Source organism: Plecotus auritus (genome assembly GCF_963455305.1).
Source record: "Plecotus auritus genome assembly, chromosome: 4".
Classification (NCBI taxonomy): domain Eukaryota; kingdom Metazoa; phylum Chordata; class Mammalia; order Chiroptera; family Vespertilionidae; genus Plecotus; species Plecotus auritus.
The window spans coordinates 7813646-7885734 of record NC_137775.1 but is presented as its reverse complement, the minus strand read 5'-3'; the positions used below and the strand labels follow the sequence as shown (position 1 = coordinate 7885734).

The 72089-nt window shown below is 39.6% G+C and overlaps 1 protein-coding gene across 2 annotated transcripts; it reads left to right on the top strand.

Moving 5' to 3' along the window:
* Positions 1 to 35564: 35564 nt before the first annotated feature.
* Positions 35565 to 68816, top strand: OPRM1 (opioid receptor mu 1; the record flags this gene model as incomplete). Of its 2 annotated transcripts, none has more annotated exons than XM_080664563.1 (4): positions 35565 to 36042; positions 54435 to 54787; positions 55604 to 56124; positions 68435 to 68816. In XM_080664563.1, exons 1-4 carry the CDS (start codon positions 35744 to 35746, stop codon positions 68471 to 68473), a joined length of 1212 nt encoding a protein of 403 aa, XP_080520689.1. In that variant the 5' UTR covers positions 35565 to 35743. The 2 variants fall into 2 exon arrangements, with proteins under 2 accessions (XP_080520689.1, XP_080520690.1); XM_080664564.1 differs by lacking the exon at positions 68435 to 68816 and adding an exon at positions 58667 to 58711.
* Positions 68817 to 72089: the final 3273 nt, after the last annotated feature.

Sequence of the window (72089 nt, the reverse complement as noted above, 5' to 3'; positions counted from 1 at the left end):
CAGTGTATGCTTAATTTCTAATTGGTCCTTTTTCATATCCTCGAGGGTCTCACTAAGTTTCTCGGAGGTTTCTAGAAGATTCTTGAGTAACCTTATAACTGTGGTTTTGAACTCTATATCCAGTCGTTTGCTTTCCTCCATTTCTTTTATTTGTGACCTGTTCCTTTGTCTGCGCATTTTGACTGCTTCCCTGTGTTGATAGAGTGGCTTTGTGTGCTAGGTGTCCTATAGGGCCCAGTGGCTCAGCCTCCCCAATTACCTGAGGTGGACACTCTTGGTGCACCCCTTTGTAGGCTGTGTGCACAGTCTTGTTGTAGTTAAGCCTTGATTTTGTTGGTATCACTGGGAGGAATTGACCTCCAGGCCAATTGGCTGTGAGGACCAGTTGTGTCTAGAATGGTAGAACTTCTGTGCTGGAGACACCCTTATGGGGCAGGACTTGCTTCAGTGGGGCTTTGGCGCTCACTGAGTCTGCCCCCTGAGTGTGTCTCTTATGGATGTGAAGAGTTGTAATCTGGATGGTTTCACTCTGACCACTGGGTACCCTGGCTCTTGGATCTCCAAAAGGTACAAAGTCAGCCACTGCCTGAAGCCACCCAGCAGGAGCTACAGAGAGATCTGCAGATTCCTCTTCTTTGTTTGGGGTTTGGAGGTGCCCAGATGAGGCCCAGCTGTGAAGCAATGCAAGCTGGTGTAGAGCTTTGTCCTTCTTTTGGAAGCTCAGGGGCTCTCTGTCCCAGTTGCAGTTTGTTAGGTTTTAGATTGCAAAGGGCCAGTTCATTTATATGCAAAAGCCTCTGCGCATAGCTTGGGTGGGGTTGTAAATTGGGTGGGGCGGGGTCTCAGGGAATCACCAGGGCGGAGCAAACAGCAATAGCTGCCAGTCAGCCCTGCCCCAAAGCGGCCCCCAGGTCTCTGTGTCCTGCGGCACTGTGCAGGAACAATGATTGCTGCAAGAAAGCTGCCCTCACATTCCCGCGCGATGCCAGACAGTCCAGTTTCTCTCCTTATGAGTCTGGGTCCCCAGAGTCTCTCCCGGAATTGGAGTTCAGAGCAGTCGGGAGCTTATATCTCCCTCCTGATTGAAAAAGACAACAGCGTACCCAGTTGCCAGCCCCTTTTGCACGTGCCTCCGTACCTCCACACGTCCACACCTCCGCATCTCCTACTGGACTCAACGTGCTTTTCTCTTTCCTTCTAGTTGTAGAATTTCCACTCGGTCAGCCTTCCCATGATTCTGGATGATATTCGTTTTGTCTTTTAGTTGTAGTTTTGATATGGTGGTGCTCAGCAGCAAGTTCAGGTGTTTACCTGTGCCGCCATCTTGTTTGTCTCCTCATTTCTTTATGCTACTTCACAATTTCATTCAAAATACTCTTCTGAGGCATCCCACCTGTCCCCTGTATATATGTTTCCTTTACACTGTAGTATAGTATTCCATCATTTGCAATGCCACATTTTTGTGATTTTTAAATATATTTTTACTAGAGGCCTGGTGCACAAAATTCGTGCATGGGGAGCAGAGGTCCCTCTCCAATCCGGGACCCCTCAGGGGATGTCTGACTGCCAGTTTAGGCCTGATCCCTGCAGACATCCCTCTTGCAATCTAGGACTGCTGGCTCCTAACCGCTCACCTGCCTGCCTGCCTGATCACTCCTAACCACTCTGCCTGCTGGCCTGATTGCCCCTAACTGCTCCTCTGCCTGCCTGATTGCCCCTAACTGCCTCTGCTTCAGCCCCACACCCAGGATCCAGGCTTCCCTCCCTCTGGCAGGCCACAGGCACCCAGGACCCCCCAGCCGCTCAGCCACAGGCACCCGGGACCACAGGCGGCTTCTCCTGGGACCGCGGGTCAGCTTCTCCTGGGCCAGCCGCAGCCTCAGGCACCCGGAACTGCGGGCGGCTTCTTCCGAGACCACGGGTGGCTTTTCTGGGCTGGCCACATCTGCCAGCACCTGGAACTGCGGGCGGCTTGGCCCAGGCCCAGCTTTGTCAGGAAGGACATCTGGAAGATGTCTGGTCTAATTAGCATATTTCCCTTTTATTAGTATAGATTAATTTCAGAGAAAAAGAAAAGAGAGAGGTGGGAGGGGGGAGAGAGATAGAGAGAAACATCAATGATTAGAGAGAATCATTGATTGGCTGCCTCCTGCACACCCCCCACTAAGGATTGAGTCCACAACCCAGGTATGTGCCCTGACCTGGAATCGAAGAGTGACCTCCAGGTTCATGGTTGATGCTCAACAACTGAACCACCTCATCTGGGCTGCAATACTACATTTACCTATCAGGTTCCTGTTGATGGACATTTAGATTCTTTCCTACTCTGGTTTTGCTAGCAATGCTGGACAATTACCTCGTGTACATGTGGAAGGTTTTTCTCAAGCATACATCTCAAAGAATGGAGTTCATGAGTCACAACGTATGTACATACACCAATTCACTACAACTTGCTTTACAAAATAATTAAACCTATTTATATTTCAGAAGTATGCAGAGATTCAAGTTTTCCCACTGATATCTGACCTTAATTAAAAGGCAAAAATTAGTATTTCATTGCTTTTTGTATTTGAACGTTTTCCTTACTAAGGAGATTCAGCAATATTTACAAACTTTTAGGTATTTATGTGTGTGCGTTTTTTGTGACTGCAATTGATTTAATACATCTTTTTTTTTTTTTGCTAATTACTAGCTTTTCTGTCTTATTCTTTCTAAATTGAATAACTTTCTTATATATTTAAGATTTTAATCCTTTTAGTTGTGTTGTGCCAGAATCATCTCTAAGTCTATGTCCTATCTGAATTTTGTTCATGTTATTTGTATAATAGAATATCTGCTTGGGTTGTATTCACACCCCTCAAATTTTGCCTTTATGTTTTGTACCTTTAGCACATTTTATTTTTTAATATTTTGTTGACATCAAACATGGACAAAGGGCATACATTTTGAGTGTACAGTTTGATGAATTTTTATATATGTGTAACCCCTTGTAATGGCCACTCAGGTCAAGATATGGAATATTTCTAGCACCCCAGAAAGTTCCCTAGTGCCTTTTCCCAGCCAAATCCCACTCTCCACCCTTAACTACCATACCCACAGAGTAACCTTCTACCAACACACATTAGTTTTGTTTGTTCTTCAAATTCATAGAAACGGGATCATACATTATGTACTTTTTTGGTCTACTTTTATTCACTCATCATTATGACAGTGAGATTTATCATGGTGTTGCAAGTAGCCATAGTTTTATTTTGTAGCTGTGTGGTTCTCCACTGAATAAATACACCATAATTTATCAATCCAGTGTACCATTGATGGGCATTTGGGTTGTTTCCAATTTAGGGTTATTATGAATATGCTGTTACAAATTGTACAAAGAATTTTACAAACATATTTGTGTGGGTATATGCACTAATTTCTCTTAAATCTGTTTATGTAACATCTATAATAATAAAAGCATAATATGCTAATTAGACCAGATGACCTTCCAGACAAAGCTGGGGCTGCAAGGGAAGCCTGGGTCCTGGGTGCCTGCTGGCGGCCAGAGGGAAGCCGGTGCTGGCACCCGGGGTAAAGAAGGCCTACTCTTGCATGAATTTCATGCATTGGGCCTCTAGTGTATTATATATGCATAGGTAGCTATATGTAAAATTTTTGGGTCAAGTGTTGTGTATATATTTAGAATTAGAAGATAAAGCAATGCAAAGGTTTTCACAGTGGCTGTCCCAATTTACACCCTAAAGAGCAATATATGAGAACTCTAATTGCACCACCTCTTTGCCAAGATTTTGTATTGCTGGTCTGTTTAATTATAGTGGTTCTCATGAGTGTGTAGCTGAATTACATTGTGTTTATTATTTTTCTCTCAATATTTAACCATATTGTTCTGGCTTCTATATCAATGTTTCTAAGGAAAACATTACCTGGGGTAGCACAGTACTAAAGTTATTGCATATAGACTATCAGTGGATGACTCAATTTCCTGTTCCAAGAAATTTAACAACAACAACAACAAATTAGTCACAGAAAATCTGTATCTACTTTATATTAGGCCTTTATGTATACATAAAATTATTATATTTCAATGTATTCATTAACAAATTCAATTACTACATTTCCTAGTGCTGAAAGTTTGTTACATAACTACAATAAAATGGAGTTTATTATGCTATTAATGTATTGCTCAATTCCATTTGCTTAGAATTCCATTTTTTTAGAACATTTCTATCAGTTTGCATAGGTGAGCTTGGTTTGTTGACTTATTTTTATGTACTACATTTGGGGGGCATTAATATCAAAGTTATTACAAAGCTTCATAAAATGAATTGGAAAAAATTTTATGGTTTCTCTTCTCCAAAACTAGTTAGACCTTTTTGATTACATCAAGTTCAAAGCAAGGTATTTGCCTGTCTCTAGCCTGATGCTTTTTATGGAAAGTAACACATGGACGGCAATTTCTTCTGCGGCATTTGCTTACTAATGTTTTCTTAGAGGCAATGCCCTAACCTGGCTGAAGGCGTGGACTCTCCTGCCCAAAGCCCACCGTTAGTTTCTTGGTTCCATCCCTTACTAGCTATGTAACCTTAGGCCAATACTTACCCTTCAATGCCTCTATTTCTCCATTGATGCCTAGGAATGATAAAAAGAATGGTAATGCCTACCTCATAAGGCTGTTGTGAAGACATAAAGAATTAAAGCGTGTGAAGCTCACAGAACAGTGCCTGGCACAGAATAAAGCAACATTTGTACTATTATTTCACCTCTTCTGGAGGCAATTTGAATAGCTTACATACTTGTAGAAAATGTGTTTCCACAAATTAAATTGCAGTCTCTGGGCAGAACCATCTTTTTTGCATTTTTAAATTTCCTTTGTATCCTCTGTAATTTCCCCATTATCATTTTTTATTCTTTATTGGTGTATACTTTCTTTTTCTTGATTGGTTTTGCTAACAATTTTAACAATTTTATAGCTTTGGATTTTTTACCAAAGAACCAGCACACATTTATTCATTATTTTTAACTAGAGGCCCGGTGCACGCATTCATGCATCAGTGGGGTCCCGTGGCCTGGCCTGCAGGATTGGGCCGAAACCAGCTCTCTGACATCCCCCAAGTGGTCCCTGATTGGAAAAGGGTGCAGGCCAGGCTGAGGGACCCCACCGGTGCACGATCAGGGCCGGAGAGGGATGCGGGAGGTTGACCAGCCAGGGAGAGACCATGGGAGGGCTCCAGGGTGTGTCCAGCCTGTCTCACTCAGTTCCAATCAGCCAGACCCCAGCAGCAAGCTAACCTACAGGTCAGAGTATCTGCCCCCTGGTGGTCAGTGCATGTCATAGTGAGCATTTAAGCGGCCTTAGCATACCATTAGCATATTACACTTTGATTGGTTAAATGGCTGACCGGTCAATAGGACACTTAGCATATTAGGCTTTTATTATATAAGATAATTTTCATTTTCTAATTAATTATTTTTGGCTTTTATTTCTATTTATTTCTTTGTTTTCTACAGATTTATTTGAGTTTTTCTAAGTTCTCATCTCAGGTGCTTGCTTTTTTTCTTTTCACTCTTTCTTAATTATTTACTTAGAGTTATTTTATTCCCTCTATAAGGTTCTGATATGCATTATTTTAGTTATTTTTATTTTCCAGATACAAATTATTTTGGTACAGAATTCTTTTTTTGACCAAATAATTCTTTATGAAAGATTGTATCTGTTGTTTTTTCTGTTGTTTTAATTTTTTCTAATAAATATTGCCATATTCACTACTTTTATTATGAATACCTTTAGCTGTTTTTACTATTTTTCTCCTTTTTTGTTTTTATGGTATTTTTCTATTTGTTTTTCATATTTAATGTTATTTCTTCTTATCTAATTGCAATGTAGACAATTTATTACCATACCTACTAAACTGTACAATGTCTATATTGTATTTTTTAACCCTCCAACATTATTGGAACTTTGAGTACTTAAATGTAGGTCAACCTTCCCTCCTTACATGTTATTATTATTCCACAGTCTAGTGCAGTCATATTGGCCCTAATAAATTATCATCATTATTATTACTATTTTTTAATGTTGACAGTATTACAGATGTCTCCCATTCCTCCCGGCCCCCCAGCCTTTGCCCCTTTCCACTCAACCCCCACCCCACCCCAGACCTTCACCACACTACTGTCTGTGTCCATTGGCTATGCATACATGCATGTAAGTTCTTTGGTTGATCTCTTCCCATCACCCCCACTTCCTCCACTCTGAGATCTGTTCCATTTATAATGGTTTTTTCTTTGCACATCATCCTTTCTTACCTCAGTCTTTCCTTCTAAAGTCATTCCCCTACTTCCTCAGATTCCTCCTTTAGAATTTAATTTTGTCTCTATTTCTGGTAGACATTATTAGTATTCAGCAATCCTTCACTTCCCCGATACCTTACAGTCTTGTGTAGTTCAGTACGGCCCTTTGACTACTTTTTGGCTAAGGAGGTGAAAAGCTCTTTCTTCCCCTGATACATGAGAATTCTGTGCCAATATGACGTCAGAAGATACACGTATACAAATTGCTAAGTAAAACATTTAGAAATAACTACCTTTGAGAACTGCTAAAAACATAGCAAAATTTGTACAATTAAGAAATAAATGTTTAATGTTTTAGCTCCTGAGATTTGAAGTGAATTTGTACTGGATCATAACTTAGAGTTATTCGAATATAATTTATTTTTTATTTGAAAAGTTTTCATTTTTCTTGCTATTCAAAACAGTTTTGTCGTGCACATAATTCTAAGTTATCAAATATCTTTTCTCTGAGCTTTTATATCATACTATTGGATTCTGGCATTGATTATTTTTTCTGTTGAGAAAACTTTTAACTGTCCAAATTTTATTCCTTGTATGTAACTTGTTTTATCTCTGATGTTTAAGAGTTTCCTCTTTACCTTTTATTTTCTGCAGTTTCACCACAATTTTCTATAAGCTAAATTTCTCGTGTTTGTCCAGATTGGTGGATGTCTTGCTTTATTGTAAAAATCTATGGGTTGTTTCTTTAATCTATATTATTTCTTCAAGTAGTTCCTTTTCTCTGCTTTTTGCTATCCTCTTTTTCCAGACGTCTACTTCCATAGGTTAAACCTCATTCTTTTCTCCCTACATCTTAACCTTTCTCATAATTTCCATTTCCTATCTCTCTGGGGTGCCTTCTCCTTAATTACTGCAGTAGTACCTGAGAGCATATTTATTCTGTGCTATGTCTAATCTGCAGCCTTTGAGTTATTTCAATATTTTCTATTTCTAAAAGTTACATTTGCTTCCTTTTCAGATCTACCCATTTATTTTTTCATTGCCTTTTGCTTGTTTGTTTTTATGTCACTCTTTATGTCTTTAAACATTTCATCTATAGTTATGTGGGGTTTTTTAGTTTATTTCAAGGGTACTTACTCTAGGAAAGCCTTTCTGAATTCTTCTATCCTGATAGATCAATAATTTCCATTCACAATTTTTTTTCTCTCAGTGGTCAGGAGATGGTTTACAGCTGATTTAGAGCATCCAGTGTTACTAATGAACAATCAATCCCTAGACTACATTTTTCATTTGTAGGTAATATATTCTCTCTATATTGGCTTTTGAGTGTTTAGTGTATCCTTAGAGTTTATAAAGGTTATCAGAATATGTTTGTGCAAGTTAAATTCTTCATCATTCCTACCAGAAATGTAGTAAGCCCTTTCGATTTGCAGATTACTTAGTAAACTCAAGGCTCAGGGATTTTTTTTCTTTGTTAAGTAATGTATATTCTTTATCTGTTCTTTCCTTTCCTGTTTGGAATATTCACATTTTAGGTTCCTGGACCTAGCAACTACATCTTTCTTTTTTTCTCTCTCTCTCATAATTGTTATTTCCCTATCTTTAGGCCTTGAGAGAATTCATGCTCTTTAACCTCAAAGGCTTTATTTATTTATTTATTTGTTTGTTTGTTTCTTGTTACTCTCATTCATAGACACCCATTGTAAGGTTACCCTGTGAGAAAACAGGATTGAGAATATTTAGAAATTTCCCGTTATGGCACAAATCTGAAGGCCGAGTCAGCACTGGAAATGTTTTGGGCCTGAGCATTTTTGCTTCCTCACATTAGTACAAAGAACTGTCGGGAGTTAAGAAGGCCAAAAGAAGAGGGGAGCTTCTTCTTGACTTGAGGCCTGACAACCCCAACTGACGGGAGGCACAGGTGCTGGGTGATAAGACTGATAAAACGAAGAAAATCTCAAAAAAGCTTTCTTTCTTGAGTTGGGCACCAACAAGAACAGACAGAAGTCTGCCAGCACCTTGTGCCTCAAAGGCTTTTAATTCAGGTCTCAGCAGTGACTACTGGATGGATTCATTTGGGAAAGTATGGTTTGTAACTCCAGAAAGATATTCTATGTGATGCTTTATATCTCCTTAAAAGCTAGGTGTTTTTTCCCTATTTTTTATCTGCTTATAAAATTAACTAGAGGCCCGGTACATGAAATTCGTGCATGGGTAGGCATGGCCAGTGATCAGGGGCAATCAGGGCCTTCCGGTTGCCCAACAGAGCATCCTTCCGGCTGGGGCCTTCCTTTGTTCCATGCTGCCCCCTGGTGGTCAGTACACATTATAACAAGTGATTGGTCTCCCGGTCGAACTCTCAAGGGGACACTTTGCATGTTAGCCTTTTATATATATAAATTATTTTGTAACAAATGTCCTATTTATTTTAATTGGTCATTATTTGTTCCAGGTATTGAATCCCCTCCTGTGAGATGCATTACTCTACACCCAGTCATCACGGACAGTGAACACACAGCAAAGTGGCTTCTATCTTGAAGTGCTGGAAATACAGAAATGAGCATACTTCCTGCCCATTTACCTGGAGGGAGTCCCCCTTCTCCTCAGAATCTTGAACCATGCTGGCCGCAAGGATGAGAATGACTTAGTCCTCCTTCAGCTCCTTCTGACCCTCTTGGTGATCAGGGAGACTCAGTACACCACGCTTCTTGAAGTACATTCTTCCCAGTCTGCTACTTTCCTGAGCTCAATCCACAATTACAGGCAAAGTGCCAAAGTACTGCAGCTTCTCCCCACATGGAGCCCAAGGCTTTCCTTGAGCCAAATCACCTATGGGTCCATTATTGTAGCATTTTTTGCTTTATTTTCAACGTGTTCTTCAAACAGCTATTTATGGGAGAGAGAAAAATACATTGAGAGTTGGACTTATTTAACCATCTAGAAATTGTATTTTTTCTAGAAGTAGGTTTGTTGTGATTGCTGCTATGTGTTTTTCTCTATAAGACATTTCCCATGACCCTCTGGATTAGACTTATTTTAGTGTTTCTGTCCTCTAGATATCGCTGCTCTAAGCACCACAAGTGAGGAGAATTATCACAGGTGCCAGGACCATCAGTTAGTACCTCTGGCCTTTATAATTTCATGTAAATTAAATCTTCTTAGTTTCCCACATCTTGGGAGATTTCTATTTATTTCCTGAGGCAGACAGAATGGAATTAGGACTAGATCCCCCATGTCTTCTGAATAAAGTACTCATATAAGAAGGATGAGAAATATTTCCCCCTTGCTATAAACATGGCCTTGGTACTACACTAGCAGTCATTCATTCTGAGAGCCTTCCTCCTGTGTCTCCTTCTGAACATTAAACATCTGGAATAGCTCTCCCTGCACAATGAAAGCTTTACTGCCACTGTTATAGAGTGCCTGCATTCCGCATCCATGTCCAGAATCAATAGATCAGAAGCATACCCTAAAGCACATCCATCCTATATATCAGGAGAAAGGTGAAACATTCTAAAGCAATTAAAATGCAAGTTAGTATCTTGTGGCTTTATGTCATAGATAAGAAAAGACAAACTAGGACTCTTTCGTATTGCTTTATTCAGGTGTATTAATAATTCTCATTCTCAGTATTTATACTGAGAGACAGAATATCCCGGTCCTGTTCTATTACACCTTTACAAAGGCAGACATCTCAGCACCCTAGACTTTCCTCTCTAATGTATGGAAAACTTCCATAAGCTCCCTCAGCCACCTCAGCCCCGAATCTCATGATAATTGGTTTATGACCATGCCCTGCTCTGCCAACATATTACAGGCCCAGATAACTCCTTGCCAGGCTTTGCTTTGAGTTGAACCCCAGACTGTGAACACGTACCCGTTCCATTTCCAAAAGTTCAATTTATTGCACTCCGTAGTTTCTCTTGAGACACAGAGCTGGGAAAATTCTGAATGCTATCACTGTTACTTCGAAAGCTCGTTCTCATTCCACAGAATGAAATATTTATTCCCTAGAGAAGCTAAGGAAGCTAAAGAGCATGTTCAATCGTCTTCCCATTATCACTTCTGAATGCTTCTACTGCTTATTCCATTAGGCAATTGAATGACTCAAAGCCAGGTGTTTTTAACCCCAACTGAAAAGTCCTATATTTTGTCTAAAATTACAACTACACTGCAGTACAGAAAAGGATTCTAAAATTAGCCAAAGGGTTTTATTTAACATCCAAACACTTAGTGCATTTCTGAACTAGTCTCCCAAAATTTATCCTATCCTATATAATAAAAGGTTAATATGCAAATAGACCGAATGGCGGAATAACCGAACTCAACAATCCGTCGCTATGACATGCACTCACCACCAGGGGGTGTGCACGGAACATGGAGGGCATTGGTCGCAGTGGGATGTTGGAGCAGATGAACGGGGGCGCCAGACCAAGGCAGGGTGCCAGTCACTGTCATCAGGGCTAGCCTCTGGTGGTTACTGAAAATTCTTTGCTCCCACGTACCACGGTTCCGCCCAGCGCTCGCACCTGCTGCCGGCACCAGCCATGATCGCTCGGTGCCACCAGCAGGTGCAAGTGGCGGCTGCAGCCCCAATTGCCTCTCAGGGCTTCTCCACCTCCCCCTGCTCCTGAGGGGCGATCAGGGCAGCAGCCACCACTCGCACCAACTGATGGAGCAAGCCCCGCTCACACCCGCTGCTGGCACCCACCCCAATTGCTTCAAGCTGTCAGTGAGTGCGAGCGGGGCCAGCACTATCAGTGCATGGGAGCGGCGGGAGTGGGGCTGCCAGCAGACAGGGGACCAGGGGCTGCAGTGGGAGACTGCACAGGGGCACGGAGGATGGGCCGAGACCTGCCCCCATGCCCACTGCAGCCTTGCAGCCCACAGTTCCTTTCAAGGTGCATGAATTCATGCACTGGGCCCCTAGTCTTCTATAAATATATTCTCTGAATCAGTATGTGTTTTATGACTTATCACTACTTATTGTTCTGACTGGTAAGATTTTCTTTTCATAAAACTGGTTTTACCTAAGTTATGTCTCAAAATTAGATTGTCATAATTTTTCATTTTGGCCCTTGGGGAAGACAACTCATTTTTCCCTCTTAATTCTCCTTGGATTTCATTAGTATGTCATCCTTATTTTTTTCTTCTAAAATGATGGGTAGATCTATTTATTTAAAAAATACAGTAACTAGTCTATTTTTAAAACTTAGACTTCTGCCAGCATTTTGTTTATTTACCACTGCATGAATAACTGAATGATTATATTTTTTAAAGCAGTGATTGTGATTATATATATATAATATATATATACTAATATATATATATATATATATATATATATATATATATATATATTAGTATATATCTTCCTCTCCTCTCTCTCTCTACACACACACACACACACACACACACAGTAAGTGCTCACCTAATGTTTGCTAGGTTCTGTGACTTTAAGCAAAATGACCTACAATGAAACCGGTTTTACCATAGACTAATGGTATAAAGAAGAGTTAAGTTCCCACAGCATCTCATCAATATTATAATGAAGTGCCATGGAAGGAAATGACATTATTTGAGAACCTGCTCTGTGTGTATGTGTATCTCCAGGCTTTTTTTGGATATCACTAACCCATGTAGTCAAGAGTTTAAGATCTTTTGGTAATTCTGTGGTTCTTCACTGATAAATAAGGAATAATCCAGAAAAAAAATCACATTTGTGGATAGATGAAAATGTGTTGGCAAGAAGGCTGGAGCAGTAACACAGAATGATAACACACTGGTAATGACTCAGTTATCCAAAGAGCAAGGAACCATCCTGAGGCCAACTAAAGGACTTCAACAACTCAGCAAACGCAGAACCAACACATTTACATGTTTTACCTCCAAAATGAAATAAAATACTTTGAAAGAACTTTGCTATATTATGTTGTTAAGACTTACACAATGATAAACTCTAATAAGGTGTCCTGACCAGTATCTCACACAATGGTAACCCATTCTGAATCTGTCCCCAACAAGTATGGAATTTGAGGCAAGTCACTCAGCTTACAAAAATAAATTTTATGGCAACATTCATTTAGAACAATTTCAAATTTAACATTTTTGGGGAAAACAGCAGAATATGTAGCAATGGGATAGAGGGTCAGGATCAGGTCACTTTTCTGTGGAAACTCAGAACTTCAAATATGCTTCCAGTAATTTATTCACTCCACTCAGACTATCTCCGAACATTTTATTTCTCCCCCAAACACCAACATCTCCTCCCTGAAACATTATTGAGCAGCAAAAGCAGAAGCACTCAGAAGGCTCACCCATCCTGTTCTACCAAATCCACCAAGAGCAAACATCTGTTGTTATGTACACTGCTTCCTTCCTAAACCATGGTGACCAGCATCAGGGGAACAGCCTTGCTCCTGGAGATCAAATCAGTTCCTCCACCTGTGTTCTGGATCTTACACTCCTGAAATTACCTACTCATCTCCCCTGTCACATCTCCTGAAATTACCTACTCATCTCCTCTGTTCACTGGATTATTCTCATGACATGGAGAACGTGGGACATCTTCCTTTTCTTAGAAATCCCGTTGCAACACTATCTACCTCCAATTTTGAAGACATTTCTCTGCTCCTTCTAGTAGCAAAAGGAAATGAAACCATTTTTATCCATATTGCTTTCATTTTTCTGGTTTTTCTTATATTTTATTGTTGAAAGTATTACATATGTCCCTTCTCCCCCCCCCCATTGCCCCCTCCGACCGTCTCCCCCCAAGCCTTCACCACTCTATTGTCTGTCTCTATGGGTTATGCATATATGCATATGAGTTCATTGGTTGATCTCTTCCTGCCTCCACCCTCCCTTACTTTCCCAAGTCTGTTCAATGTTTCTATGTCTCTAGGTCTATTTTTGTTCATCAGTTCATGTTGTTCATTATATTCAACATATGAGTGAGATCATGTGATATTTATCTTTCTATGACTGGCTTATTTTGCTTAACATAATGCTCTCTAGGTCCATCTATGCTGTTGCAAATGGTAAGAGTTCTTGCTTTTATACAGCTGTGTAGTATTCCATTGTATTGATGTACCACAGCTTTTTAATCCATTCACCTGCTGATGGGCACTTAGGCTGTTTCCAGATCTTAGCTATTATAAATTATGCTGCTATGAACATAGGGGTGCATATCTTCTTTCTGATAGATGTTTCTGGGTTCCTGGGATATATTCCTAGAAGTGGGATCACTGGGTCAAATGGTAGTTCCATTTTTAATTTTTTGAGGAAACTCCAAACTGTTTTCCACAGTGGCTGCCCTAGTTTGCATTCCCATCAGCAGTGTACAAGGGTTCCCTTTTCTCCACATCCTCCCCAAAACACTTGTCACTTATTGATTTGTTTGTTGATATGTTTGTTAACAGGTGTGAGGTGGTACCTCATTGTTGGTTTGATTGCATCTCTCAGATGATCAATCTATATCTCACAGAGCTAGAACAAATACTACAAAAATTTACATGGAATCAAAAAAGACCCCAAATAGCTACAAAATTTTTGAAAGAAAAAAAAAAAAACAAAGTTTGAGGAATCACGATACCAGATTTCAAGTTAAACTACAAAACCACTGTACTCAAAACAGCCTGGTACTGGCACAAGAAAAGACATATAGACCAATGGAACAGAACAGAGAACCCAGAAATTGACCCAAGTCATTATGCTCAGTTAATATTTGACAAAGGAGGCAAGAGCCTCCAATGGAGTCAAAACAATCTCTTCAATCAATGGTGTTGGGAAAGTTGGACAGATACATGCAAAAAAAAAATGAAATTAGACCACCAACTTACACCATACACAAAAATAAACTCAAAATGGATAAAAGACTTAAATGTGAGACATGAAACCATAAAAATCCTAGAAGAAACCATTGACAGCAAAATCTCAGACATCTCTGGTAGCAATATGTTTACAGATACATCTCCTAGGACAATGGAAATTAGGGAGAAAATAAACAAATGGGACTACTTCAAAGTAAAGAGCTTCTCACAGCAAAAGAAACCATAACAAGAGTGCCCACACCATGGGAGAACATATTTGCCAATGATACATCTGATAAGGGGTTTAACCTCCAAAATCTACAGGGCACTTATACAACTTAACAAAAGGAAGATAAAAATATCCAACTAAAAAAATGGGCAAAGAACCTAAATAAACACTTCTCCAAATAGACATACAAAAGGCCAAAAGCTATATGAAAATGTGTTCAAAGTCGCTATCATTTTTCATTACTCTCTCTTGACTTTACCATTTCAGGTTTTCATCTTCACCACTCCACCAAACTAATCTTGCTCTTCGTCAATAATGACATCCACTGTGTCACATCCTGGTCAATAATGACATTCATTGTGTCACATCCAATGGTCACAGCTGGTCTTCTTACATGATCTCTCAGGAGCATTTGACCCAACTGTTCCTACTTTTTCCTTTCAAACACTCCTTCATTTAGATTTAGAGACATCCCATTTTTCAGATTTCTTCCTTTCTCACTAGGGTCATTTCTCTTTTGTCTCTTTTCTTTGGATTCTACATGTCTTCCTGATTTCTAAAGTCAGCATCCTCCAGAGCTTCATCTTGGACCATTTCTGGTCTCTGACTACACCTCATCTCGAGATAACCTCATCCAATACCACAGGTTGGTGTCACCCATGTATAGTGGCTCCAATAATTATCCCTTCGCTTCAGCATGCCCCCTGGTATTTACCCAACTATTTATATGACATCTCTACTTTATAGTTTATAGTCATATTAATAGTGATATCTGATAGCTAAACTCCTATTGACCTTATTAAATCCACTTTTCCCTACATTTTTCCTCAACCCTAAATTGTTTTAGTGTTATGAGAACTGTTCTAGCCAATAAACACAGAATACCTTGATTCTTTTCTGTATGTCACACCCCACCAGCAGTCCACATCCTCCCCCACCTTGACGACTGAATAATCCTCTCATGTTCTCTCTGCTTCTTCTTTTGCCTTTCTACATCCATGCTGAAATTAGCTATTGCTGTGTAATAAATTTTCTCAAAGAACGTTGAGTTTCAAACAACAATAATTTCATTGTTTTTCATAGTTCTGTGTTTTGACTGGTCTCGCTGAGCAATTGCTCCGTTGGTCTCACTTGTTATCTTTCACACAGTTGCAGTTGAATAGAATTAGGACACTGAAAAGTCGGGGCCCCTCTCTTTATGTACTCACAGGACATGTCCTCTTTATGAGATCTTTTCAGGAAATTAAGCTGACTACATATATGATAGCGTGAGGCTCCCATGGTGAGTTTTCCAAAAGCGGGGAAGCAGAAGCTGATAGTCCTCTTAAAAGCTGGACCTAGAACAGGTACAGCATTACTTCTGTCACATTTCATTTATCCCAGCCCAGATTCACTGTGGTGGGAGAGGATTGCACAAGGGTATGAATTCTGAGATACATGGTCCATTCAGGGACATTCATCTTCGGACACCTGCTGCCACATTCTCCAGAGTGATCCTTTGAAAACATAAATCATGTAACTCTGCTCTCCACACTCCAAAGAATTTCCATCACACTGAAAATAGATTTTAAAGTTTTTTATATGGCCTACCAGAGCCTACATAATCTTGCTTCTGAGTACCACTCTAATATTATTTACTGCCACTCTCTGGAAATTCCAAGCACAAGTATACAGATATTCTAAATCATCTGGATAATTCCTTCCATGTTTTTGTTCATCTTACATTTATAGTCTCAGGTGGACTGTAGAAAATCACAGCTACACAAAGTCACAGATGCAAGATGAGTGAATAAGAAAGTAGGATTGTTTCTGCAGAACCAAGAACTTCACAAATATAATTTATATTACTTTATAGGGTTTGCGTGCCTATAAGGGGTCATCATGTTCAACACATGTCCTGACCATTGCATTAACAGGCTGAGTGGGTATTATTTTTCTAGTTTTCAATATAAAAAGTCAAATCTGTTAACCAAGGTGATTTGGCTAATGTCAGAGATATAGTAAGTGGAAGAACCAGAACATAAACACAATTTTGCTAATTACTTGCTTAGTGTTCTGACTACTTTCTGATAATAATAGACCAGATAGGAGAAACTCTGAGATATCAGATTATTGCAAAAAATAGGTCAACTATGTCAATTTATACTTGTTGGGTGCTGTCTTATCTCCTTGACTCAGTTATTGAATAAAAATTATATTACAAGGTACTCCTTGACATTTCCTTTTTTACATAATAGACACACGAGAACAAATTGTAGTCTTCAAAGAACTACAATGTGTTTTTTTAAATGTTTTTTTTTTTATTGATAACAGAGAAGAAGGGAAAGGGAGAGAGACAGAAGTATCAATGATGAGAATCATTGATCTGCCTCCTGCACACTCTCTACTGGGGATAGAGCCCACAACCTGGGCATGTACCCTGACTGGGAATCAAACCATGACCTCCCAGCTCATGGATCAATGCTCAACCACTGAGCCACACCAGCCAAGCAGAACCATTGTTTTTTAAAATGGCTAGAATGAGTTGAAATTCTCCTTACCCTGGTATTTATTCATTTATTCAGAAATAGACCCAAACCACTATACTCAATTAATATTTGACAAAGGAGGCAAGAACATACAATGGAGTCAAGACAGTCTCTTCAATAAATGGTGTTGGGAAAATCGGACAGATACTTGCAAAAAAATAAAACTAGACCACCAACTTACACGATACACAAAAATAAACTCAAAATGGATAAAGACTTAAACATAAGATGGGAAACCATAAAAATACTAGAGGAATCCACAGGCAGCAAAATCTCAGACATATGCCGAAGCAATTTCTTCACCGATGCAGCTCCTAGGGCAATGGAAACTGAAGAGAAAATAAACAAATGGGACTATATCAATAATATCTTTAAGTGCTAGATATCTCCTGTTTCTGAAATGCCTTTGCAGTGTTTGCCACCACTGCGAAATGAATAAAAGATGGGCTCTCTATTCAAAAGGAGTTTGAAGATTCCCAAAGGAATGAGAAAGATGTACATAGCAATGTAAGAACAAAGCAAGAGATTTAGCCACAATGCAAAATAACGAAAGTAAAGGTGGGTGTGCGAAATGTTCTAAAGGAGTTCATTGCTTCCTACTGGAAGGTCTCAAATTATTGCTGGCCCCAAGCATAGACTGCTTCTCACACCATACCCAGGAATAGGTGCTTCTCAACTTTTATCAAAACAGTTATTTTTCCATGAATATTTGAGGAGCTTTAGAAGACATAGTTATTCTTTTGGACAATTTCTAAGCCACACTTACTTGATTTGATTATCTGCCAAATGTGATCAATCTGGCTCACACTGATGAAGTCTAATTACAGCATATACTTCAAAACTGGCTTCATCTCTCAGACAAACATCATGCTCTGTGTTTGTACTGTGTTCAGTATTAAAGGTTCGAGAGAGCAGTCCAAATATTTTCATCATCAATTTCAGAAGTCTGACAAGACATGCTGACTTGCAGAGAACCAGGGCAGCCTCTCCGGTAGCACCTCAGTCTCAGGCATGTGGTGATGTATCTAAATATAAAGAGAAGTTACAGGAACAGAGTGGGGCATGTTTCTAGAGCAGTACACCCATGACTGTAATGTTTCGAAAACAGACTGACATCTTCTTTATTAACAACCACGTGAACTGTCTATCATTTTATGAGAACCCAGTGGGAGAGGTACCTCTGATCTCAGCAACAGGAAGAGTTGTGTTTCTGCAGAGAAACTCGTTATTGGACTCAGAGAAACAAATAATGGTTTATGTTCCTTTTCTAGCAAGCGTATTGCATTTCATGGTTTTGATGGTTAATTTTGTTTAACTGGACTAGGCCATGGTGTCCAGATATGTGGTCAGCCATTAGTCTGGATATTTCTCTGAGGATGTTTTGGGATGACATGAACCTTTAAAACAGATGGTTCTCTGTGGGTGAGCCTCATCCAATCAGTTGAAGACCTGAATAGAAGGAAAGACGGACCTCTCCTGAGCAATGCAGAACTCTGTTAGCAGATGGCTTCAGACTTGGATTGAAACATTGGCTTTATGGAGCCTCCAGCTTTAAGTCTGCCAGCCCACCCTACAGATTTTGGATTTTACAGGCCTCCTTAATCATTTGAGCCAATTCCTTAAAATAAACCATTTAAACAGAAATTTAAACAAAGTTTTTGTTCTGTTTATCTGGAGAATATCTGATTAATATAATGGCACACATTTTGCATATTGTGCATTCTTTGGGCCTTAAGAGATTTTCTTATTTTTAATTGCTCTTGGATTAATTTATCTTACCAAGTTTCATTTATCTTGGGAAAGCGAAAATCAGTCCCTGATGGCCAGCAGCTAATCCGGCACTCATAGCTAAGTCCTGGCATTCTCCTATGAAGCTATGAATGTAAGTTCTTTCAGACAACATCAACATCAGACAAGGCCAACCTGGGACTCTGATGGATCAAGACAAAAACAAGACAATAATCACGTCTTAATACAGACAAAAATATTCGCATTGTCTAAACAACAAAAATGTCTAAACATCCCCTATCCTGGCTAATAGGAATGGTCACAATTTTAGCCTCAATCTAATCTGCTTCCTTTTAGATAAGATTTATTAAGATAGAATTACCTTCTGAATTATTCTCTGACAGCCTCTAATCCACAGCAAAGCCTGATTCCTCAAACCCCTTCAATATAAATAAGCCCACACCCAAATCTTATTTTTAAAAGTTATTTCTAAAACTCTCTTACTGAGTTGACTCACAGTTCTTGATGGTATACATCTTTGCTTGCTGAAACAGGCAATAAATGCAACTTTTCAACTAGTTATATTTCAGGTGGTCTTTGACTAGAGAGCATTGAAAGTCTTAACTTATTATATGTATCACCAGTTGCCTTAAGTTATTTTAAAATCAAATAAAGATGATATGAAATATTTAAACAATAGCAGCATGAAATGTGAAATTTTAAAAAACCTACAAGAGTTTTCTATTCTGAACACATTCTCAATTATACATTGACTGATATCAATGTGTTGGTTTTTTTGTATCTTATGGTTACAAACCAATATTGAATATGCAAAGCACTCGGGAAATTGCCGTCTTAGAGCATTAACTTAATCCCAAATAGTTATATTGCATTCTTTTCCTGAAAAAAAAAAAAAGCTATGGTTTTTAATTATTTTAATTTTAGGGCTTATCAGTAGTCTGTATCAATCAAACACTTTTTAACTGGCACTGTTAGTGCAGCCACAAAAAGGGAAAAAATTAAGGATGTATAAATTCTAATTCTACTTGGTAATGGAATAACAGTTAAAATAACAAATATTTAGAAACCAAGATGGTGGCATAGGTAAGCACCTAAACTGCTGCCTCGCACAACAATTTCAAAACTACAACTAAAAGACAGAACGGACACCGTCCAGAACCACAGGAAAGCTGGCTGAGTGAAAATTCTACAACTAGAAGGAAAGAGAGAAGCTCACAGAGAATTGGAGGTATGGAAAAGGGTCTTTGTGCACGCAGAGAGGAAGGGCGGCTGAGAGCCTGGCTGACTTTCTCTGGCAGAAGGGGGAAGGAAGCCCCCGACGGCTCTGAACCCCAGTTCCGACTGCACTGAACCCCAGTTCCGAGCTAAACCCCGTGGACCCAGGCTCATACAGGGGGAGTCTGGACTGTCAGGTAGAGGGAAAGGCACCTGGAGACGGGGAGACCCGGGGGAGCCCCGGTGGGCAGGGGTTTGGAGGTGCACACGCCAGTGTGCACAAAGGCTGCGGAGGTTGCCACAGGCTTTCCCTAGCAAAAGGGAGTCGGAAGCTCCTGACTGCACTGAACTCCAGTTCTGACTTCACTGAACCCCAGTTCCAGGCGAGCCCCTGGGGACCCACGCTCTTACGAAGGGGAATCTGGACTCTCGGCCAGAGGCTGGAGAGCCGGGGAAGGCAGAGGTCTGGAGGCGCGCATACCAGTGCGCACAAAGGCTGCGGAGGTTGCCACAGGCTTTCCCTAGTGAAAGGGAGTCAGAAGCTCCTGACTGCACTATGCCCCAGTTCTGACTTCACTGAACCCCAGTTCGAGGCGAGCTCCTGGGGACCCACGCTCTTGCGGGGGCGGGGGGAAGGGTTGGGAATCTGGAGGCGCGCGCGCGCACCGGCAAGGCTGACGGGAAGCCAAGACTGTCTGCTCCGCCCTGAGACTCCACCTTATCCAAGCTGAGCACAGAGGCTTTTCTAATTTGGCAAGTCTAATCCTATAAGGCTGTCTCCAGCACCGAACTTCTCCCAGCATAGACACAGCTGATTCTCACAGCCAACTGGCCTGGAGGTCAATTCCTCCCAGTGATACCAACAACAATCAAGACTTAACTACAACAAGGCTGTACACACAGTCCACAAAGGGGTGCACCAAGAGTGTCCACCTCAGGTTAACTGGGGAGGCCGACCCACTGGGCCATATAGGAAACCTAGCACACAAACCTACCCTACCAACTCAGGGAAGCAGTGAAAATGCAACGTCAAAGAAACAAATCACAAACGAAAGAAATGGAGGAAAGCAAACGACTGGATATAGAATTCAAAACCACGGTTATAAGGCTTTTCAAGAATATCCTAGAAAAGGCCAATAAATATAATGAGACCCTCGAAGATATGAAAAAGGACCAACTAGAAATTAAACATACACTGACTGAAATAAAAAATATTATACAGAGACCCAACAACAGACTAAAGGAACACAAGAATCAAGTCAAAGAATTGAAATACAAAGAAGCAAAAAACACTCAACTGAAAAAGAAAAAAGAAAAAAAAATTCAAAAAGTTGAAGATAGTGTAAGAAGCCTCTGGGACAACTTCAAGCGTACCAACATCAGAATTATGGGGGTGCCAGAAGAAGAGAGTGAGCAAGATACTGAAAACCTATTTGAAGAAATAATGACCGAAAACTTCCCCCACCTGGTGAAAGAAATAGACTTACAAGTCCAGGAAGCGCAGAGAACCCCAAATAAAAGGAATCCAAAGAGGACCACACCAAGACACATCATAATTAAAACGCCAAGAGTAAAAGACAAAGAGAGAATATTAAAAGTAGCAAGAGAAAAACAGTTAGTTACCTACAAGGGAGCACCCATAGGACTGTCAGCTGATTTCTCAACAGAAACTATGCAGGCCAGACGGGAGTGGCAAGAAATATTCAAAGTGATGAATAGCAAGAACCTACAACCAAGATTACTCTACCCAGCAAAGCTATCATTCAGAATTGAAGGTCAGATAAAGAGCTTCACAAATAAGAAAAAGCTAAAAGAGTTCATCACTGCCAAACCAGTATTATATGAAATGCTGAAAGGTATTCTTAAAGAAGAGGAAGAAGAAAAAAGTAAAGATAAAAATTATGAACAACAAATACATATCTATCAACAAGTGAATTAAAAACCTGAGGAACAGAATAATCTGGTGAATATAATAGAATCAGGGGCATAGAAAGGGAGTGGACTGATAATTCTCAGGGGGAAAGGGGTATGGGGGTATTCAGGAAGAGAATGGACAAAAATCATACACCTATGGATGAGGACAGTGGGGGGAGGTAAAGGCAGAAGGTGGGGTGGGAACTGGGTAGAGGGGAGCTATGGGGGGAAAAAGGAGAAACAATTGTAATAATCTGAATAAACATTTATTTTTAATTAATTAATTAATTAATTAAAAAATAAAATAACAAATATTTAAAAAGAAAAGATAAAAAATTCAGGTACAGAAATAAATACAATGAGAAAACACATAACAAACATAAATACAAATATAGCAAAACATTTTAAGCTTCTCCTTCTAGCCAAATGGAGTACTAACGCTATGATTTTCAGCCTTTTTCATCTCATGGCACACATAAACAAAAAGTATGATTTTGAATCTTTCACACTGGACAGCTATTGTTGTGTTGGCTGTTGTCATTTTTATTTTTCAATCTAAGGGAAAAGAGGTCAGTACCCCTGACTAAATGGTCAGGAGTTGCATGTTTTAAAAATTCTTGTAGCACACCCGTTGAAAATCGCTGTTAGGGACTTAATTAACCCTCCCTTTTGAAGCAATCAAAAAAGAATGAAACATAAAAAACAATGTCTCAAGACATTGGACAAATGGCAAAAAGGACAGTGATCTCTGACAAATGCAATGAGGTGACCCTTATAATTGCCCCAGCTTTCTGCCCTGAAAGAATTTCCAGGCCACCACACAAGGAAGGAAGAGCCTAGGCCCATGGTCGGCAAACTGCGGCTCGCGAGCCACATGCGGCTCTTTGGCCCCTTGAGTGTGGCTCTTCCACAAAATACCACGGCCTGGGCGAGTCTATTTTGAAGAAGTGGCGTTAGAAGAAGTTTAAGTTTAAAAAATTTGGCTCTCAAAAGAAATTTCAATCGTTGTACTGTTGATATTTGGCTCTGTTGACTAATGAGTTTGCCGACCACTGGCCTAGGCAGAGAATCTGAGTTGTGAGGAGACGAGGTCAGAGTCTAAGTAAAGCAAGGCAGCTAGAGTTCACCAACCATAATTCTAGAAAGAAGAGGACTGCACAGAAAAAGAATCCTGAGCTCTGCAGAAGACCCTCTTGCGTATTTGACATCTCGTACTGAGCAGCGCATGTAAATAAAAGATCGGAGGCTGGGGAAAGAACCATACCATAGGCTTAGAGGGAAGCGTATTTGACACTCACACAAGACTGAAAACAATGCTCATTTCTATCATCCAAATGGCAAAACATAATACTTTATGGGGGCATCAGATAAAGTATTCTAAAAGTACTCTTATCTAATAGTTAAAAACCCACAAAGGTACATGGGTTGGGAAGGGGAGTGACATTCCTGTGATTTTATTCTTCTCAAAACTCAGCCTCTGTTTTCATTAATCTCTATTATTTTTCTGTTTCATTGATTTTCCCCCTACCTGTATTATTTCCTTTCTTTTGCTTGCCTTGGGTTTATTTAATTTACTCTTTCTAGTATCTTGAAGTGAAAATTGAGGGTATTTTTTTCTCTAATGTAGAACTTTAATGTTATAAATTTTCCTCTAACTTCTTATTTAGTCTGTGCAATTTAGTCTTTTTCAAGGGCTTGCTCTATAAATATAAATTATTTCAAATTGATTGAGCATATTATTAAAGTTCTCTACATCCTTACTTGTTTTCTGTCTACTAATCTAGTAATATTGAGAGGGGGTATTGAAATATTCAGCTGGATTTGTCTGTTTTTCTTTGTAGTACTTTAGTTTTTGCTTGACATACAGTGAGGCTCTATTATTATATGCATTAATAATTAGAAATGCTAAGTCTTCTTAAATAATTGACCCTTTAGCATCACACAATCATTCTCTTCATTGCTGACAATATTTATTCTAAAACCTATTTCATCTGATAGTAATATAGCACCACATATTTCTTTTGATTTGTATTATCGTGGTATATTTTCTCATTATTTTACTTGTAATCTATTTCTATCATTTTTATATTGCTTTATATTTTTATTTCCTTATCCTCTGATGACTTCATTACATAATACTATAATATATACTATTTATGTACAGTATATAGATGTAGAGGCAGATATCCGCTTGAATTTTTCCCACAACCCTCTGATGTTAACTTTAATTAGTTCACTCTTTTTCTCAATTTCCACTTTGAATATTTTTATTGATAACTTCTGCAAGGTCACTGATTTCTTCCTTCTGTAATGTATAATCTATTGTTGATCTCATTCTATATTCATCATATTGGACATTGTCATTTTCATCTTGAGAAGTCTGATATGGGAGATATTTTTTTATGTCTCTACTTAATATTTTCAATCTTTCCTCAGTTTCTTGAACACATGGATTATAATGAATAGCTATTTTAATATTTTTATCTACTAACTCTGTTATGTGTGTCATTTTAAAATTGTTTCAGTTGATTTTTACTTTTATTCCTCCTTATGAATCATATTTCCTGTGCTTTGGAATACCAGGTAATTTTCTACTATATGCAAATGTTATGAATTTCACCTTGTTGTATGTTGGATATTTTTGTATTTCTATAAATATTCTTTATCTTTATTCTGGGACATAGATAAATCACTTGGAAACAGTATAATTATTTGGGGTCTTGTTTTTAAATATTTTTAGACATGACCAGAGCAATATTTACTCTATGGTGAATTTTCCCCACTACTGAGATTAAAATCTTTTGAGAACTTTTCTTGATGCCCCAAGAATTAAGAGGTTTTCCACTCTGACAGGTGGGAATAGGACCTATTCTTAACCCCAGTTAAAGTATTGTTTTCTCTAATTCTTTCAGGTGGCCCTTCCTGTGTCTCAGTTTCTCTGATGCATGTACTAATCAGTATACCCCTAATGACTTCCATGGGAACTCTGCGGCTCTCTCTATATGCCGTTCTCTCTTCTCTTACACTCTGCCCTGCCAGCCCAAGTCACCTTGGCCTCCACGGACTACCAGCTCTATCTGCTCAGGTGTTGTCTGGGTTTTCTCTCCAGGAAGTTGGGGCAATGTTCAAGTTCACCTTGTTTGTTTCTCATCTCCCAGGCATCACTGTCCTCCGTTGTCAGATGTTCAATATTTTGAAAACCACTTTCATATATATTATGGTTATTTCAGAGGTTCACTTTAGTTCCTTTTATTGCATCTCCACTGGGAGCAGAAGTCCCAGAATTGAGACTTTCAATTTACAAAATACTGATCACAAATAAGAAAAGAATCCTAGTATGACATATTTTACCCTGATTCTGTCCAAGTATTTAACTATTGGTACAAGAATATAGATGATTATTGAGAATAGTAAGGATTCATATTTCCTTAGTATTACTTTTCATTTCATATGTTAAAAAGGGAAAGAAGAAAATTTCTTCCATTAGAAGGCATCTAAGTCTGCCCCTACTTTCATTTTCTCAACTGCTATGGCCTATTAATTCTCCAATCAGCTACATCAAAGGAAGCACATTTCACAAAATGGAGTGACTGGATAGCTCTCATTTCTTATGGGCACATTTTTCTGCAGTGAGAAAAATATTAAGAGTGATGTTCTTACTCAGGGAATCATTTGGGGAAGCAGAGACTATGGACAGTGCTCAGTTGTGCTTCCCTTTACTGCTGCTTTATGGACTTCATATTGCATGTGGGTTGAAGTTCATAAAGGTTTTAATAAATGTAAACTTGGGAAGCTCATAAATCATGTCACAAATTCTAGAACTATAATTGTTCTGTAGTTTGCTCTGTTCTAAGGAATGCTGACATACACCCATACCTCAAAGCAATTTTCCATTTCATTTAAATTACATAGTTACTTGGGATATTTTTAAATATCTTTTTATTGATTTTAGAGAGACAGGAAGGGAGAGGTAGAGAGAGAGAGAAAAAAACATCATTGATCAGCTGCCTCCTGAATGCACCCCAACCGGGGACCAAACCCAAAATCTGGGCATGTGCCCTGACCAGGAATCAAACAGGCAAATTTTCGTTGCATGGGATAATGCTCAACAAACTGAGCCACACTGGCCAGGACATTACTTAGGATATTATTACTGAGTCAGGCACTGTGTGACACACTAAGTTTATAACACATGAAATAAAAACAAAGGTCTCTGTACTAATGGAGTATACTAGTATAATCTAGTGAAGAAATGGGTAGCATGCAAGTAAACAAGTAAATATTTAAATACAAATCTGGTATATGGTGCTATGAAGGAAATTAACAAGGGGCCATGCTAGAGTATAACAAAATGATCAACTTTGATAATACGTGGATGTCCTCTCTAAGAGAGTACCATAGAAAGTGACCTTCTGAATGAAAAGAAGCAATTACAGAAATAGGACATAAGAGAATTGGCAGAGAGCTATGTTTGTTCTGAGAGGTTAAGAGACACAAACTAAGTGCATTCAAGAATATGAAATGATGTCCCTGTGGCTGAAGTATAGGAAGGAAGAGAGTGGAACCAGATGAGGCTGAAAGATAAGCAGAAGTCAACCACACAGAGGCCTAAGTGCAATAGTCATTGAAGAGTTTAAAGCATGGAAACAGCAGAATCATCTTCAAGTTCTTAAAATATCACTCTAACTGTTTATATAATAAATTGGAAGAAGACAAGAGTGGAAACAAAGATATCAAGTAGGAGGCTAACTTAGGAATCCAGATGAGAATGATAGTGAGATTCACTGAGGTGGTAGTGGTGGAGAAGCAGAGGGTGACAACTATGTGTTTGAATAGAGAGTTTGTTGATGGATGCCTATGTGGGGATAAGGGAGTGGGAGGAACCAACCTTAAGTCTCAAGTTTAATCTGGTTTAAGCAACTAAGTTAACAATTATGTCATTTACTGAGGTAGGAAAAGACTAAGTCAAAAAGTTTTGGAGGTAAAATCAAGAGTTCAGTTTTGGGCTCTATAAGTTTGGAATGTCCAGGAGTTATCAAAATACAGCTATTAAGTAGTCAACTGATTAAATAATTCATCTTGAAATAGAAATATAATTTTGATAGTTGTTAGAATGTTAGTTTATGTTTAAAGACATGAGACTGGAGAAACTCACCTAAGGAGAAAACGTAATCAGGGGTACCTAAGATTTATCCTCAAGTGTGATAGTTAATATTATGTATCAACTTGACTAGGTCTGGTTAAACATTTCTGGATGTGTCTGAGAAGATGTTTCTGGAAGAAATTAACATTTGAATTGGTAAACTTAGTAAAGTGCATTGCCTTCCAATTGTGAATGGGCATCATCCAATCCACTGGGCACCTGGACAGAACAAAAAGGAGGAGGAAGGAAGTATTTGCCCTCTAACTCTCTGTCCAACTATTGAGATTCTCCTGTCGTCAGCATCTTTTGTTTTCAAGCTTTTAAACTACACAACTAGTCTTCCTGAGTCTCTATCTTACAGATGGCAGACCATGGGAATTCTCTGCCTTCATAATCATTTGAGCCAATACCAGAGAGATGATGATGAAGATACGAAGATAGATAGATGATAGATAGATAGATAGATAGATAGATAGATAGATAGATAGATAGATACCCACCCTTTTTTTTGGAGAACCCAGACCAACCACCAAGGAACTCCAACATCTAGATTTCAGGCAGAGAAGGGGAGTACCAAAAAGGAAGGCGGAGAAAAGGGAACAGTGTGAGGTCATAAGGGTTAAGAGAGGAAAGTGTTTTAAGAAGGATAATGCAAGTAGGTTGAGGAAATAAATGCATCAATTAGTTCTAAAAGTCAATAACAATCTTGTTAAGAGTTTTTGTGAAGCACTAGCAGTAACAGACTTTTTAACAGGTTAAAAAGAAGTGAGAAAACAGAGCTACATGTGTGACAAATATCTTAGCAAAAATGGTTTTGAAGGAAATGAATGAAGTGGGGTGATGAATAGAGGAAAACATGGGGTCAAGAAAGATATTTGAAAGACAGGTGATTCTATAGTGTGTGTGTGTGTGTGTGTGTGAGAGAGAGAGAGAGAGAGAGAGAGAGAGAGAGAGAGAGAGAGAGAGAGAGAGACATGCATACCAGGGTCAAAGTCCAGCTTGTCCAACTGCAAAGCCAAGGCTCCCAATGATATAGCATAATGGAGCAGCAGAGGGAAGTGGTCAGGAATGTAGGTTAGAAACCATATTGCCTCACTCTTGTCACTGAAATACCCTGAATACTTGCCATGGTACCAATTTGAAGCATATAAATAAGTTAGAGAAGGAAATCAAAGCTGCCTAGCATTATCAAGGAGGGAAGGCTTCCTGGCAGTTCACAGTCCTGAAAGAAATGTCAAAACCCATTCTGTCTATCAATATTTGCGCAAACCAGCCTATTGCAGAAACTCATTAGTACCAACACAGTTTTACAAAACAACTCTCCAACCCAAAATATGCTTTTCATTTAACAAGAAGAAATGTTTTTATGCAGATTCTTGTAAAATTGCAGTAATTCATGTGATGTGTGTTGATATGAAAGCTTTTTTCTCTAACTGTATAAAACTAAGCTCTAGCAGACTGAAGACAGAGAGAGTGACCTCAGATTGAACTTCAAGATGTGCTTTTCCTGCAATTTTACTGCAAAAAAACGGCCAACGTTTTTCCAAACAGGAGAATTTTTTTCAGTAAATATAAGAGTTCTTTAGTTCTTCTCCCACACATGGGCAAGGTCGGGTAGGCAATGAGTAGATAAGTAAGCACAGTTGGAGGAATGAGTAGAGAGAGTAGTTGAAAGGGAGTAGTCGAGAAACTATCTTATTATTTAATATGAAAACATACAACATTTAAGTTAAGGGGCTTTTCATTTAATAGCTTCAATCTAAGTAAATGCCAAGTGAATTCCATTTATTAATACTAAACACAATGTCGTTGACCTTATCATTTTAATTTTACAGATGAGGAAACTAAGGTTTGTGGAAGTTAAATATCTTACCCAAAGATACACAGCTGGTAAGTACCGGAGCCAGGGACAAAGTCCTGCTTGTCCAATTCGAAAGCCAGTGCTCGAAAAGAGATAGCATAATGGAGCAGTAGAGGGCAGTGGTTAGGAATGTAAGCTAGCAATCAGACTGCCTGCGTCAGATACCTAGTTCCAATCCATATTAACTCTGCGAACTTGAGCAAGTTACTTCTTCATCTGTCTCAGTTTTCCCATCTATAAAATGGGGATAATAATAATATTGATTTCATAGGATTGTTATGAGAATTAAATAAGTTTAAAAAGTGATTGGACCTGCCCTGGCCAGTGTGTCTCAGTTGGGTGAGCCTGGTCCCAGGCACCCAGAGGTTGCTGGTTCAATTCCTGGTCAGGGCATATGCGCAGGTTGCAGGCTAGATCCCCAGGAGGGGCACGCAAAAGGCAGCTCATTGATGTTTCTCTCTCTCTCTCTCTCTCTCTCTCTCTCTCTCTCTCTCTCTCTCTCTCCTCCCTCCCTCCCTCCCTCTCCTTTCCTCTTTCTCTAAAATCAGTAAAAACATATTTTTGTCAAAAGTGTTTGGACCACAGACCTCAGTGAATGATAACCATTATTATACTGCCTTCTCTTAAGAATGGTCCTTCCCTCTGTGGCAAGGTCACCCTTTTAAATAGTGTTCCTAGTAACTTTAGTGAACAAAGATGCTTCACAGTCAAATCACTCTAAGCCACTTTTGTCTTATATCTGAATAGACCTCTAGGATTTTAATTTTAAAATCCTGACAAAATCATGTTTGGCCCGTCACTACTTATCTATTTGTTTGTTTTTTAAGCCTTTCCCACCCACCCTCCAGTAAGTTTTTGCCTTCCTGTAAAGAAAAGGATGATGACTAAACCCATCAGCACCAAAGCTGGGAAGGTTTCCAGGCTCATTTGGAAACTCCACAAAACTGAGGGGAAGTGTGATCTGTCACACTATTGTAAGCCTACACTGAGTCTGCCTTCTAAAAACGCGCTGGGAAAAGGAAAAGCAAACAAGAAGGAGCAGCTGAATCAGCCAGAGTGCAGTCATGACTTTACCTGCACCAACTGTCCTTTCGCCTACGAACCAGAAAATCCCGTCAAGTAGATGTGGCCAAACTGGGTTGCTCTGTGATGATAGAGACTCCTGACTTTTATATAATTGCAGCCCCTTGTTCTTGGGGTTGTTGTGTGCAATAAATGTCATTCTGTGAGAAGTGACCCTGGCATCCCATCAAAATCTTTCCCGGAAACCTGGAGCATAGAACTCTGATATCTGCTCATATTGTGGCAGAAACACAGCAGTACAAGGCACATTACTGAAACAGCGTGATCCAGGGGAGACGGGGCTGACGTGTTTTGTTGTAGACGCCTTTTTTATTGAATTTGCTGAAGGAGCAGGAGTAAGAGCTACTTAACATTCATCTTTTGTGTGGTTTCTTTTTTATCTTTGTAATTTTTATTGAATTTATGGGGGCAACATTTGTTAATAAAATTATATAGGTTTCAGGTGTACAATTCTATAATACATCATCTGTACATTGTATTGTGTGTTCAACACCCTATGTCAAGTCTCCTTCCATCACCATTTATCCCCCCTTTACCCTCTTTACCTCCTACCTTTCCCTCTGGTAATCATCATACTATTGTCTGTGTCTATGAGTTGTTGTTGTTTTCTTTTCTTAATCCCTTCACCTCTTTCAGCCAGCTCCCCAAATCCCCTCCCCTCTGACAGCTGTCAGTCTGTTCTCTGTATCTATGAGTCTGTTTCTTTTCATCTTTTGAATGTTATGATTTCTGCTTTGTCCTTTTGATGGAGGAGCAGACAGATGAGAGCTAGCAAACACAAAAGAGTAATTAACAATCTTGAGAATCAAATGACAAGGCATGTATGTGTGCATGTTTGTGTTTTCCTGAAGTGGCTATGGAATAAGTGATTTTTATGCCAAAGTATAGCTTTGTAAGAAATCATTTTAGAGTTCCTATGGTTACTTCTTAACTTTATTATGCATTTGGAAGCTTGGAAAACATAGGGAAATGTAGGCCTCCTAGCTACAGGAATTAAACTTTTTAAAAAATCAACTAAAGGCAAAAGAGAGGAGAGAAGAGCTTCAACAGATGAAAAGTTTCACAAAAGTGTGGTTTTTCAATATAAATATAAACTACTTTATGCATGTATGCCTAAGCGTGTGCATGTGTGTGTGCATTCATTTATGCATGGTCATACACACAAACAACTTAAGGCCAGGCAATTTGAATTTAAGTAACACTTCTCAATTATCTGGATACAAGAAAAAGCAAAAAATATTCTGACACAATAACTTTTATAATTGTTTGAGTTTTCCATTTTAACCATGTGTAGACTACTTTAGAACAATTTTTTCTTTTCAAAAAAATTTTGGTAGCTTTTAAATAAATAGATACAGTCATTGTTTATATTCTACATTAATAGCTGTTAATTATGTATTCCATTAAGAGCCAGTCTCAAAAATAAATAAATAAATAAATAAATAAATAAATAAACAAATAAATAAATAGTATGCTGTTAGCCCTAACAGGTGTTTCTCAGTGGTTAGAGCATTGGCCTGCATACAGGGAGGGTCGTGGGTTTGATTCCCAGTCAAGGGCACATACCTGGGTTGCAGGTTTGATCCTCATCCTCAGAAGGGGTACATGTGGGAGGCAACCAATCGATGTGTCTGTTTCACATCAATGTTTTTCTCTCTACCCCTCACTTCTCCCTTCCACTCTCTCAAAAAAATCAATGGGGAAAAAATATCCTCAACCCTTGGGTGAGGATTTTTTTCAAAAAGTAAGCTATCGAAAGAAGTGTGGGATGATGGCAATTACATGAATAACTAAAGTCAATATGTTTTGAAATTTAAGAAAGAGCAATACCTTCTAGCAGTTGCCTTGCTCCATGCTAGTTATTAGTACGTGCATTGCTTTGAAGCAAATATTTTATGGGGGGAAAATATCTGATATGGGTTTGATATCCATGTTAAATTTTGACTGATAAGTATTTTGTTTTGTTTTTCAAATAGAAAATCTAGGCTAAGCAAGAATTATCAACAAAAAGGCAGGTATTTCTGTTAGATAACATATACAGAAAATTAAACATTATACGGCTAGAATCTATTTTACATAAAATAACTAGGCTCGTAGTAAATTGGCTCATGTATGCACAATTCACCTCCTTTCACAAGAAACCTGAGATTTCACAGCAGACTCGAGATCACTATGGTAGGAAATGTGTAAATATGGAGAAAAGGGAAAACACCCTATGGGGCAATTAAGATGTAATGGAAGCTACAATTTGAGATATTTTATACTATATATTAAGTGATATTAATTGGTTATTTCTATAACAGCTCTTCCCTGGGTTTCTCAAGGCTGTATCTTAAGATATTTGAAAGAGAAATTAAATTTGTTCTGTATTTTCCCAAATTGTACATTGAATAGATGTGAGATACTGAGATATAGATGTTAGTGGAATTTCAGAGAATACTTGCAACAATTCCAGAAAATCCTGCAATTGAAAATTGAGAAATAGTTATCCTTAATAAAACTTAAAAAAAGGTAATAGAAAAAGAAATCATCAAATTTCAGTTAAAATATAGAGTTGAAGCACAAAGCTCAAATGCCTAATCCATACAATAGTATTTTTCATAAAATAGAATGAAAAATAATGTTTCCAGTAAAGGGCAATGGGAATCAGGCTGCTCTTTGACTAATTCTAGAGGGAAAGTCACACGACCAGTCTATCTGTTGGTACATTTAAGTTCTGGCTGATTAATGGGATATATTGAGTTTTTTTTAAATGTTGTTATTAAAGTATTCATAAACGTGTTTTGTTTTTAAAAATCACCCAGGTTATTTTAGATGATGTTATTATCTTAGTCAGTCCAGGCTTCTATAACAAAATATTATGAACTGAGTGGCTTAAAAGCCACAGAAATTTATATCTCAAAGTCTGGAGACTCGGAGTCTGACATCCTGGTGCTAGCACCGTCCCATTCTGGTATGGGCTCTCTTCTGGGTTGTAGACTGCTCTCTTCTCATTTACCCTCAGTGGAAAGAGAGCTGGAGAGTTTTCTGGAGTTTCTTTTATAAGGGAAACACTTTCATTCATGAAATCTCTACCTTCATGACCTAATGACCTCCCAAAGACCCCCATCTCCTAATGCCATCACATTGGAAGTTAGAATTTCAACTTATATATTTGGGGGGACACAAATATTCAATCCATAGCTTTCATTTTAAAATATGCTAACTATGTGTTAATTAAATTAAAATATTACATATGTAATTACATACATAAGAGGAAGGGAGTCCACTGTGCTTTAGGGAGAGAACAGGCCTGCCCTCGGGGACCTTATTCTGGAGTATATAAAGCTGGGGAGGTAAATAAAACATATAAAGTAGGAAGCATGCACAGAAAAGATGACAATCACCATTCCAAAGATCTTGTGAGATTTGAACCGTGAACTGCATCTAACAAGATATACTTTTAAAATAAAAAACCCTATACTGTTGTGTTGAGATCCCTCTAAAACAACCACAAAAGTATAGGAGAAGAAAAACATGGCTCATCAGATATAAGAAGCAAGCTCCTGTGTTCAAAAACAATTGCATCTATCATTTTAAACTTCAACACCTTGTCCAGAGTAGATCTTTAATTAGTAATTGTCAAACTGACTCAGATCATGTTTAGGGAATTTTGCCAATACTCACTCTAAGGAGAGTTAAAAGAGCAATGTGGCTTTAAAAAGAAGGAGGGGGAAGTGGGACCTTCCAATAACTGTATTGGTAGAAAGAGGAAGTTTATAATCTTGCTCAGTTTTTATTGGTCAGGCCAAACTTAGGGCACTGTTCTTAGCTCTGGAGCTGTACTTAAGGAGCAGATAGATAAGCTATATGAATGGAAAAGAGACAAAGCTATTGAAAGAACCCAAAACTACATCGTATAAGAAACAGCCTAAGGAAGCTAATATTTAACTTGTGGAAGAAACCATTTTGTTATTTTCAAATACATAAAATGTAATAATAGTAACAGTTATCATTTATTAAAAAGCTACTATTCCAGTGTGTATATCAGTTAATCCTGCTAACAGATATATGAGTTATCAATATTTTTTTTACTAATAAGAAAACTGTCACCCAGTGAGGTAAATAAACACCCCCAAACTCAAATAGCTAAAAAGTGACAAATCTTAGATTCACAAATGATTTGACTGCAAGGCCAGGGCTATTTATGTTGTACCCATTTACTGTTCACATAATATAAGCTTAGGCTGGTTAAGTGTGTCTTCGAAAGACTGAATAATGGCAGACAGATTTCAGCTCAATGCGAATTCATAGGGCAAAATGTGGTAAGGTATTTTTATTAGTTTCTAGGAGCTCTCTGTAAACTTTTGTTGCTGAAAATATGCCCTTTAATATAAAAGGATAAAAAAATACTGCACATTAGTAAAATAGCCTATGATAAGCAGAGTTTACCTATGAGTTGTCTGTTTTCAAGAAAATGATAAAAGTGATATTAGAATTAAATATTCCTTCCAAGCTTCCTAACCCACCCCACTCTCTGCTTCCTAAGAGTGTGACTTTCTACAACCACTTGGGAGTAATTTGTAGCTTTTAGTGCCAATACTTATTGTTCAAATATATATACATACACAAATAGACACATGTGTAAAAATGAGAATGACCTCAGAATTAGTATGAACTTTACCCAAAAAAAAAAAGAGCAACCTTATCCCTGATTGATTTACAAATTTATTTCTAAGGTAGAAGTGTTTATGGACTTGGAAATGAGGCATCACATGTTAAGATGTGTCAATATTCCTCAGCCAGGTGCGGGCCACTCCAGTTAAGATATCTATGAGGTTCTTCCTGGAATCTCTACACAAGAAAACCGACTGAGTGAACTCAAATGCTGTTTGGCTTTGATACGGTTCTCCTGAGAGGCACATGTCCATACAGGAGGTCTGGAGGTAAAATGGATAATGAATAATTCCAAATGGATCTATGAGATTTAAGACGTGGAGGATAAACATTATTTTTGGTTGACTTTCCTGGATGCCACAACCACCCCCCTGATTTCTGTAACCAGTCCTGGTGCCTCTTCCCAATGGGACATAAATCAGATGCAACTAGAGCTTCTACTCTAGGAGAACCTTAGGCACTAAAGAGTAAACGTCATAGGTTTCCTTCACAAGAGTTTATAGGTTTCTCGTTTCTTTTTCGGAGAAAGAATCACCCTCGCTTCAGGCAGGTTTTAAGGGCTGGAAATTCTCATTTGGTGATGTGGAAAACACAGTTACCTGTTCATGAGTGGGCAGGAAGGAAGACTAAAAAAGAGGGGTTTGTGTCCCCTGCCCCCAAATGATTGCAATAGGCAGTAGGGATCGAAGCCGCTGGGGACTAAGGGTTGCTCCAGTTGCCTGAAGCCAATGTCTTCCCTGTGATACTGTACAGAGAAACGGGCACTGGGAAAATAGAAAGTCAGCCCCCTTTCTTAAGCTTTACTGCCGTCAGAAACTAACTCTCTGTCTGCCTCACTCTCCACCCCTTCCTTCCAACTCCCTTCTCCGCTCTGCCCCTCCTAAGAGGTGTTGCACAGATGAGTGCCAGTGGGGAGAACAACTCCTTGGATCGCTTGTGCGCAAAATCCACCCCTTCTCTCCCCTCTTTCTCCTCCAGCCTCTGGATCCCGCACTGCCCTCCCTCCTCCTCCCTCCAGCGGCGTGGGGCTGGGGACTAGTCTCTGTGCTACTAATGTGGGAGAGGGCTGCAAGCAGAGAACGTCAGATGCTCAGTGCTCCCCTTCTGCCGGACGCTCCTGCCTGGATTCGCCAGGGCTGGGCTCTGTAAGACATCACAGGAGCGCTGGCAGCGGCTGGAGGAAGCTGCTGAGGCGCGCACAGATCCTGAAAAGTCCCGGTGCTCGCGGTTAACCTCCCAACGCGGTCCCAGCCGGCCGTCAGCACCATGGACAGCGGCGCCGTCCCCCGGACCGCCGCTGCCGCCAACTGCTCTGATCCCTACGCGCACTCTGCAAGTTGCGCCCCAGCACCGAACCCGGGTTCCTGGGTCAACTTCTCCCACATGGATGGCAACCTGTCCGACCCGTGCGGTCCGAACCGCACGGCGCTGAGCGGGAGCGACAGCCTGTGCCCTCCGACCAGCAGCCCTTCCACGATCACGGCCGTCACCATCATGGCCCTCTACTCCATCGTGTGCGTGGTGGGTCTCTTCGGGAACTTCCTGGTCATGTATGTGATTGTCAGGTAAGAAAGGCGTCTGAGCTCCGAACGGGGCTTTCAGCGGCCAACGGGGGCATAAGGGGACACCTGAGCCCCAAGGTAGAGTGTTTGGTGGGAAGATGAGAAAAGGGAGGTAAACAGGGGAGATTGTGGGGCAACAGATTGGTGGTTGTTTGAGTGCAAAATCCTACATTTCTGTTTTCCCCCATTGATAAAGAAACATCCAACATTTCAGAAACAGAGAAGATGCTTTGGTAAAAGCTATGAAGCTCTGGCCAAAAATAAGTAAATAAAGTAAAAATAAAAAATAAAAATAAAACAGCTTGGAGCTCCCTTAATCTGGGCACACTCCCCCAGTTTCTTTGGCAGAAGCTCTGGAAACAGTAATTTGTGAGTAATGGAAAAAGAATTCTAGTTTATTTCCTCTAATTGGGGGGCCAGGTCTCCTTTTCAGTCCTTTCCAGAGATGAACCTTGGCAACTTCCCTGCTCAGGCTGGTTTCTTATAGCCTGCTGCACCATGTCCCCACCCTGCCTCCCTCCTCAGAGCAGCCCTTACCCCACTCCTTCTACCCTGCGACCACACTCATAGAAGAAGTTTGCCTGTGTCTCTCCACCGTGTTGCTTTGTTGTAACAAATACGACAGTTGTGTTGCCAGGTTTCAATCGGCAGCTGCGGATCTGCTAGGGGCTGATTCAGTCAGAACTGAACTGCGTTCAGGAAAAGTGCAGGATATGTCTGTTTCGGGGCCTCCAAAAGGCAAAAGCAGCATAAAACTGGATTATAAGCTACTACATAGGATGTAGTAATGGTTTGCTCTTCAGAAATGAAAAGTGGTTTTATCCAGGGATATTATTTCGAAAGAGTTTGAGGTCCATTTTCTGTTTCCCAGGTGCTCCCGGCTGAGTTGGCACAGAGTGTGCCAGCTCTCCAGATTCACTGAGATCGGGGTCGATTGTATTAGTGTTGATGCGTGTGTTCACATCATGCATGTTAATATGGAATGCTATAGATTCACTTTTGTTAAAGTAGATCAATATTTTAACACTTTAAAGTGGTTCCTGATTTAAGATGTTCTTCCTACTCGGGGTTCTATGTGTTCTATGTATGTAGTGAACATGGAATTTTCATGTTTGGCTACAGTATTGGCTTATCTACTCAGCAAATATTGCAGGTTTCAGCAGGCCTCCTTTATCACTTAACAGTTTATTTTCCCCATTATGCTTTCATTATCTAGGTACTGCATGTTGCTTGTAATGGAGTCTTTCTACTTAGAGGGCTGATTTCTTTAATTAATGATTATTAAAGAGAGATACTAATTTCCCTGATCTTTTGATGAGGAATAAGTAGCGTCTCTGAGAAAACAGCACCATCTATTGAGAGGAAAGCTAACAACTGAAGGTAATGCAGGGAGACAATCAATGGAAGAATTTATTTTTGTTAACATTTACTTTTTTTTAAGAATTTGTTTTTTATAAACATTTTATTTTATAAAAATTCACTTATGTAATCCAATACAAAGATTCATATCAAATATAAAAAGTGCACCTCACTTTGCACTTATGATAATAAAAATCATGAAGGCCTGCCTGATGAAGGGAAAATATGTTTCTCATTTTCCTTAGAAAATTCATGGAATCATAAGCTTGTAGGACTTAACAGGGACTCTAGAGATTATCAGTGCTAGGTGAGTAAGCTGAGGTACAGAAAATATAAATGATTTTTCCAAGGACAGATTGTTTATTAGTTCAATACCACTGAATGTCTCTAACCGGTATAATTTTCTTTTTATTAGAGTGGCAAATCATGATTTTGGTTAATTCACCTAAAGAATGACAGAGTAGGTTTAGTTAGCAGGAATAATGTGGAAATAATAAATTTCCCTATATTTATCTCTGGAATCCTGGAGAATAAGGGGTGAAGAGAAATTACCAAAGCACCTAGAAATCCTGCCATCTGAAACATTGTATTTTATTCTCTTCTGTTGCATCTCTTGGTATTTTCGCTCATCATTTTTCTCCCCTCTAGTTTATGTTTTTCAATAAAGAGACAGCCACTAGAGAAGCAAGTGTCTGTGAAAGGAGAAAATTGATCTTGTTCCAGAGTTTAAGAGGACTCTGGTTAGGTGAGTCTGCTTTAAAGGCATTACCTCTGACCTCTTAGTGACTTGGAAAAGGATGGTGACATTTTACCTTACTGGGAACATGATATTCTGCTTTACTTCTCAGTACTGAAAGTTCCACTAAAAGGTCACCCCAATCACCAACCTGTGGCAACTCAAGTGTTTAATCCAAGGTCAGATAACCCACTGAGAAGATGACTGTGAAACAGAAAAAAAAAAAAAATAGTTCAGTGACCAATGAAGTGATGAGGAAAGTGACAGAGAATTGAAGAAAATATGTCTGTTGAGCTGAGACTTGTAACTGTACTGTTTCCAGGCTGTGGTGTTTTATCTACAAAATCAGTTCAGCAATATTATTGTCCCCTCAAAAAGATGAGGGAAAAGGGGGTCAATCATATGGTGGTGGAGGGAGATTACACTGTGTGTGGTAAGCACACAATGCAATATAAAGATAATGTGTTTTAGAATTATACACAAGAAACTTATATAATCTATTAACCAATGTCATACCAATAAACTTAATAAAATTTTAAGAGATGAGTATAATGCTGCATCTTTTAAAGTATTGAGATAAAATGTTCACTTCCTGCTATTCTTTAAAATCCAATAAATATCTACATATCCTATATAATAAAACCCTAATATGCAAATTGACCAAATGGCGGAACCACAGGTCACTATGATGCACACTGATCACCAGGGGGCAGACGCTCAATGTAGGAGCTGCCCCCTGGTGGTCAGTGCACTGCTCAGCCAGAAGCCGGCCCCCAGCTGGTGGGCACAGCAGTGGTGGCAGGAGCCTCTCCCACCTCCGCTGCAGGCGGGCCATAAGGAGCGAGGAGTCCAGGACTACGAGAGCCCCAGACTGCGAGAGGGGTGTCTAACTGCTGGCTTAAGCCTGATCCCGGCTGGCAGGCAGACATCCCCCAAGGGGTCCTGGACTGCGAGAGGACACAGGCCAGGCTGAGGAGACGAATGCTATGCACAGGGCCTCGAGTATATATATAAAAGCCTAAGCAACCAAATGACCAAACAACCAGTCAACCAGTGGCTATGACATGCACTGACCACCAGGGGGCAGACGCTCAATGCAGGAGCTGCTCCCTGGTGGTCAGTGCGCTCCCACAGTGGGAGCGCCGCTCAGCTGACCAGCAGGCGCCAGATGCCAGGCTCACAGCTGGCAAGCACAGTTGCAGCAGCGCAAGCCTCTCCCGCATCCCCAGCAGCGCTACCAAGCAGCAGCAATGGCAGGCAGGTGCAGCAGGGCCGGGATGAGCGGGGGCAGCCGCTTCCCGCACTACTACATCCCTCAGAGGGTTTTAACTGGATGGCATACAGTCCAGCTGAAGAATGCTCCAGTTTCCAGAATCTCTTCAGTGAGAACCGGATCTAAATTCCAGCCAGGAACCAACACAGGATAAAATGAGCAATAAAATGTGAGTTTCCTTCCGAAGAACTCATGGCTCATCAGAGCTATTGCATAAATCCTGGCAACATACTGACATGTGGAAGAAGGCTGACATGTGGAAGAAGGCCTCCATATCTTCCATTTCAGTGACTCTCAGTTTTGGCTGCATCTTAGAATCACCTGGAAAGTCTTTTTTTTTTTTTTTTTTTTTTTAATGAAAACACACCTCTGCCCAAGGCTAATGGAATAATGGAATCAGAATCTCTGGAGACAGCTCCTGGACTTAGGGAGGTCTAAAATCTCCCAAAGTGGTTTCAATGTGAAGCTAATATTGAGAAGCACAGATCTAGACAAGCTTTCCATTTTGTGAATAAGAAAAATGACAGCTGTTTGGCAAGGAGGTTTAAGAATTCAGTCCATATGAGTACTCCTCTGAACTCCAGGAAGCAATTTATTGAGTAAGTTGTAAATTAAATTATCTCTCAAGAAAGCTCAAGCTCAAGATGTTTTAAATTTTTCCTTAAATTCCACCAATGGAATCTGCACAGTAGGCATCAGAGAGTGAACAGAGTGCTAAACCTGAGATAAAAAGACTCAAGTTTGAATCTCTGCCCCTTTCTCATTATCGTCGTCATATAAATTCCCTAAATCTTTCACTTGCACGAAAAGAATAATGATCATATTTAATCTCATGGGTTTCAGGTCCCCCTTAGATAATATACGTAGAAGTGTGCAGAAAACTCTGAAAGTGCTCCATCAAAGTAAAGAGTTTTGTTATTTGCTTCTCTCCAACTGAGAATGTATCTACCTTCTCACTGGACTCGCACCATCAGCCACCTGGATCTCATCATTCACCTAGAGCGTCGGCCTTCCCATACATCAGCTATATTATCTGTTCTAATATTTTGAAATATAGTTTATTCTTTTGAGTCACCGTTTTTGCAGAAGCAAAGCAAGGCTTTGAATGGTATCACTGTTGTCATACTCCATTCCAGTCCACTTCTTCCCAATGCGCTGGATTCTGCCAGAGTCATCTTCCTGGAAGCCATGATGATGTGAAAGCATTCTAAGGACAGATACTTGCAACAAGCTTGACCCCCTATTAATAAGTTCTTTTTATGCTGTCCAATGAATTCAGTGAAGAAAATAGACAACCCAATTACTTTTTGGAGAAAAATAGCTGTTTTTGTTACTTAAATGTTTCCCATTTAAATTGGTGTTATAGTCAAAACTCTAGAACAGAATCTGTCTAAATAATGACTGCATGTGATGAAACTCCTTTTTACTGAGCAGAATCCTTTATTTGAATTAGAAGAAATAACTTATAATGACGATGTTCTCTGAACACTAACTTTGGAAATATAGGCATTTAAAATACCATCCCTGCCCAGCTGGCGTTGCTCAGTGGTTGAGCAGGTACCTATGAACCACGAGGTCACAGTTCGATTCCTGGTCAGGGCACATGTCCGAGTTGCGGGTTTGATCCCCAGGGTGGGGCATGCAGGAGGCAGCCGATAAATGATTCTCTCTCATCATGGATGTTTCTATCTCTCTCTCCCTCTCCCTTCCTCTCTGAAATTATATATATATATATATATATATATATATATATATATATACATATACACACACATATATATATATATATATATATGTGTGTATATATATATATACATATATATACATACATATATATATGTGTGTGTGTGTGTGTGTATATATATATATATATATATATATATATATATATATATATATTAGCCTCCCTGTGCCCAGTCCTGGGTTCTGTTATCACAATAAAACTAATCATAATAAACTGGTTCAAAAGCTAGAGGTAGAATTAATGATGATACTGTGAGTCTGGGTGCCTGTCTATGCCTAACGCTTTCATTATGGATTTTTCCAGGACTTCCCAGGCAATGTTTGTCAACATCCGAAACCCCAGTAGTAAACTCTACTACTGCCAGGTAGAAAATAACATTCCTGAGGCGTGCAGAGTTTCTGAGAACTGAGAATATCCCAAGTATAGAAACTGCAGAACAAGGTGATCAATAAAGAGGCCTTTTGTGCTTCTGAGCATTTTTTTCACTGAAGATGGGGTTCAGTGCCAGTGAAAGGTTAAATATTTTTGTGGGGGAGTATTCAATGTTAATTGAAAAGTGCTGCCAGCAGAATAACCCGAACATCAGAACCTGACTGTGCCTGCCAAGAGAACAAGTGAAATTATTACCAACACTATAATTTCATACTTACTCAGCCCCCATCGTCGCCAAAAAGGAAACCACATGGGCTGAATGAACTTAAATGTGAGCATGTTTCTGGTGATGTTGGTGATCCCAGGCCACTACAATAAGTGTCCTGTTAAAAGCAGACAACATTATTTGAGACCCTTCAAATGGTCTTTCTTTCTGATGACAGAAGGAAGGTTAATTTTACTGACTTGTAAAATAAACAACACATGTATATGCAAGAATAAAGACAGCGCCTTTAAGTTTTATACAAATTTAATTTTCATTACATTGAGTAATTGGATTTTTCATAAAACGTTTTGAGTATAGACAGGCTCATTTACTTATTTGCTGTGTTTGTTGAACACCAACTATATACAAAGCACTTTCCTAGAAGCTCCAGATACACTAGTGAGCGAAATAGGTACAGTCCTCCCTCTCTCCAAAAGTACAACTTCACCAGCTGATAAATGCCAAAGGCTGAGCCATAATAACTAACCTAGTGTTCTTTAACCACAGTATTAGACAAACATCACCCCCAAGGTTTATTACAATTACTATATTTCGTCTTCCTCTATCACCAAGCCCAGCAATGGGATCACCTGATTTGTCTCCATCCAATTTCCCAAATTCATCTAAAGGTGTTAGTTATGTCTCACAGACAAGATAGAGGAAAAGTGAGAGGAGAAGGTCATGGTTAATTTTCACAAAACAATGAAAGAGACTTCTATTGACTGTAATTTATAAGTATTTATCAAAGTAGATATTGTAAACATTTTACAAGTTGTAAGTATAATACCTTGAAATGGTAGAGTACTAAATGAATGGGGTTCAGAGGGGAAAAAAATCTCAAGACTCATTGCTCTAGACATGTCTTCCTCTGTCACTGACTGGAAAGATGGCCAGCCTACTTCTGAGGACCCCGTCCCAGAAGGCAGGCTGCCGACGGCTCACGGTGGATGTGAGACCTGAGACTTCCGTTCTTTAAAATCACTGTCCTCTGTGTGGAATTTAAAACATAAGTATCAACGGAGAAATTCACGCCATCTTTTAAAAAAGGACTACCACTCTGAACAAAGTTTCCTGCCTATAAATAAATATGTCACATTTCCACAAAAAACAACAACACTAGTACCTGAGTCAATACCACAAAGCATATATTAATACATATAAACAAACTAAATTTTAAAAAAAGCAGATTTATAGACACCGAAAACAAATGGTTGCCAGATGGGAGGGATTGAGGGGCTTGGTGAAAAAAGTGAAGGATTTAGGAAGTACAGATTGGTAGTTACAAAATAATCATGGGATGTAAAGTACATGACAGGGAATATAGTCAATAATATTGTAATAACTTATGTATAGTGTCAGGTGGGTGCTAGACTTATCAGAGAATGACTTTGTAAATTATGTGAAGGTCTAACCATTATGCCGTATACCTGAAACTAATATAAAACAATATTGAAAGTCAAATGTAATTAAGAAATAAAAAGTACAATAAAACACAAATGACAATTTCCACAACAGACTATAATTATTTTCTCACTAATTTAGAAAGTCAAATACAAATGAACATGCTCTTCTATATACCCTTGCTTTAATTGCCTTTTAAAACGTGTATATTTTTTTTAATCCTCACTCGAGGCTATTTTTCCATTGATTTTTAGAGAGAGTGGAAGAGAGATAGAAAGACAGAGAGAAATATCCATGTGAAAGAAACACATTGATTGGTTGCTTCCTGCATGAGCCTGGACCAGGGCCCGGGCCACAGAGGAACCTGCAACCAAGGTACTTGCCCTTGACCAGAATCAAACTGTGGACCCTGCAGTCTGCAGGCTGACACTACCCACTGAGCCAAACCAGCTAGTGCTAAACCAAATTTTACATAAAATATATATGTCCTCTACTCTGTCAAAAAAGTTTACTCTAACTCTAGTACAAAAAATAGAAACTATGCTTTGGTATAGCTGAGACATTTTGTTCACACAGTTTGGGAAGTTCAATCTATTAGAAACATAATAGATGGGCCAACACTCTAGTTAAATTAGATGAAGATGTGGAACTGAACAAATCAAAATATTTGATTTGGTGGGGCCTGGCTGGCTGGGTGTAGACCTAATTACAGGTTTGATTCCCAATCAGAGCACATGCCTGGGTTGTGGGCTCGGTCCCCAGTACAGGGTGTGCAGGAGGCAGCCAGTCAATGATTCTCTCTTATCATCAATGTTTCCATCTTTCTGTCCCTCTCTCTTTCTCTCTGAAATCAATAAAAATATTTTTTAAATATTTTGGTGGGGGTAATTGGTCAAGTAAAATCATCGTAGTGATGTACACACAGGAAGTCATACTGGGTGACTAAAGGAGCTTTGTTGACCTCTACTATAGTCCAACCATTCAATATGAAAATACAAGGCTTAGGTCAGGAAAACGAAGTCCTATTTCACAAAATAAACAGGCAATAAAATTTGATGACTACTATCAGTAAAATGAGTAGTAAAATTTGCCAGTGAAAATGTACTTAACGGAGGTTTAAATTTGTCTCTGAAAAACATACACATGATAGACTCATTAGAGAAACAATGAGTCTATCTATCTGGAACATAGATAATAGATAAGCTTATTTGGGGGTCAATCGTCTTCTAAACCCTTCCTGCCATCATCAGTTTTAAAAGCCTCAGCAGCATGGGCCAGCCATATGACCCCAAGAAGTAAATTTAATACTTTCATGGGCACTCTCCATCGGATGAAACAAAACTGTAATAATCGCAACTTTCCTGACACCTAAATGCAGGTAAAATGTTCCTTTCAACATTGCCTTATCACTCCTACCTTGCCATCATATCTGACATTCTGTTTTGAAACAGTTGGTTATATTCTCTCGCCAGACCTTAGGTCCCCCCAAGGCAGGGGGGACATAAATCAGTTGAGAATGATTGCCTAGCATGGTACTTGGTAAACATTAAAATTAAAAAAGATGTTACGTAAATGTACTAGGTGTAGCGGTTAATAATGCAGTTTTTTTCAATAGATGGAGTTACACATATGTTGATATATATGCGATTTGATATGTATGCTATTTTGTTGTATTGACAACAAGCTTCAAAACTTCATATGTCAAATTTGCTGAAGGTGTTAACATCATAGATATTTTTACACTTAAAAATGTCAAATTTCGTGTTAAATAAAGAGCATTCGTGGGAAGTTTTAATTCATTACTTTTGAAGAAAAGTGCTGCTGAAAGTTATTGTATACTTCAGGAAGCTTATGGTGAACATGCTCCATCTCAAGATACTTATGAATGCTGGTTTAAATGCTTTAAAAGTGATGATTTCTATGTGAAAGATAAAGAACATTCAGGTCAACCCAAAAAGTTTGAAGACCAACAATTACAAGTATTATTGGATGAAGATGCGTGTCAAACTCAAAAACAACTTGCAGAAAGATTAAACATTGCTCAGCAAACCATGTCCGATCATATACAAGCAACGGCAAAGATTTTAAAGGAAGGAAAGTGGGTGCCACATCAACTGAATGAAAGACAAATGGAAAACCGAAAAGTCATCAGTAGAATGTTGCTTCAAGGCACGAAAGAGAGGTGTTTTTTTCTAATCGAATTGTGACTGGTGATGAAAAGTGGATTTATTTTGAGAATCCCAAATGCACAAAATCATGGATTGATCCAGGTCAACCATCAGCATCGACTGCAAGGCCAAATCCCTTCAGAAAGAAGACAATGATCTGAGTTTGGTGGGATCAGGAAGGTGTGGTGTGTTATGAGCTTCTAAAACCAGGTGAAACCATTCATATTGATCGCTACCGACAACAAATAATCAATTTGAACCACGCTTTGATCGTGAAATGACCCAAATGGGCCCGAAGACATGGCAAAGTACAGTGGGTCCTCAGGTGATGTGGGAGATCCGTTCCTATAGCGACGTAATGCGATTTTCGCCGTAAGTCGGAACCCACCTACATAAACACCTTTGTCACTCACATGGAGCACATACACAGCAGTAATGAAGTGAAACAGTAAAAAAAATTTAAAAAAAGATAACCATTCCTGACCTTCACTTGTGAAAAATAATAAAAAACATAAAGCACACATGTACATACATTGAAATGACAGAACCTTTTTTTTTTTTTTAATAAATAAATGGGACATGGTGACATAACCACTTAACAACGTACTTCGAGTTCGATGTAACCCGAGGACTGCCTGTAATTTTGCTTCATGATGATGCACCATCACACACTTCAAAACCAGTTAAAGACACAGTAAAAGATCTTGCCTGGGAAGTATTAACCCACCCGCCGTATTCACCAGACCTTGCTCCTTCAGATGACCACTTGTTCCGATCGATGGCACACACACTCTCTGAGCAGCACTTCAAAACGTACGAAGAAGTGGAAAATTGGGTCTCTGAATGGTTTGCCTCAAAACAAGAAAAGTTCTATTGGGACGGTACCCACAAATTACCTGAAAGATGGGGGAAATGTGTAGCTAGCGATGGTCATTACTTTGAATAAAGCACTTTTGATGTTTCTCTTGAAATTATCGTGTTTTCTTTGATTACAAAATTTGTCATTAACCGGTACACCTAGTATGTTTGATTCAAAGTTGACACTCAGAGGGTTTTATCGTGAAAAAAAAAAGTATTATAAAAATAAAATGTATTCTATAAAAATTAAGAACATGTTTGTAAAGCTTTAGATTTTTTATTTCATAAATAAAGCCCAATATAAATTTTACCTTTAGCTAAGAGAATTGTGAAATGTATAACTTTGATCATGAAGTTAGAGTATTCAACATAAAATTTTATTAGTTTGCCTCTACATGTTAAGGTTACTTTTTATATTTTTCAGGTTTTTAAAAATGAATGTGCAATGATCTAATCAAAACACACAATAATATGAAAATTAAAACGGAGAAAGTTTTAAAAGTAATAGATGATCCTGGAAGGCAATAAAATATTGTATTAGAGGCTTTTTTACAAAAAATATAAATCAAGGTCATATTTGGAGTTTTCCTATTAAAAATACAGTTATACACATTAATTTACAACTAGAAATGTTGTTAGTGCCAAATGAATCTGGTCCAAGTTGGAAGATAATTCTAATTGATTTAATAACCCTTTTTGGACCATAAGACTGAAATTTTAGATTTTAAAAATTAATGGGACTTATTTGCTTTGCCACATTACCGCTGTATTCATGAATCATATTTTCTTCTAACAAATGCTATTGAATTCTCCACAGGGGAAGAAAAATGCCTTCCAAAAATCTCCCCGCCTAAAATAACTTAGAAAAAAACCTCAATAAACTACTTTCTGTTTCCTACCTAGGAAAATCCTGGTCAGCATGGTAGTTACATTATAAAGATTTGTATACTCCTCAGATGGAAGACAGTCACCAAAAGGTATAATTTTATATAAGCCAAGATCTATAGGAACTAACTGCATAACTTTTATTTTCCTTCTATTGGTGCCAAAGTTTTGGAGAAGCTACTTTTGCAGGAATTCATAGAATACCAAAATATTCTATGTGGGGTCTCCCCCCAAAATGTATACACATATTTTCAATAATTATAAAGGCAGTGTTTATTAAAATACATTTCATTCTCAGAATTGAGCTATCAGCTATTAAAGTGTGAATACATTTTTGGGGACACCCCGTATTTAGATATCAGAATGTACTATCACACATTAAAAGGAATGAACAGGGATAGCTCATTCACAGTTTTGACAAATGAACTTTGAAATTAAGTGTTCATGGATGTTAATTAAAAACCTTTGTTGCAAAATTTAAAAGCAATGCTATCCCTAGATGGTTTGGCTCAGTGGATAGAGCGTTGGCCTGCATACTAAAGGGTCCTGGGTTTAATTCTGGTGAAGGGCACATGCCTGGGTTGCAGGCTCGATCCCAAGTAGGGGGCATGCAGGAAGCAGCCAACCAATGATTATCTCTCATCAATGATGTTTCTGTCTCTCTCTCTCGCTTCCCATCTGAAATCAATAAAAACATATTCTTTTAAAAAAGCAATGATAACATTTTTATTTCATCTTCTTACACAGTACCCTGATATATAATTCTCTCCAATATGTTGTGCTATTATTAAGCATTGCTAATGGTTATATCTACAAGTCACACACACACAAACACACACAACCACTCCCCAAAAATTTAAATTATCTAGGAATTTTACTTGCATAGTAACAAACACTCAGACATTTCAATTTACAATGTTAAACATTTTTGTCCTTGACAATTGTCCTAACCCTCAGTTCTCTTTAATATTGAGACATAACCACAGTTGTAGCTATTAATAGGATTTTTGCGAGCATCAGTTTACACAAATATATGTAGAAATGCTTATTGTACTTTATAAACTTACTAGAGGCCCCATGCACAAAATTTGTGCACAGGTAGGGTCCCTAGGCCTGGCCGGTGATCAGGGCCAATCGGGGCCTTCCGGCTGCCAGCCAGGGTCTCCCTTCATTCCACGCAACCCGCTGATGTTCAGTGCACGTCATAGCAAACAATCAAACTCCCGGTCTCCTGGTTGAACTCCCAGGGGGACACTTTGCATATTATCTTTTCATATATATGTAGATAATTTATCACACAGATAAATCATATTATATGGTACATATTATTACAGTGCAATGTAATAGTGGAGAACATAAACTATAACAAACATATATGGATTTAAATTATGCCTCTGCCACTGTTATTTTGAACAAATTATTTAACCCCCATGAATCTCAGTTTAGTCATGTACAAAAGAAGTAATAATATGTAATTCATAAGTCTGTAATGAAGATTAAATCATAAAACCCAAGTGAAGGGTTTACAGCAATGCTTGGCAGAAAGTAAACATTCAGTAGAGGTTGGCTAGGGTTATCACACTCCAAAAATAGCATCTATCACCATCGTCATTTAATTTGTTCTAGTGGTAATTTTTAGGGGTAATATAATCACCTCTTTACAGTTGTGGAAATTAAAGTTCAGCCACTTGGTCATGGTCACAAAACCTTTTTTACACCTATGTGTTTTAATTCCAAGCCCAATATGTTTCCTACTTGCCCGTGCAAGAGTGTTTTACTCCTAACTTGATTAAGAACCCAAATCAGGGGGAAATTATCAAAATCAAGGTAGTTTAGTTATTCACTGATCTGTAGGTTTATAGCACTTTAATGGGATTGGTCCTGCTCTTAAGATCAAGTAAACAGTGGGTATGACTCAAGAATCACCAGGAATGTTTCTACCTTAAAAGGTAGGATTTTTATTTCTTAATCTCTTAACACTTAGATGTTTAAATGCAAAAATTTTATGGAAGATACAGAAAATAAACACTGTAAATAGAAACCACTTGATTACAATTAGCAAGTAGGTTTATGCTTTAATGACTGATAGATCTAAAGACCACCATCAGTAACTAACTGAAGGAATGGAATGCAGAATAGGTAGAGAGTTAGCCTAGGCCCTAGGGCAGTGGTCGGCAAACTCATTAGTCAACAGAGCCAAATATCAACAGTACAACGATTGAAATTTCTTTTGAGAGCCAAATGTTTTAAACTTAAACTATATAGGTAGGTACATTGTTATTAACTTAATTAGGGTACTCCTAAGCTGGCCTTTGCTAAAAACTCAAGGGGCCAAAGAGTCGCATGTGGCTCGCGAGCCGCAGTTTGCTGACCACTGCCCTAGGGCATGGTGAGGATCCAACTACAGCTGCAGTGCATGGTCATGGGCTCTGAAAAAGGAGAGCAGCCCCCTAAAAAGTAAGATGATGTCCAATACGAGCTTTCATAGCCCCCAGCTCCATCTGGAATGGGTTCTGTCTGCTACAGATAGACAGTGAACGGGTGAGTATGTTTGCCAAGACTCCTGTGGTGCAGGCAGCTGTTGTAACTACTGTGTTCTCCAAGTGGCCTGTACCCATCTGTGGACATCACTGGAAAATTCCCAATGCTTCCTTCCAATTGCTAATTGCCGCTGGCCTGCTGCTGCTGGGACAACATCCGGATACAAGGACACTCTGCTATCCATGCTCACCAGCCAAAATCCACCAGGAATAGACTTGGAGCTCAAACTACTAGGCTTATTAAGCTTGCTTCAGGAGGGGAGAGGGGACACTACCGGGATTTTAGTTGATGTTTGGTGATTAAGGAGAAGATTCAAGGAAGCAGAGATCTGTCTGGATAGGGTATTGCTCAAAGCACGAGTAATTTGACACATGGGCATCAATAATTTCTTATCTAGAGGGTGAATTAGCAGAATCAGGCTAGAGTCATCCTATATAACAAAAGCCTAATATGCTAAGTATCCAGTCATCTGGTCAGCCATTCAACCAATCAAAGTGTAAATTTTGTGCACTGGGACTCTAGTCATTGAATAAGAAGCAGTGGAGACCTCATGTTAACCAGGAGAGGGAGAGGCTGGGCATTTTTGTGGTTCAGGTGATTTGGTTTTACCTCTGGTCAGGTCTGGTTATAGAGACGTCTTGTTTTTGTCTTGTTGCCATCACAGTCATGGAAAGTCCTCATCTGAACTTGATACTCTAAAGAATTATGTTCCATAAACGAATACCACAGCCTGGCTGTTAGCAACTGAACTGGCTTCCCAAAAGCTCTCAGGAGCTTTTTGCTTTCTCACCATTACCCAACCTCACTACTATTACATGACATCCTCTCTTCTCCTCTGCCAATAGAGGGAGACAATGATGGAAATCAATGTTGGGAGTAGTAAGATGACATGAGACAGGAAAGCAGAAAGTATTTCTATGAGATGAACAGGAAAGTCTTATTTAAAGAGATAATCTACTTGTAGGCTTAAGGTCAGGATGACTCATCAAGCAGGCAGCAGAGTACAGACTGATCATGGTCTCTATACTCCAGAAGCTTATAGACTAAAAGACAAAACTTGATTTCAATATTAATTGTCACATCCATTACACAAGACTAAGATTTCATGTGCAAGCATGCTAAAGGTTGAAAGTTATTCTCAAGTTCTTTAAGAGGGCCAGATTTGCTTTTATACAATACTCAAATTAAAACCTGTTTAAAGGTATTCCTATGCAATGTATCATTTTCAGGATGGCTGATTGAGAACAAACTCTAGAACAACTTTTAGAAATTATTTTTAAAGATCACAAATTAAAGCAATAAATCAATGAAAAGCCATACACAAATTTATTAAAATGATGGGGAAATTCTTGGCAGGCAGCCTGAATATTTAAAGGATCCTATTAAATGTCACTCCTTCTTCCCCTGATAATGTTTGGACAAATTGAGAGATAAGATGAAATGAATCAGCAGGTAGAAAAAAAATATATCATCTTTATTGTTGGCAAATACTTTGCTGGTGGTTGTGACTTAGCTGTGCAGCTATAATAGCTTCCTAATTCTAATCCCAGAATGAATACACAAACATACCTACTCACAGACCTGGACCACAGGTAACCTTCTCATATGGGGACCAGTCCCTTTGAAACTTACTACCTGGAATAGGTGGATACAATATGTGTTTCCTTCGGGCAGCTGAACTGTAGGAAGAGACCGTGGAAGGGACAGAATGATGCATATCCTATTCTTCACCCTAAACATATAAACATAAGCCATTCCTCCTTCTTTTGAAAGAAGTGAATGATGCAACAGAGGCAGGTCAAGAGTGTTAGAGACATTGATGACTTCATTCATGAAATATGAGTTCATAAGGAGGGGTTTCCACAATGGAGTGGATTTCCACAGTAGTGGCAGCCTTGTCAGTTGCCGCTGGTGTGTTTTCCAGTCTACAGGCTACACAGAAACAACAATGTCCATTTAAAAAGTGGTACAGTGCTTGGGACAGAGATACTGGCTGTGCCTGGGAGACCAGCAATGCTCTGGAGGATTAAAAGTTAGCCACCAGTGCACTGTGTCTCCCTCAAGCCCATGCCGTCCTCTACTCTTACTGGAAACTGTATGGTGCAGTCTAATTCCAGCTCCTGTCTCAGTCATACCACACAGCAGAAACAGTGAACAATCTACCAAGGAATATTAACTTCAAGGGTCAACTCAAAATCAATATAATTGTATTGTTAGTGAATGACTATACCATGAAAGACATTGGGGGAGGACATAGCAAACAAAAGAACTTACACTTAAAGAAACAGAATTAAATAGCAATCATACAAGGACTTTAAAATAACATATTTAATATCTTCAGGGGATGAAAGAAATTATTTTGTGAAACAAGAAGAAGCAATTAGAACATAATAAGAGATGGTTATTAACTAGCAAAGCATTGTAGCTAATGACCCACAAATAACCTGGGCTTGAATCCTGGCTCCAACAATTGTTACTGATTATTTTGTGGTGATAGTGGTGGTGGTGGTGGTGGATGAGAAAGGAAAAACACACTTTGGGAAGTATTGCATTTGAGAAGCTAATAGCAGGCGCAGATGTTCCAAAAGAAAGTTGGAAAGGCAGTCAAAGAACTGAAGAGATGGACTGTGAGTCCTAGAATTGATAGTATTAAACCATGGATTATTAGAGAGTAAAAAAAAAAAAATAGAACAAACTTAATACTCCTTTAAAAATATATAATTCTGCTATGACAGTGGATTTTTTTTTTAAGTCTCAGGATTTCCAATGGCCCCAGCATGGCCATCTTTAAAAAGAATATGAAAAAGCTTTGCATGCTTACCTTGTTTTAGCTAACAGTGGGCCAAGTATTTCTGGAACAAACTATAGCATTATCAGAAATGCACTCCCAGAATTACACATGGCCCAGCATACAGCATAGAGGCACATTTTCAGTTTTAGATGGAATCTAGAGAAACGGGAGAAAACCTCAAACAGAGGTTAGAAAACCTCTAAATCCAAGAGTAATTTAGAACTTAAACCCAAAGCAAGCAGAGGCTTGTTTTATAATTTCAAGTGGCTGCCTCCATAAGACGGCACAGCTTTCTGTCCCTTGGGTTCTCTTGCCATGATGCAAGGTGGTCACGCAATGTGGTCTCCAAAGCTCCTTCCAGATCCTACTTCTCATCATTCATGACCTTCTGTGACCAAAGTTCTTTTTTAATTTAACAACAAATTGACAAGGCAAAAGGAATAGTCCCTGTTCACTTTTACTTCAAAAGCTTCAGATTTCCTTTTTAAAAGTTTGTTTCATTATGCCACAGAAAAAATAAAGTCACCCAAACCCTTCCTCCTACATTTAATTCTACTCAACAAGCATTTACTTGTATTCATCTTGTACTGGGCTCTGTGCCAAATGGATAATGTAATTCTATCTTTATTTCATTTAACTTTTATGTTCATGCTGTCTTTTATATTTTACTTATATTGAGTGATTATATGTACAATATCACCAAAAATATAGATAAAGCTTTATATTTATTGTACTAAGTACAACAGATAATAATTTTACTGACTATGCTCTCTTAAATATTTGTAACCTACAATATATGCTCAGGTTTCTTCAAAACGTAATTTTCTAATATTAATATTGGTAAAATTATTTTATCCTATTTTGAAGTCATTTTCATTGTTCTTTCAATATATAAGAAATACCTAGGGATATAACATTATTTGACGTTATGTACACATGATTTTTTTTACATACACAACTACTAGATTTTAAAATAGAAGAAATTTAATTTTCTTTTAGAACTCTCAAATTTGAAGGCAAATTATTTCTAATCTCTAAAAACTAAGTATTTATAAGAAATACAGAACATCTTTATCTACAAACCCAAATGTACTATCTCCTGAGACAGATATTCTGATGCTGTTTTTGAAGTCATTTGGATCTACATATCTGCAAACAATGATCTAAAGTCAGGAATAAGACTATTCCAGCCTACTATAATGCTTTATATACATCAAAGGATTTAGCCTAGTAATATATGTCTATACGACATAAATATTAGTTATATCAGAATACAGGAATCAAGAAAGCAAAACTTCTGATCAAAGAAATGCTATTCATGTCCTAAAGTAGAATGAGCAGAAAGCAAATAAAGCAGGAAATAAGCATTTCCTAAAAGTGGAATTTAAAGATGGTTAAGCAAAGTCTCTTAGCCATAATGGAAGCATCTCTCCTTTCATTTCCAGAAAAGTGGCACATGGATGGACATAAGGACATGTTCTCACCCCATGCTCCATAATTTTAACTATAAAAACTGAATTTTATATATATATTTAGAATTAAAATGAATTATCCGGTGTCTGGATACTTGACTGAGAGCTACCTGTACCTGGCACATTATAAATAAATCAGTATGATACCTATTATCATAACCATTTTATAGGTAAGAAAACTGATAGGTAGAGAAATTATATATTTAGCCTATAGGCACATGGCTATAAATAGCCAATCTAATATTAGAAAACAGCCCTGCCAGCATGGCTCAGTGGTTGAGCATCGACCTATGAACCAAGAGGTCATGGTTCGATTCCTGATCATGGCACATGCCCAGGTTGATTCTCCCTCATCATTGATGTTTCTATCTCTCTCTCCCTCTCCAAAAAAACAGTTCTTCCATAATGAATCTCAAATGCTTTCCGCTAATCCTTGCAGGTTTGTTTGTTTTTTAATTATTGGAAGCTTACCAGTATTTCACATTGCTGTCTTTTTCTGACTCGGCCTCTGCTCTTCCTTCATTTTCTAGATACACCAAAATGAAGACGGCCACCAACATCTATATCTTTAACCTTGCTCTGGCAGATGCCTTGGCGACCAGTACCCTGCCATTCCAGAGTGTCAATTACCTCATGGGCACATGGCCGTTTGGAACCGTCCTCTGCAAGATAGTGATCTCCATAGACTACTATAACATGTTCACCAGCATATTCACGCTCTGTACTATGAGTGTGGATCGCTACATCGCCGTCTGCCATCCCGTCAAGGCCCTGGATTTCCGTACTCCCCGCAATGCCAAAATCATCAATGTCTGCAACTGGATCCTCTCTTCAGCCATTGGTCTGCCTGTGATGTTCATGGCGACAACAAAGTACAGGCATGGTGAGTAATGTTGCAGGCCTGAGGGATGGAGAGTTTATTGAACAAAATGTTGGTGAAGTCATTAGCCAACTAGAATTTTTTGGAGTGTTCCAATGTCTTAGTCAAACTGTAATTTTAATAAAATAGCTTTCTAGAGAAATGTCTTTGAATATTTTTTGAAATAGGAATTTTCCCTGTGATTTTAAGCCCACTAAACATTTCAAAGAGAATACCAGTATAATCTATTGGTTCTTGATGTCTCTGCATTTCATCAAAATGATGAGAAAATAAAATTACAGTTCTTCCAAGAGTAATTAGAACTTAAACCCAAAGCAAGCGGAGGCTTGTTTTATAATTTCAAGTGGCTGCCTCCATAAAAAATGTATCTTTCTAGACCTCATGTCAGAATGATAAACCACCCATCAAAAAGTGGAGTGAAAACATCCATTAGCTGGGATTTCCTATAGACTCTGGACAGTGATTATATTTTTTATATCAACATAGACCCCGTAGAGGACATGGCTCATGGCAGGAGGTCCATAATTGTTGGCTGATCGAAAACTTAGTGTGACCAAAGTGGACAGCAAAATGAGATCTTTAGAAATAAATAAATAGATAAATAAATAAATAAATAAATAAATCTATTTCTAAAAATCAACAGAGAGCTGAGTTTCTCCCACTGTTTCTTTAAATATTTCTTTACTAGCATGTATACTAATAGCCTTAAGTTAGCTAATGTCAAGCTTAAAAATTAGTTAGCAAGAAGGCAATATTAATACCTAATGTGATAATTAAATGGTGCTTCTAATTCTTCCTTGTAATTTTTTTTTCATCTAGGTTCCGTAGATTGCACACTAACATTCTCTCACCCAGCCTGGTACTGGGAAAACCTGCTGAAAATCTGTGTGTTCATCTTCGCCTTCATCATGCCTGTCCTCATCATTACGGTGTGCTATGGACTAATGATCTTACGCCTCAAGAGTGTCCGTATGCTCTCTGGCTCCAAAGAAAAGGACAGGAATCTTCGGAGAATCACCAGGATGGTGCTGGTGGTCGTAGCTGTGTTCATCGTCTGCTGGACCCCCATTCACATTTACGTCATCATTAAAGCCTTGATAACAATCCCAGAAACTACTTTTCAGACCGTTTCCTGGCACTTCTGCATTGCTCTAGGTTACACAAACAGCTGCCTGAACCCAGTCCTTTACGCATTTCTGGACGAAAACTTCAAACGATGCTTCAGAGAGTTCTGTATCCCAACTTCCTCCACCATTGAGCAGCAAAACTCCACTCGAATTCGTCAGAACACTAGAGACCACCCCTCCACGGCCAACACAGTGGATAAGACTAACCATCAGGTATGCAGCTTCTAGAATTGGGTATATTTTCTGGGGATGATATGAAATGATAGAGCTTTGTACCAATCCAAGATTTCAATCCATTAGAAAGAGACCAGTAACTAGGAGATTGGGGTTCAGCATGAAGATAGAGAGAGGAGGGGAGCAAACTTTGACCACTGTGTTGGATAGGTGCTTCATTTATAAGCCAAGCTATATATATTTGCATGTTTTCCTTTATATTAGAGACCTGCCAACTAGAAACCTGTAAAGCCTCTAAAAATCAATATCTCCACAGCCTTGTCTACTTTTCAAAATGAATGACTCTTAGCGTATTGTGGAAGTGATCCTGATCTAGAATTTGCCTCATTTTCCCCAGCAATGTCATGTATTTTATGCAAATCGCTCTAATATCCCTGTCACTTCTCAAAAGCCAGGCCTGCTCTGGTTCTGTGGTAAAAGAGAAAGGTCAGCACTTTGCTGACTCTGGTGACAGGTACAAGATGTTCCCAGCAAATCAGTGTCACCGCAAAGGAGGAAAGAAAGAACAAAATGAGGAATGATGATTTGCTGGAAGATGTATTCCTACATGCAGAAGAGTACAGATGATGGCCTGCATGAAAGATTCAATATATTTATGCACAATCTTATAATTAAATGAGGAATCAAAAAGGAGGAAAGAGGAAAATCCGTCTCTAAGTTAAATATTGGCTTAGGAAGCCACTGGTTTGCAAAATTTGGAGTCTGGCCTTTAAAGTAAATCAAGTATGTCACGTCACAATTGAGGTTAATTTAAGTAAATTTTCAAATAATGGGGCCAGCACCCAAAAATCACAGCTTGTTTAATTTTATAACCCAGAACTCAAATTCAAACTTCCTGTAGAGTAAATTCTTGAGTCAGAAGCTTAGATAAAGTTCCTAGGGCCAGGGGTGGGCCTGTGGGGACAGAGGGTGGCATAACAAGGACCAGAAAGAGAATTGCAGAAGAGGAAGGGAGAGTTAGCTGCCTCCTCTCCGCTGTCTCCCCACCACGCCCACCTCACTGTCCCCTGTCAGCCCCACTGCAGCCACCCAGCCAAACCCAGACTCACCCTTTCCAATTGTCCTCGGGACTAATGCAATCCTGTGGCCCAGAGGGGTCATTAATCCTCATGCCCCTGCTATTCAATAATGCGGAAATGAGCACAGGAACTGGTACCCCCAGAGAGGATGAGGTAATGATGGCAGACTCACTTCCAACCAAAGGGAGATTAGCTTATTATGTCTCACTTCTAAATCCATCTTGGAAATAAAAGCCTGAAAGAAATGCTTTCCTACCCTGCACCCTTCCCTATTTTTTTCCACATCAAGACCTTCAAACCTGCCCCCTTTACTAAGCAGCTGTCCTTCTGGGCAGCTATCAAACGCTTGCAACTTAAAGAGGACAGGGATTTAAATAGACTTTCTTCAGGCTGGGGATAACACATTAAAGAATGCAATTTAAAAGTCTCCGTTCTAAAGATGAAATATGTTCCACTGAAGCACAACACTTCCATCATGGAGACCATGATGGCCATTATAAAACACAGGTTCTTTCTCCTTGAGTGCCCACCCACACCTTCCCTCTGCTTTCTGGCACTTTAGGGTGTGGCTGCCGGTAGTGCACCCTCGGCCACTGCCCCACTGTGGGGGTCTCTTGTCACATCTGATCCTCCTCACATCCCCCACTCACCCTGCTCTCCGGGCAGTTCAGCCCCCTGCCTGCTGGAGCGTTTCCCCTGACTTCAGCACGACTGTCCTTCCGTGGCCCTGGGCAGTGCCCTTGACACCCTTCCAAACCCAGTGTTTTCACATCAGTGTGGTTCTTGCATAGCCCGAGAGAGGAGAGAGGAAGCTAACTGGGGAAGCTCTGTTCTAAGTAACTAAAAGGTTTGCTTTAAAAATGCATCCAATTAGCGCTTATCTCCATTGCTGCCTCCATGAAACAGCATCAGTGTCAGATCACAGCAGAAACACATTAGCCCTGGAATTGGCTGCTTTCCCAACATGCCCAGCTGGGAGAGCCGGACAAAGAGCGAGCGGCTGCCAGGAAAAGAGGAAAAGACACTCTGACATATTTGAAAATTAAGATAAATCAAAGATCCTTTCGCTAATCGCCACTAATGTGATCATTAGAATCAAGGCAGTTACACAGACATCTGGAATGATACATCAGCCTTTGGTGATAGTTTCAATAATACATCAAAATAATAACATTATTTGAAGGAGGAATCGGAGACTTTATGGCTGTGTCTGTAGGACGTGGTGGATTCGTTGTTCAAATTCAGAATGTGACAAACAGGTTGTTTGTTTGTGTGTTTTTTGTTTGTTTGTTTGTTTGTTTTGTGTGTGTGTTTAAACGTCCTGAGCCATTATGCTAGGAAACAAAGCTAACTGGATTTGCATTAACTTTTTAACTGCTTGTTTGAAGTTTTATATTGTTGTAGATGTTTGTGTCTGCCTGTGTATTTGTATTTTCTCCAAGAAATATATTATACTGTATATGTCACATCTCCAGCACATTAGTCAACTTCATATTCTGCAGATCAGAGAGCCAATATCAAACCTTCCCAGGGTGTCTGTATTCTGACAACTGTACACTGAGACCATGCCCACACAGCGCAAAGTGACGTGGAGAGTTGGCAGTTATCAAGGTAATTGGATAAGCCATATGAGAAAATTTTGGAGCCAAAATAAACTTTGAATCATACTTACAGGGTGAAGAGCTATCAGTCAGTTTTAGCTGCATAACAAGTCATTCTAAAATTTGGTAGCTTAAAGGAATTTTTTTTTTTTTAGTTTGAGAGTTTATAGATCAGTCATTTGGGCTGCAGTGGTCTGGACAGTTCTTCTAGATCAGCTGTCAACTAGCGGATCGAGGATGCCCACAGGAAGAATGGCTAGCTCCACGCAGACCTTCCTCTTCCAGCAGGTTAGCCCAGGCTTGTTCGCACAGTGGGCACAGGTTTGAGATTCAAGGGGTGGCAAGCAGACTCTGCCTACGGATGGTAGATGCTGCTGTCACATTGCAAAGGGGTGTGGATAGAGGGAGAGAACTAACTGTGGTCACTTTTGCTAACCATCTTCAGGAGGCACATGTTGCATGGGACAGACACGCCATCACTTCTTTTTTTTAAAAATATATTTTATTGATTTTTTACAGAGAGGAAGGGAGAGGGATAGAGAGTTAGAAACATCGATGAGAGAGAAACATCGATCAGCTGCCTCCTGCACACTCCCCACCGGGTATGTGCCCGCAACCAAGGTACATGCCCTTGACCGGAATCGAACCTGGGACCCTTGAGTCCGCAGGCCGACGCTCCATCCACTGAGCCAAACCGGTTAGGGCCCGCCATCACTTCTTGAGAGCATGGACCACATCTGCCTTCTCCTGCCTCCGGTATCTACCAAACACTCTGTCTGGCACATTACAATTTTGTCCAAAAATATCTATGGACTGAATGAATAATCAGAGGGCTCGTGATATTCAGGAGATATGAGGGGTGGTGGGAATGGCCTCTTTCATGCGCCATTGATTGACAACCTAAATGACTATGTAACACTCTGACATTATCTCAGGCTCATCCTTCAGAACCTAAAAAATACTCACAGGAGGGGATCTTCATTTTTCTCTCGTCTGATCCTCTGATCAGAAGTTATACTGTTCAAACACATGCTTATTTACACTTGTGCGGTGTCAATTTTATTTTTTAATAAGAATTGGATTCTATGTCCAAAGAGGTCTTGCCTTGGCTAAGTATTAAAAAAAAAAAAATGGTCTCATGTTATTTTGTGTATTTCACGGCTCAGCCACTGCTCCAGCTGTAGCACTCCACGCCCGGTTTAGGTTCAACTTATCATCTTCATGGCTACCAGGTTTTTGTTAAGTAGACTCACACGTAGGCATTCATTTTCCATATGCTCCTCATGCACTTTGATTTCTCTGTGCATACTTCTTCAAGTCATTGTATTTCAAGTTTCTCTTTCAGAGCAAATGATCTCTATCCTAAAATATTATTAAGAAAGAAGTAAGGCGAATTAAGGTGAAGATAACTGTTAGGGAACTAGGAGGCTCTGAATGAGCTCAAATCTCCTGGTGATCATAAAATATTAAGAGAACTTTTAAATGATACATAATTAATGAAACACAAAAGATAACTTCAGGAGCAAAAAATGGGAGGAGTCCTAAAAATCTAGGGGAAAGAGAGTCCTAATTTTAATGGGAACTTTGTGGCAACTGAAAACCATGCAGAATATTTCACTTGATTGTTTTTAGAGCCTCGATCACATTATTAAAATATATTTTGAGAGCACTTAGAAAAGAATCAGTAATCTCTAGGAAGCAACTAAGCTTTCTAAGAATTAGTTATGACTAAACAAATTTTATCTTCTTAGATGATGGAAGGACAGGGAAATCAAGTAAACCCAAGAGATTTGGCAAGCTCTTGTTAATTTCTGTAATTCTATGCTATGTTGAATTATGATCTGGATATATGGTACAGTGACATAGATTTATAAACTTTGATTGCCATCTTAAACATCCAATCCATAGAGGAATGCTGAAAATAATAGGATAATGAACCAAACTTGTTATACTATTAAAAATTACCAGAGAAAAACTTCAATCCAAAAATCCAACTATCCTATATAATAAAAGGGTAATATGCAAATCGACCAAATGGTGGAGCAACGAGTCACTATGATGTGCACTGACCACCAGGGGGCAGACGCTCAAAGCCACAAGTCGGGCTGGTGGCTGGTAAGCACAGTGGCAGCGGCGGGAGCCTCTCCTGCCTAAGGATATCCGATTGCGGACATTCCCCAAGGGCTCCTGGACTGCTAAAGGGCGCAGGCCAGACTGAGGGACCTGCTCCCCACCCACCCACACACCCCTCAGTGCACGAATGTCATGCACCAGGCCTCTAGTAGAAACATAAAATATGAATGTCCACAGACATAGACAAAAAAGTCCTAGAGATTTTTTAAAATATATTATTTTTATTAATTTCAGAGAGGAAAGGAGAGAGAGACAGAAACATCAATGGTGAGAGAGAATCATTGATCAGCTGCCTCTTACACGCCCCCTACTGGGGATCCTGCCGAAACCTGGGCAACCAGGGCTTGTGCCCTGACCGGGAATTGAACCCCAACCTTGGTTCATAGGTCAGCACTCAACTACTGAGCCTCCCCAGCAGGCGAGGTTTTCTTTCATGGAGTAACAATATGATACAGTCCATCTCAACTGTTGCAATTACAGCTTGATTGCATCAACAAACATCTAGTGTCTCTGGAGCCAAAGAAATGTTAGCTTCACTATCAGGAATGAAATTAATAAACTAGCTTGTGTTCAGAGCTGAGCAACCAAGAAGTTGAAGGGAGTTAGAATTCCTCACTATGGTTGAAATAAGTGCGCGTGATTAGCCTGGGAAACAGAAAACTCTGGACAAAATAGTCATCTTCATGTACTTAAAGGGACGCAGTAAGGAAACTCTGCTAATGAACGCTAAAGGGTGGAAGCTGCAGGGAAAGGGATTTCAATACAACCAAAGACAGATTCTTCTAAGCTTTGAGACAGAAGGATTTCCTTGTTACTGGAAGCCTCGAACCTTCAGCATTTTGTCTACGTGACTGGGATGTTGCAGGAATTCAGGTGTTTAAGATTGGATACTTAAAGAATCATAGGGGATAACTCTCTGAATAACATACTCATTTTTTACAAATTCTACCAGGGTCCTACAGAACATTACTGCGTGAAATGTTAATATGTGATCCTTGAAAAAAATAGCTCTTTAGGCAAATGTTAGAAAATGATACCTATCTTATTTTTGGTCTCAAAAACTTATACTATATATTAACATCTTAAGGCTTTGAAAAGCTCTCCTGTGTGTGTGTGTGTGTGTGTGTGTGCACTGCATATATCTATATATTTGCATTTTGTTTTTTAAGCTGAATCTCTCCAACTTATCTGAGCACAGCCCCAGTTTTTCCAGGGACACTTTGTATCATCTCAGAGAATGAAGGTTTCACCAAGCAGTTCCCAAAAGCCCACTACAGACCGTCCGTCCCATTCCTGCACAAATCTATTCCAAATTCAGCGTTTCACTGGAATAAATGGCAACATCCCATAATTCCAGGTCCTCACCACTGTTCCAAAATTGTTTCTCTCTTTGACTCACTCGTTTAAAATATACGGTCTAAATACAAACAAAACACTGAGGCTCCGTATCTCTGAAAACACAACAGGCTCTGCTTTGTTTGGGGTCTTGCAGCTTCCTGCTTGCCATCCCTAAAGCGGGGGGACATTCTATGTCGCTTTCCGATATATTTCCACTGACTGAAACCCACTGTGGCTAAGAATAAGCATTATCACTGACACATTGTTTTGAGTGAAACATCCTTGAGAAAAACAGCTTTCTTTTTCAAAGGCATCCACGCACGCAGTGGTGAGAAGCACACCACGTGTTGAATAATCTCAACCTTTTTTGACAAAGAGCAGAGGACTGGAAGCCAGGGAACACAGACTCTGTCGGCAGCTGACAGACAGCTGGGTGAGCTGGGCATCCAGGCCACTGGCCACTCAGGGCATCCCTTGACAGGCAGGACTTCCCCGGCGTTTTCTGACTGACAACCCATTAGGACTCATTTCTGTGTCTGACTGACGCTGTGGGGCTTAGCATCTTCTAGTGAGCAAGCAGAACCCCCAAAGCTCCCTTTTATGAGAGAAAAGATATATTGAAAAAAAATCCATATTAAAAGCAGGAGGTAGTATATGGCATATTAAGGCTGAGTCCTTTGAACTACCAGATTATTCTACCTCCCCTTGAATTCTTCTTTACTAAAGTCTGACCCCTTGTAATACCTACAGCCCAATAGGTGTGAGTCCAGCAAGGGAGCTTGGAAGAAGAGACGAGTTCTCTAGGATTTAGTTAAATGGAGAACTTTGCCACTGAGTCATCAACTCTGAAAGTATTCCGGGTGGCTCTGCTTCCACGGTTCTGTAATGCATGCAATTTTGAAGCGTATTATTGACTGAAACATTGATCCGGTTCAGCAGTACCCAAGGCTGTGATTAGTTTCAATTGCAACTTCGTATGGCATCACAAATAGGAAAGAGACAATAGAAGTGGAAGAGAGTAGCTGCAAAAAAAAAAAAAAAAAAAAAAAAGCAAAAATACAAATATTAAACCAGTTTTCCCCGACCAATATACTTGGGCATGTCACTTCACCCTCTAAAGACCTCTGCTTCCTTCCACAGATTAATGATTGGGAAAGTCGATCTCTTCCATTCCCTCCGGGGGTAGGGAACATCTCCAATCACTGTATGGATAGAAGTGAAAAGTGCTTTACATAAGCTTCAGTTCGAATCGAAACGTTTCTCAAAAACTTTTATTTTTCAAAATAGGCTAAAAAATAGCCCCAAGGGATTTGCTCATTGACTTCCTGAAAAATAAATAAATAAATAAATAAATAAATAAATAAATACTTAAAAAACTGTTGGCAAAACTGGGAAACGGGTGGTAGATTAAAATATTGTACTGATGTCAAATGTCAAGTTTACTGAAATGCGTAACATTGCTGTGGTCACTGTCAGGAAAGAAGCCCAGTCTTAGAAAATGGTGGGGAGTTACAAGCTTCCAAAGAAGAGATCTCAGCAAGCAGCAGGTCAGCAGGCCACAACACTATGGATGAGGATAAACAATGTGACCCAGTGGACCGGAGAAAGCAGTTTGCTACCAACAGCTCAGCAAACAGCAGAAAGATCAGCACAGGCGCGCTGGCTCCCTTGCCCACATGCCCCGTGGTGTGACACAATGGGCTCAGGTGGCTGCTGTGCACACAGTGGATCGCACTCACGCTGAAGAGCCCGGAGCGGAGGGCTCAGCACCTTTGCAGCAATCAGTAAACAAACCTATCCTTCCCCCCGGAGAGCAGGAGCAGGCAATCACAAAGTGGTCATGCTGTGGTCCTCATGTGGTCTGGCAGCAAAGGCTCTTAATTGACGGTGTGACTATAGAAATGACTCAGAGTCAAAAGATATTTAGGCCTTGCATTTCAGCTCAGTAGGCAAGAACGTGCAGGGATGCGTGGTGGACTGCCTCTCCCTATAATTCACCTGTCGGCTGGACATATTCTTGGCTGAACTCAATTTTCATATATTTATATCATCCCATCAGCAATTTGGGTTAAACATACTGGCAAGGGCTAGGAACAAATCTGTTCGATTTATTTCAAACAGAACTTGATTAGGGTTATTATTCACAGAACCCCCATCCACAGGGTCAGATCAGATGGGCAGTGTTGACCTCAGCCACGCACTTTAGGATCCTAGACTCAAATGAGTTAGTCCCAGAGAGGACCAATCGGTCTAAGCTCAGACAGCCATTGAGCTTCCTCTTTTATGGTATGCGTGGATTGTGCCACCATACTGTTGGTATTAATTAGAACCCAACAGGAGTGGTTGGCAACCACACCAACCAGAATGTAGTCCAAGGCCAATTGATGGATCCATGTACAAGCAGGGAGTTTAGCCTGAGCGATTGATCTCCTATGGCTTGTTCTGTCTTATTGGCTATGGTAGCTAAAGTTATGGACAGGTTCCTGACCTGTCTCTCAAATGTGGACTCAGGTGGCAGGGAACAATACTCACACTGCCGTACGGAGACAAGAATCCATGTGGGATAGATACTCAGGTAGAACAGCTCTCTTTTACCTGGAGGCCTATGAAAGGAATGTGACCCAAGGAGTGGTGTTATAGCCAATCATTGCAGGGGGGGCAAAGATGCGTCAAACTGCTCACCCTTGCTCGATAGAGAGATGTCCTATGGCCCATTCTTCCCCACATGAAACCATGTAACTGAAGGGGACAGGTTCGATTTGGGATTTGTTGATAAGCTTAATTTGGATGCCTACTACATTAATTTGGATATTCCATATGGGCACGGTCACCCAAAAGCTGTAGCCTTGAAAGCCATCCACGGTATAACCCAAGGACACTCAGGTGTTAGGAAAAGCATAGGGACTGATATGAGCCTGACTGTGTTTATACATGTACAATGGACTTCACATTTAGGAGCCGCCTTTGATCAGATCAGGCACGTAGAGTAACTCAGGGCCAGCCAAGCCCTCATGAGTTTTTCTGATCCCATGCATATCAACTGACGTGATAAGGCCTGAAGTAGGTCAGGTTGGCAGTCAGAGCTGCTGCTTGTCTCAGTGGAGCAAATGATTGTTTTACCAGGCTGCAGGACTGGAGTTTGGAGATAAAGATAGAGTCCATCATTTCCCCCTCCCAGTACCTCCAAGGTCTAAAGTATTCCTTCCCCAACTGAAGTGGTTATTGGTGCCAGGGAGGCACCAATAGGTCTCCTTCCAAATTTGACAAGTTTTCTAATTATTTGCAGCCTCAACAAAATGCATGCATAGATAAGGCACATATTGTCTCGATGCCTGAATATTGCAATGAAGTGCCAAGCTTCCTTTCTGGTAGTGGGGAGCCATCACACAGGAAATACTTCCTTTACTGTCATTAGGATCCACTTTTAAGTGGTTACTCACATGGCTCCCAAAATTTTGAGTTGGGTGGTTGGGCCCTGAATCTTATCAGAATTAATGAGCAATTCCGGGCCTTCGCGTGAGTTAGCATCTGCTAATTTCATTGGGGCTTATCGACATAAAATCATCATCGTAGTAGGACCAAGTCACCTGCAAGAAGAGAGAGGCTTGTTCTGGGTTCTGACCTACTCATGGGTGGCAAATCACAGGAGAATCTAAGTATTACTGTGGCTGCACAGTAAGTATGTTTAGGAAGCTGTGTCAGGGTACGGATCTTGATTTTCAAGTGCCAAAGGGATTGAGAAAAAGACATGACCAAAACCCAAGATGGCATTCCAGGTGCCATCATGGGCAACTGATTCAGTTACAGTCACAATGTCTGGAATAGCCAGAACTGCAGAAGCAAACACTGAATTCCGTTGGCAATGATCCTCCATCAGCCTCCAGACCCCGAGAGCTTCTTTCACTGGCCACACAAGGCTGTTCTACCAGAAGGGAACTTGAAGCTGAATTGTCATCTGTTGTGCTGGTGTCCCACCCTCGCCTCTCTATACGTAGCTCTTCCAGACTGGGCATGGCTCCCGTGGACATTATGAGCATTCGCAGAACAAGCATGGAAATTATCAATATCAATTACATAGTCAGCCTTGGGAGTAGCAGAAGTGGTCATCACAGCCCCACTCAAAGGTCACAGTCACTGCCTTCCCTATTTGACTCTGTTTCAAAGATGGCTATTAAATGAGTGGTCCTCAACCCTCAAGAGAGCCTGGTACCTTAGTCATCTGAGCACAGATATCAAAAAGACCAAGAAGTTTATGCTTGCCCACTCTTATCTTTCTCCGCTACTCCATTTTGTCCTCCTTAAGGGGTAAGACCTCTGGGATCTCTTGGGAATGAAGACACCTTAAAGGCTTCCCAATGCAGGGCTGAGGTTCTGAGGGAGCTATTTGTTCTAAGGCAGCCACCTGGCTTTCTGGTTCCTGCATTAGAGAGAGTGGCTCCACAAAGCCTTCTGGATCTACAGAAACATGCAGAGCTTGATCTGCCTGAACAACTTACTGCCTCCGTGGAGCCCAACAGAGCCTCACATCTGAGCTGCAAGTCTTTGGTGATCATCGCCTCCGTCTCTACTTTGGGAACCTCCATTTTAATAGGCATGTCCACAATGCCTTGTGGTTTTCTATCCTGGGCTTTGCCTTGGATTCCAGAGTCCTGGTTTAGGAAGTACTATCCTGGACATCGAATGGCCCTAAATCAACACAGCTTCCAGCCCAGGGCCTCACAGCGAGAAAAACAGTGAAGTGGGACACCTTGGGGGGTAGGGGGCAACCTTAAAAACTTCATCAGTCTTTTTCTAGATAAGAATCATGATCGGGCTGTCATTCTATCTAGGATCGATGCAGTCTAGAGCATCTTCAGCCCTCAGACTCTGAACAGCTTCTTCCATGGAATTTCATGGGATTTTACTATCCTCAAGAAAGTCTCTTTAGGTCAGCCATCATGGAGTCATTAAAATGGGGTTCCACAGTGGCAAACCTCATTGTGAAGAATGATGCTGTCCCAATTAATTAATATGCACAGTGGCTTAAATCATGGGGACTATTGTCAAACAACCTAGGTGCTTCCTTCACCCTGTAAGAGCATAACGTTCCTCACCCTCTATCAGCCGTGTGTCTATCAGTTCCTCAGTCTGTTGATCAAAACACCCCTGGGCTTTCTTCCTTTCCTTCTCACTGTGGGTCTGCATCTCTCTACTCACTGTAGGGGCATATTGTCCTCTAGATGTTTCTAGTTTTGACTTGAGACGAGTGCAATTGTACTTTCCTTCCTGATGAGGCCCAGAGTGCTCTCTTAGACCTTTAGTCCATAGGAGAGCAAGCCGCAACCATGCACCATTTGGGCAGCTGGTTGGAGCTTATCCTTCAGCCTCTACCCATCAACTCAATTTGTGTTTATCAGCAACTAGGACAGAGGCGGACCCCTCACTCCTCTCTCTGCACCCTTGGGCCAGCAGAAGGTTTCGCATGGTAGTACCTCCCCTGCCCCAACTCCCACAGGATGATGCAGTGGAACCACATAGTGGCTGCACACACAACAGGTTGTGTAAATCTCAGCCCTTTTGCAGCAAGCAGCAAACAAACCTCCCCGGGACTAAGCAGTCACACACTGGTCAATGCTATGGTCACCTCGATCTACTTCATTACTTTCTGACTATTTACAGAAACCGTGCCCAGTCAGAGGACAGGTAGGCTAGCTTCACAAGAGTAGTGGGGGTGGGGAAATCCCAGAACTTCAAATCAATTTCTTCAGAAAAAGATCCATTAATTTTGAGAATTGAAATAAAAATGTCTTTGTCCAGAAATAAAAACAAAACATGCTATAATTTTCTTTTGAAATTTTGATTAAATCATGAATAGTGTGAGGATAGGAGAGAAAAAGAGGGTCAAGGACAGAGGGGGGGAAAAGAGTTTGCATTAAAATATATATTTTAAGAGAAGCCACCAAAAATATATCTTTGTTGATTAGTATATAGTTCTTATTCATTAGTGTATACGTATACAATAGCATATTCATAGAGATTATGAATAATGACCCAAGAGATTATATTATATCTTGATATTTAGGAAAAATTCTGAGAGTTGCAGGAAAAAGTATACACAGAGACTCTCAATACAGTTCTGACACACAGAAGATGCCCAATAACTGTGTGCTATAACCCAATCTGAAATGCTCACTGTCTTTGTTTTTTCTCTTCTTCTAGCTGGAAAATCTGGAAGTAGAAACTGCTCCATTGCCCTAACTGAGTCTTCATGTCATTGAGACCCTCACTGAGCTTAGATGGCACCATCTTATGTGGAAGCAGGTCACTGCCTGTGTGTGTGGGAAGCTCTCATGTTCTAGGAATGTGTCTACTCTGAGTCATCAAAACGTACTCCTCTCTGGTCACTTCACTCTGCATTATTAGAGAGACATCCCAACTAAGTCAAGCACTGGGAAGGAAAGAACGACTAATGAGTTCAGCCTGTGTACATAATCGCAAGGAAGACGCCCACTGGGACCATGACAGGCTACCGTCTGTAAATTCAGGTCCTCATGGGAGATGAACTTTCTGTAGGTAATATTTTTTTCAAGCAAATATTTATGGCCTCATCAAAGAAAAACCATAGATTGTTTAATTCACCATAGTAACACGTAAATGCTACCTCTGATTAAAGCACCTTGTGTGGACATCCAAGACTCTCTAGTCTTCTGTAAGACAATACTTTGCTCTGTTTTTGACCTTTAATGTTAACCTTAAAAGTATCTTCTGGATAAGACTTCATTTCTACCTTCGTTTCTTGATTTTATATTTTAAAGAGAAACATCTCCATTATTTTGCTAGGGAAGAGATCAACATGAAAGGCAATCTGAAACCCAGTAATGTGTCAGCTGCAGAAGGGTTGATTCTTGTGCATTGCAAGTGCTTCCTAAGTGTTCAAAAGGGAATAGGGGTCAATGAGCTCATCATTTTATTATGCAGGAAGTCAAGCGCTACAATGTACTCTTCATTTCTCCGTAGTTTCTCCACACAGCATGCCCCTTTTACATATAATTTTCTTTTGTTAGAGCTGCTCAGAATACTTGTGCTTTTTGAATCAGAGTGATAAATTGACAGATGTTTTTGTTGACTTTCAGAACAGTTTAAAATTTTCTAAAAATATGGATTCAATAAGCTTAATCTCAAACAGATAGACTCATATGACCACAGAGAAAAAAATAGATCACCTATTTTTCAATCCCGTATTGTTACCTAGACATGAAATATTAACAATGACCCAAGAATAGTTTCCTGAAGGTTGTGATTATGTAATGTCTTCACCGATATGTTGGTCTTTCTGATCTTTGCTAAATGCCAAGATTTTCTTTGTAAAATGTCAGTCTTCTGAGTAGTTTCCCTAAGACAATTCTCTTTGGCTGGTATAAAACACAGCAGAGATTTGGCAATCACTCGTTTTGTTTGATCTATATAGACCTTCAAGTCAGATGGCCCATGCCAGAAAGCTCTCCACTATGAATTTTTGTCTGCATTTATTAAAGGAATCAAGTACATTGTAGTTATCCATGAAGACACAAGTAGAAAACTTGGTGCCAGCTTCCCTGATAAGAGCATTCCTGAGTCTACAAGCTGCCAGTAGCACCAACTTTAAAATTGCATCTGCCTTCAATCTAATAAGGCACAAATATGCACCAGACATCCAAAGTCGATGTCTCAGGAAGACAGCTGTCATAGATCAGAATAACTGTGTTTACTGTCTCAGATCTGATAGGCTGTAATTATGTGGACCCAACCCAAGTATCAACTGGATGAAGAAATAACAAAAGTCAAGATAAGTGTTTTAATGTTTCCTTCTAATGAAGTCTTATATTTGCCTTTAATAACCTCCATTTCTCAAATATTATGTTCCAGAATGTATATGCATTATTTTTTTTAATTTTTCACATTTTCTAATCAAAGTAATTAAAACTAGGGCCTTAAAACAATTTAGAATGTTAAATAGATGTATGTGTGTATATATATATTTACATATATGTACTACTAGGGCTTCCACAAGTAAAAGGAATAATTCAAATGAAACACAATAAGGGGGAATGTAATATTTGTATATAAGTCACTGGGGAGGAAAATTCGTTTTTAATGAGCTATAATAGCATGAGCTCTCTCAAGGGATGCTACAGTACTGCTTTCTGCTCATAAGGTTATTTCTCAACAATCACTATCTCAGCCTAATGACCAGCTCTCAAATTAAAAGCAAATAAGTATGTTTCAATCAAAATCACTTTTATCATAAATTTGCTAAAACTACCTTGCAATTCCCTGGCAAATAGGGAGGTAACAGCCTTGACTCAGTCAGATGGGCTCAAGTTTCTTATGAAATGTGAAAGCGATGAAAGTGCACTGTTCTGCTTTGTCCTTGTAGATGGGATCTCTTCCTAGTTTGGTGGCACAGTAATGCAGAGTGCAGATGTGAAGTAGAAGTTTTGCTTCTTCATCTAATTACTTGCTGTGGAGACTTTAATCTCAAGCAGGTCCTGTTTTCTCCTTTAAACTCAGCCTTCACAGTTACTTTGCTCCTACAGCCTTCTCTCCCTGCCAGTCACTGGAAAGGAAAGAAGAGGGGAGCTGAGACTCTTGGCTGGGGCACATGTGAGTGAGTCACTGGGTATTTGATCTCATTTTGTGTGTGTGTGTGTGTGTGTGTGTGTGTGTGTGTGTGTGTCGTATTTTTATTCAAATATATTTTTATTGATTTCAGAAGAAGGGAGAGGGAGGGAAGGAGAGAGAGAGAGAGAGAGAGAGAGAGAGAGAGAGAGAGAGAGAGAGGGAGAGGGAGAGAGAAACATCAATGATGGGAGAAAATCATCGATTGGCCACCTCCTGCATGCCCCACACTGGGGATCAAGCCTGCAACCTGGGCATGTGACTTCCTGGTTTATAGATCAATGCTCAACCACTGAACCATGCCGGCTGGGCTCTCATTTTTATTTTAAACCTTTAGTTGTAACCGTCTTGATCCATATTAACAATTGGTGATGTCAGATAAAAGTTTGTGAAGAAGCTAAAAGTTTAAGCTTCAAAGTCATCTGCATCCATGTCTAAGCACACGTTGTGGCATTTTTTTGGCTTTGTGACTTTGAGCAACATATGTAAGCTCTGTTAACTCCAGTATCCTCCTAAAAATAGGGCCAATAATAGCAAAATTATTGGGCTGTGGTCAGGACCAAGTGAGATAATGAATATAACAAGCTTGACCGACCATCTAGTAAATGCTTTTTATTTACAGTGAAAATTAGAAATGAAAGCTACCAATGTCAAAAAATAGAGATAAACTCGGTTAATTGTCATGGGAACTACCACTCTGATCACCCACCGTTGGCACAAAACCCTGACAGGGACTTGCCTCTTGAGAAGACAGGAAATGTTTCCCCTAGAAACTCTACCTGTGATAGAATGGCATTCCAACAGTGCCATCCAAAGAAGTCGGGCTCTTAATTTGGCCATTGGAAACACTTCTCAACATTGAAATAGACAGTTGGCAGCTTTAAAATAAACTCTTCCAAAAATTAGGTTTGCGTTGGTAACACGGTATTCATTTCCTTAGATAATATGACATGTATTTCTAAAACTGACATCTATTCACTTGCAAATTTCATCACTGAAAAGGCACACTTAGTTCACTTAATATTACCTAAAAGATGCTAACAGAATTCTCTTTTCAGTGTTCTCACAGTGTTCCCTTTTCATCTCAGGATCCAGGGAAAAGTTAAAATTTAGAAGCACAGGCACAAAGCGTCAAGATAAGTAACCGAGACACAAAGAAAAGATTCTTTCTGACCCCATTGATCACAAAGTCCCAAAGCATTTAAAGCCCTAACTT